This window comes from Acanthopagrus latus, chromosome 9 (genome assembly GCF_904848185.1).
Source record: "Acanthopagrus latus isolate v.2019 chromosome 9, fAcaLat1.1, whole genome shotgun sequence".
Lineage (NCBI taxonomy): Eukaryota > Metazoa > Chordata > Actinopteri > Spariformes > Sparidae > Acanthopagrus > Acanthopagrus latus.
The window spans coordinates 22,437,103-22,508,166 of NC_051047.1; the positions used below are offsets into that span (position 1 = coordinate 22,437,103).

General features: G+C 41.6%; 5 protein-coding genes and 2 long non-coding RNA genes across 7 annotated transcripts in view; 2 read left to right on the forward strand and 5 right to left on the reverse strand.

Annotated features, from left to right (window-relative positions):
- Positions 1-8,353: 8,353 nt before the first annotated feature.
- Positions 8,354-34,460, reverse strand: LOC119026510. The gene is made up of 4 exons (XR_005077172.1): positions 34,238-34,460; positions 29,627-29,715; positions 8,892-8,951; positions 8,354-8,768 (listed from the first exon to the last, which is right to left on the reverse strand). It is a non-coding gene; the product is annotated as an uncharacterized LOC119026510 (long non-coding RNA).
- On the forward strand, positions 19,892-23,721 carry cdk5r2b (cyclin-dependent kinase 5, regulatory subunit 2b (p39)). The gene has a single exon (XM_037110960.1). It carries the CDS (start codon positions 20,815-20,817, stop codon positions 21,706-21,708), a length of 894 nt encoding a protein of 297 aa, XP_036966855.1. The 5' UTR covers positions 19,892-20,814; the 3' UTR covers positions 21,709-23,721.
- A 1,147-nt stretch (positions 34,461-35,607) lies between the features above and the next one.
- fev (FEV transcription factor, ETS family member) lies at positions 35,608-42,870 on the reverse strand. The gene is made up of 4 exons (XM_037110703.1): positions 42,744-42,870; positions 38,857-42,389; positions 38,189-38,260; positions 35,608-36,700 (listed from the first exon to the last, which is right to left on the reverse strand). Exons 2-4 carry the CDS (start codon positions 38,903-38,905, stop codon positions 36,159-36,161), a joined length of 663 nt encoding a protein of 220 aa, XP_036966598.1. The 5' UTR covers positions 38,906-42,389; positions 42,744-42,870; the 3' UTR covers positions 35,608-36,158.
- A 2,158-nt stretch (positions 42,871-45,028) lies between these two features.
- Positions 45,029-48,028, reverse strand: cryba2b (crystallin, beta A2b). Its single transcript, XM_037109865.1, has 5 exons — positions 47,893-48,028; positions 47,020-47,207; positions 46,102-46,243; positions 45,860-46,002; positions 45,029-45,600 (listed from the first exon to the last, which is right to left on the reverse strand). The coding sequence occupies exons 2-5, from the start codon at positions 47,175-47,177 to the stop codon at positions 45,453-45,455; spliced, it is 591 nt and encodes a 196-aa protein (XP_036965760.1). The 5' UTR covers positions 47,178-47,207; positions 47,893-48,028; the 3' UTR covers positions 45,029-45,452.
- A 5,473-nt stretch (positions 48,029-53,501) lies between these two features.
- On the forward strand, positions 53,502-55,311 carry LOC119025941. The gene is made up of 3 exons (XR_005076968.1): positions 53,502-53,599; positions 54,125-54,163; positions 54,816-55,311. It is a non-coding gene; the product is annotated as an uncharacterized LOC119025941 (long non-coding RNA).
- Positions 55,312-59,104: 3,793 nt separating this feature from the next.
- On the reverse strand, positions 59,105-66,180 carry umps (uridine monophosphate synthetase). Its single transcript, XM_037110632.1, has 10 exons — positions 65,813-66,180; positions 64,413-64,566; positions 63,779-63,903; positions 63,471-63,658; positions 63,244-63,341; positions 62,724-62,884; positions 62,523-62,640; positions 62,230-62,405; positions 62,025-62,139; positions 59,105-61,038 (listed from the first exon to the last, which is right to left on the reverse strand). The coding sequence occupies exons 1-10, from the start codon at positions 65,960-65,962 to the stop codon at positions 60,860-60,862; spliced, it is 1,464 nt and encodes a 487-aa protein (XP_036966527.1). The 5' UTR covers positions 65,963-66,180; the 3' UTR covers positions 59,105-60,859.
- An 836-nt stretch (positions 66,181-67,016) lies between these two features.
- Positions 67,017-71,064, reverse strand: part of fn1a (fibronectin 1a) — a 29,320-nt gene continuing 25,272 nt past the window's right edge. The window contains exons 42-49 of the mRNA XM_037109288.1: positions 70,909-71,064; positions 70,517-70,687; positions 70,282-70,420; positions 69,990-70,157; positions 69,019-69,144; positions 68,743-68,849; positions 68,502-68,621; positions 67,017-68,342 (exon numbers count right to left, since the gene is read on the reverse strand). The exon at positions 70,909-71,064 is cut by the window's right edge and continues 64 nt beyond it. Coding sequence (XP_036965183.1) covers positions 68,274-68,342; positions 68,502-68,621; positions 68,743-68,849; positions 69,019-69,144; positions 69,990-70,157; positions 70,282-70,420; positions 70,517-70,687; positions 70,909-71,064 — 1,056 coding nt within the window. The 3' untranslated portion in view covers positions 67,017-68,273. The remainder of the gene's footprint in view (positions 68,343-68,501; positions 68,622-68,742; positions 68,850-69,018; positions 69,145-69,989; positions 70,158-70,281; positions 70,421-70,516; positions 70,688-70,908) is intronic.

The following is a 71,064-nucleotide window of genomic DNA, read 5'->3' on the forward strand; positions in this document are numbered from 1 at the left end:
TTTGGACTGGATTTGACTGACAACCGAGAACACGACTTGTCAATCACAATGAAGCCTCATCCTGAAGCCTACTTCTATTTGAGACAGGAATAAGACCATTATTTTCAAAATTAACATCATGCTGTATTGAGTATTGTGTTGATCCAAACTTGCAATTGAGACCCTAAAATCATGTGGAAACTGTTCAGTGAGGTAATAAATCAAGTGAGAAGTAGGGTGATTTTCTCATAAGCTTACATACAATGAGAATTCTTTTTGAAACCGGTGGAGTCTACACCTGACATAATACAAGTTAAGAGTTATTTAAAAAGATGCCTCCTGGGCTCTTTGAGGCACCGATCAATGACAATAAAGTTCTAACATTTGTTAAATAAGGAACATTTAATGAAACGGTCACACTGAAGCATTTAGTGTTGCACTTTCATTGGTGGTTATGTGAGCATGTGTTGTCCCCTAGAAAAAAAATTCAATCATCTAATTATTCCATTTAGTAAGCGGTTTGTGATGGTGGTTTTCGGTCAAGACACAAAACCCAACGTTTAGTCTTTTTGTTTTGTCTATTTACAGAGTGCAAAGCATCAAACAATGGAAGAGTGCGAATACCTTGTTGTTTTCTTAAGCTTACTGACCACAGTATGCATTAAGCTGTCAAAGGAAATGCTTTACTTACAACATTACAAGGATTTAGTGGTACTGAAATAGTCAGAAGGGACCTCACATGCAGATAAAAACAAGAACATGTGATTATCCGTCCTGTGTTATGATCAGTAATCTACGAGCCCTGAGTCCTACCAGAGGTCTTAGCCTGACTTTTTCACTGTACATCACAGAGATAATCTCCAGATGAAGATGTCTTATCAGTAATTATGTTTAATCCCCTCCTCAGTATGTGTGGATAATAACCCTGAAAGTTTCTACTGCCCATTAAAATTGACAGTCGAGATGTCATCACAAAGTACCGCGTGTGTGTGTCTATACACGCGTATATAACACAAGCACAAGTAAAAGTACTGGAGGGTATATATCGTACGTATTGCAGATCATGTCTACACATAGCGTAGTGTGTGCGTGAGTGTGTGTGTGTCCTTCCATACGTGTGTTTGTGTATATGTGAATTAGCGTGTTTGCACATTCCTGGCCCTCCGAAACCATGAATAATAAGCTTCACTTTGACGTGCCCTAAAGATGAACTTGAGAATCAGCATCGTTTGACTTCTTTGCTTTTGACATGGCTGCCAGTCAGCATCAGTGGCTGGATGAAACCAGAGCTGCCGCCCTCAGAGGATCTTCTCTCACCCGTTCTCTCCCTCCCTCTCCCTGCTCTGTCTTGTTCTTTCTGTTCCTCGCTCGGCAGCTCTCCACTTCCTGCCCCGGCCAGGTAAATCTGTTTCATATGACTTTGCGAAAGGGGCCCTCTGCAAAGGTTCAAAACTTCACGCTCGAGGAAAAACTAATCTATGCCGACTGCAAATTGTTCGTTCCTACCGGACACAGAGATGAATCAAGAACGACACAGTTCCCCAAGAGAATGTTACAAAAGCAAGTGACGTAAAACAATAGTTATTTATACACGTTATACACAGTCGCATTTGATCTTGCTGGGCTAACTCTGCATCAACGCATGCGTGCTATCTTTCTCCTAAACACATGCTGAACATCTTCGCTATTATCAAAACGCTGATCTTTTCTCGCAGGTGAGGTCGCTCCTTCTCTGACACGTTACCCCTTAGCTAGTAATGTTAGCTGGATCTGGCTGAAAAGAAAACTGGTCTCAACATTAGCTATTATTTGGGTCAAAAGCACTTGATAGCTACCTCTTTTTCTTCCTTTCTCTTTTCTGGACTCCAACCTTAGCTAGTAGTTAGTTCCCAACTCAAACCCAACTCACTCTGTTTTTAAGACAGAAGGTTTTCATCGTGAAACTTGTCTAAAGCAACAATATCTAAAATGTTCATTTTTGCAGTGGTTTCAAAGTATCTTAGTTCAAAATCAAATTTGTTAAGCTTGTTTTTGGATGAAAATCACTGTTGCCCGTCCCTTAATGGTTGTTTCCCTAAAGCTTTCCCTAAAGAGGCTAGTATTAAAGTATTAATAGTATTAAAATGCGTATTAAAATGCGTATTAATTAATAGTCTGCTTTAGAGGTGCTGGTAGGTGTATTTTGTCACCTGTGGTGACAAGCTAAGCTAACTACTTGCTATCTGTAGCTTCCTGTGGTATCAACCTTCTCATCTAACTCTCAGCAAGAAAGCGAATCGTTAAGTGTATTTCCACAAATGTCGCTTTATTCCAACCAAGGTAGAAACTGCCCAGCTATCTATTTTAGGAGGCATAAACTCAATATTATGGGATTATGCTCAGACTTTATGAAAATGCAGGTATTCATATGTTTACCACGAGTGCATACATGTGTGGGTGTGTCACCAACATTATGCAGTATTCCTGGTCATAGAATATCTTAATTACCCCCCAAAAAACATCCAACCTGCATACATTGAGCAGCTCAAACAAACCTCATAATCCAAACCCATGAAAGATTCTGCTTTCAGAGCTTTGATATTCCGCAGCCACAAATTGGCAAATGGGAGATGATAGCTGGCGGTTGCCAAGTTACAAAAGGTGAAGGGTTGAGGAAAGCCTCTCCCTGTGATGATGTTTTCAGAGAAGGCCAGTGAAAGTACCGCTCACTCCTGGATACTTGGAACATGCTTTTCTTAGCAAGGAATCAAACATGGTGATTTGGCTCCATCACATTTGACTTTTGTCTCCCAGCCTCCGCTTTCTAATTTGTCTCTGCCTTCTTCGTCTCTGGTTTGTCTCCGTCTCCCTGTGGCTCTACCTCGGTGTCTCCCGTCTCCACTCTCTCCTCGGTCTGCGCTTCTTTCTGTCCTCTTAACCTCCTCGCATGTCACGGCTTCAGTTCCTGCTGTGTGTGCTTTAACAGATCAAAAAAAAGAAAAAGTGTACTCCTGTTGTGAGAGCCAACAAAATATTACTCGTCCAAGAACATGCATGCACAGACACACACAGCGCACGGCGAGGTCAGTCATACTTGCTAGTTCAAACTTGATTGGGGAGCTAAAGGAGATTTGAGCAGGTCTGATGTTCTCACAGATATTTTCACAAAGGACAACCCTGAAACTCCCAACCAAACCAATAACAACCGAGGTCCTTGAACCAAGAATGATATTTGGCAGCTTTTCTGCAACCAGAAAGAGACATTAAATCCCTTCTTGGTGTCAGATATCAACCACATTTCAGTATTCAAGCAGTTGAAGTTATCGCGAAGCTCATCTCCCTCTCGCACATCAACCTCTTTCTGCTTCTGTCTGCTCTTATCCACACACGCACTCACAGGAGCGATCCAAGGTCATTATGGAGCGCCGCCGAGCCAAAGACGATCAGAGAACGCAGGGCAACTTAGCCCAGAAACCTCAAAGAGCATGATAAGTAGCCTTTTACATGGTCTGATATTATCATATTCATGCCTCATTCATAACAGACAAACTGATCAAAAAACCTCGAGTTGCTCCAACAGGTCATCTTTGGGTTCACCGTAGGTCAACCCAACCCATGAAAGCTGAGGGTCATGGGAAGCTGCTGCTCTTGGCCCGGGTGGATAGGAACTTCACTGACAGGTTCTCTCGGAGGATGTTTGTAAAATGGCCGACCACGTATACCACAGTAAAGAGCAGCACTCGGGCGACTGTGCCGTACATCCTGGGCCAAGGACATGGCGAGCACATCATGACCAATGATCATGAACCAGAGAGGAGGCGCTGGAAGTACGAAGGCCTTTACTCTGGGCTTGGAGAGGGATGTGTGGACGTGTGTGTGTGTGTGTGTGTGTGTGTGTGTGTGTGTGTATAATGTGTGTGTAAGAGCAGAGAGCGAGAGAGAGTATGTGCCTGTGTTTTAGTGGGTTGAATTGGTTTGATTACATTTGGAGATAGCAATCAGCTCCACTCCGCTCGCTGCTTTATTGTGTTTGATGTCCGACGAGCATCCAGTCGGAGCAAGTCAACACGCGTAGCCTGCTAATGTACACACAGACACGCACACACACACATGGTGGAGAGGAATCTCAGACGGGGCACCATTTTTACTGGCACGTCCCGAGCGAGGTCTAATGTTTTTCGCTCTGTTGTGCCAACCCTTTTTGCGGCACAGGTGAAAAAGAAAAGAAAATAGCCTGACACCATCTGCTCGCACCCTCTGACACCATGTTGTCTTCTTTTTTTAAATTTTTTTTTTTTTTTCCTTCTCTGCTTCGTAGTCTCCTTGTTTATTTGTCTACATCTGCTTCAGGCTTAATATCTCCCATTTTTTGGTGGCAAGTGGTTTTCTTTGTAAGTAAACACATTTGGAAATGCTCTGTCACTGTTTAGGGTGGGAAAGAAGTGTGTGTGTGTCTGTGAGTGATTGTGGCGGGGAGGTACAGCTCACACACACATACACACACACACACACACACACACACACACACACACACACACATGCAAATGTTTGACTCGATGCCGTGGAAACGGGCGATGTTTGGTCCTGATAGTTTCTCTCTCTCTTTAATTGTGGGGAAATGGGTTTCAGATGTTACTGCGCGACTGATCACTTTGGGCCCCGCTCGGCCTCGTCATGTCCTCCCAAACCACATCAAGGAGCCCGGGGCTGATGTGGGACGATAGCAGCCCCAGCGAGGGAGGCCCAGTGTGGGGCTGAAACGCTCCTCTGGGTGCCCTTGCAATAACAGGATCCACATTAGCAGTAGCCGTGTGATCTGTCTGCTAAGCTAGGCGGTGTTTGCTGCCTACTGTGTGATATGTGATGCGACTACAAAAAAAAACAACTCATCAAATATAATTGGCGAAAATTATTTTCGGCTGCAGTTTGTTTAAAGTGGCTTTAATCTGATGTAATTTGTGACATCTTTGATATCTGATACGAGCATGTTTTAAAGCTGCAACTGATGAGAGATCCGAGGGCTTCTGTGTTCGCTCCACCGCTGCTCAGGAGGGATCAGAGGTCAGGGTCACCTGCAGAGCATTTGCTGCCAGGCAAAAGGAAATACTTGACCGCACAGGAGCTTTCAGACATGAGATTCTAGTTTAAATGTCTCCATTCAAGTGCTCACCTTTTCCTTCCCATCATTATATTTGTGGTGACAGCCAATTAAACGAAAGACCCTGAAGCTAGTCTTAAAACTTTACGAGTACAATCAAACTAATGAAAACTGTCCTGCACATATTTTCAGCACCTGTTGAGGACATGGTAGATCACTGTGGGTGTAACAAACCCACATTCCAGTAATAGAGCCCTTCGGTTGCTTTGGTTTGTTTTCCTTGGATGACTCCTTACCCCTGGGTGAGGACGCTGGTAATTCACATGGGAGAATGTAGGGGTTGATGTCATGTGTTCCAACATTAAGAGCGAGGGGGGAAAGAGACAAACACTAAGACAGAGAGAGAGAGAGAGAGAGAGAGGGGGGAATGTGGGAGGCAATGCTGCCCTCTGCTGTTGGGTAAAAGCAGAGAGAAAGCAGAAACAGCCTTTTTACCAAAGAATGACCATCACAACACAAAGCTGAGTGGCAACCAAGTGAATCCTGTTTACTTAAGTATGTACAGAGAAATCTGAGGTACTTTCTTTTTGACCTAATGGACATGTGAAATTGTCCTTGTCACACGTGATTGGATACTTTCAAATGTGAAAAAAAGTGTTAAAATGTGACAAGAAACAAATGTTGCACATGAGTGAATTGGACAGTTTCACATGTAACTGGGTTTTTTTTAAATATATGAATTTTGAAAAATTATTTCACATGTAACTGGCATTTTTTCATATGAATGAAAATTTCCACGTTCTAAATTTTCACGTGAATTAAATACGTACGTATGGGAACTTGATGTTTTCACTGGCTTTTTATCCACATATGGGGGAAGATTTCCACATCACATGTTTTGACTTTCTTTTTCATGTGGAGTAGAATTTACACACATGTAAACAAAACATGTCCCACTTTTTACTCGATTTCATGTGTGGTTGGTTATTTTCACCTTTAAACTAAAGTGTCAACATGTGAAAATAAAATAAGATCGCATGTGATACATTTCAAATTTCACTAAAAACTGCAAAGACTAGAGGCACAGTGTCAAACAGATATATGCTGAAATAATCATCACTGGAAACGGCCACACTTGACATCTAATGTTGTCTTAGTTCATTCTTACTTTCCCATCTTTGTCATCTACCCAGACTTTCCTTAATTTCTCAAATTGATCATCAGAGTATGTGCAAAATTCTGGGGTTTCTTTTTTTTTTTCATTTTTGGTATCTTTTAGTAAAAATCATGCTCTTATTCAAAGCATTTTTGTGTTGTTTTAGATGTTGTAACACTGCATTTTGCATTAATTGAAGTGCTCAGGCAGAGATTTATGCTATATCTATTTCCTGGGTAATTTCCAGGGAGATTTGCTATTATACAAATCTGTCTACAGTGTTAATTTTTGTCACTGGTCACACTGGCAACAGAAGATAAGGAGCACAGTTGTCCTTTCCACTACCATTTTCCTTCAGCTCATCTGGGACATCTCAAGCACTGCCTGGACACTTTGGGAACTGTCATCCCTCAATAATGATCTCTGATTCTGCGTCTGTCTGGAGGTTCTCCACCTTCTATGGATCATGGAGCTCAGAGACCTCCAGAGACAAATCTGACCCATATTTTACCTCGTGTTATCTCGTTCTCTCCCAAGAGTTGTTCCCACAGATTGTCATGAGTTCATCTGCAATTCTTCGCTCTCTAATCAAAACAAATGTAATCTCTAGAAATAACACAGGATTTAAATTCAATAAACATAATTTATATTCACTCGTGCATCCTTTTTCTACTGACATCCAACCATTTAGTTATTCTCCATCCTGACAGCCCACACACAGGAACAAGTGTTTCAGAGGAGGCTGCCGAGGATGATACTTCTAAAGTGACCGCACTCCCTCGGCTCTGAGCTTTTTCCCGGTACAATTCACACACTGTGTGTGAATGTGTGTCTCTCCATGTGTTTTTGTGTTGATTTGAGAAAAAAAAAGAGGGGTGGAGGAGGATGTGGGAGGGAGGGGAAGTTAGATAGCCACCAGTTGATAGAAATGTATCAGCCAGCTGGCCAGCAGCCGCAGAACTGTGGAGCTCTCCCTGATCTCTGGCTCAGAGAAAATACAACAGCCAGAGGCAACAGGGGGGCTGAAAAGGGTCTGTTTGCATTGAAGCTCACGGGGCAGTTGTGTTTTGTTGCAGTTAGAATGGATATTATTGTAAGATAACTTTCTCTGTATTTAATTTGACAGCTTGGAAACCAAAGGGCTGCTGGTTTCAGTTGGACTCGCACCTGCAACTTTGCAGGCATGTTTCTTTGTGTGGTGAGCCTTTAATGATGAGCTGAATGATTGTTTGACAAACAATTAAAAGCAAGTCAATGAGTGCTATTTGTAAAAAAAAAAAAAAAAAAGTAGCAGCTATTTTAGACTCAGTTTTAGTCTTTAAACTAAAAATTATACTAGTTTAAATCACATTTCAGTCATTTTTATCCTTCATGCATTAGTGGAGACAGCTCTTAGTGCTCCAGTCCAGTTTCAGTCAGTGAAATGTCATTACACTAATGTCAATTTTTAGCAGAAATGTTTTTTGTCATTTAATAAGGTTAATACAGGTATTGGAAAATGTAATCAAGGTGACAAAATACATTCTTAAAATGCATTTTTTGTTTTGTTTTGTTTTTTTTAGGTACAATGGCCTGCTGCTAACATTTGAGTCCTGTCCAGTCATGTTTGTATGAAGAAAGCAACCTTTTATCAATTTCTTTCATTTCTCATTGTAGGAAAAAAGGTCGATTTCAAACATTTTTCATAGTTTTTGTTGCCATAGCACATCAACTGAACGTTGCAAGACACAAAGGCATGCCAGTCCCTCCTCTAGGTCTTCTTAAACTATTGCTTTAAAGAAATGCAGCACGTTCAGCATCAACCTTTATCCTTTTGTTTCCAACGCCAATATTTACTTTTGTGTTTATTCTATTTCTATCGCTTCTTTTCTATTCATCGATGCATTAGCTTCCATTTGTTGACCGCCAGCCTTAAATTCTGTAACCCCTGTAGGAGCAGTACCTTCCACATGACTGATAAGAAGTTAGAATACAACATATTTATCCTCTCACGTTGGACTGAGGGCTTACTGGAAGCTACAGTGTCTCACTATCACCTCCTCAGGTACAAAGTTGCATTACCAGACATGGCAGGCTGGTGCTAGGTGGCTAGCATGCTAACTTCTGTAGAAATACCTGCAACACAATACACAGGTGTCCGACACAATCTCAAAACTGATCATTTTAGTTCATTTTTTGTGTGTTTGAAATGAAAAATCTTACATATAGCGTTGAGTAAGCAGGATCTACAGTTTCCGTGTGTTATATTTTAAACATGAATTCAGAGAAACTGGGGCAGATCACGCTGCCTCTGCCCCGTGGCCACGATAAGGCCACAGACAAAAACACAAAACATCTGTTACCCATATTTTGTGAACCTTCCAAGAGGAGCAATCCGAGGTTACTCTAAGAAGGTCATCATCACTTCAATCTCTGTCTCTGTCCAAGCCAGCGCTCTCTTTCTGTCCTCCTCCTGCTCTCGTTCAGTAGCTCCTATTGAGCATCAAAGCCTCGACACTCTGGTCCCATGGAGCAGGAATCTCCCTACTGTGTAAACAGCACTCCGGTCCTCCCCGACTGTGAAACAGATTGGATTTGAACCTGCGTGTGAACCTTAAACATCCATACTGGACCGTTCGACAAAGGGGAAATCAGGGTGTGGGCTGAAAATGGCTGTATCTTATTTTGGATCTAATTTACCTTAAAGCTTGGAAGGTGACTCACGGCCAGCCATCAAGATAGGATGTGCCGTGTCCATCTCTGCAGGAAAAACACATTTATTTAAAGATTTCTGACAACGACTCTGGTTCTCCCTGCCAGAAAAAGAATTCAAAAAAAGAGCTCTGTACGTTCCTGATTATAGATTAATCCCTTTGATTAAGAAAAAAAAAATCTTTATGTGAAGATGATACAAAGATGTCACCACGTGTGTTTGGATGTTGTCATGTAATTCTTGTGTCATGGTCTTCCAGACACAGAGGAGAAGGATGAGAGGGGGCGAGGAGGTTTATTTTGGAAGAACAAAGAGGGGTTGGTAGGACTAAACAGCATGCCATCAAAGGCAGCGGTCGATGACAAGCAGAGACACACACACACACACACACACACACACGCACACACACACACATCAATTCACACACAAGACTGATTTACAGCCAGACAAGGGCGCAGCCTGGTGGGTATGAAGGGTAGTGTCACATCGTCTATATCACAACATCTGAACTTGATGAACTCGAGTGCACAGTGGTTATTTTTTCAAATCAAATCTCACCTTTTATTTAAGCAGCTGCAGACTACAGTGTGTTCAATTAATTTCCCAACAATTCAACTTGAGAGTTTCGCGTTTTCAGGAGAGTAAGAATCGTGCCTGAAGTTTTGTGGGTTTGCACAATGCTTGGCCGCAATATTGGTTTGTCAAGATGGATCCATCAGAGTTCGATATGTTGGAACATGACCCTCATGATGCAGTTCTCACAGGTGCATCTTGTTAAAAGGAGTCAGGACACGACATTGTTTGTTGGATCACAAAACACTGACCATAACTGACCATACTGTACAGTGATGAGAAGGTAATGTCTAGATCTTAAAGGTGCAGTGTCTACAATAAAATCTAATACTGCACTTTATCAACAAAACGTGAAGGAATGACAGTTTTGATGCCTGCAGAGCATGTTTCAGCGTGCCAACCAGCAGGCCCTAGTTCAAATCTCCTGCACTGTTCATTTTTTAAGTTGACTTTTATTTAAAAGTCCCCAAACTTCAGAACAACTAAGTAGATGGACTGAGTTTTGATTGAAATTAAGGTTCTTTTCATAAAAAAAATATTAATCAGACGCACTGAAATCCAATGAAAAGAGTTGCATCTCATTCAACCTGGAAGCTATTGACCGAATATCAATTAAATAATGACGTCATGGAACTGCTTTGTACCTTTAAGTTATTGCAAACAAACATTGTGATTCAGTCTTCAGTTTCATTAGCTGGACACTTCACAGTAAATGTTGTTTTCCAGATGAGCAATTTTGTTTAATTTCATGTGTGAATGTGTTCCTTCTTCATGGTTACGTAATGATGAAACAAATTAAAGACAAGTTTTCTTTCATACCCCAGGAGTGTGTGTGTGTGTATGTGTGTGTGTGTGTGTGTGTGTACGAGTGAGAGATGAAGCCCGTGTGTGTCCCCATCCGCCTCTTGGCTGCTCCAGATAAGAGCATCAAAGCATTTGAATGCTTATCGCCCCTTGTTCTAATTATAGCAGTGAGCCACAACAGCACAGGACGGAGCTGCAGGCTGGTTTTAAGTGAGAGGAAGGACCAACATCCACCCGTAACTCTGTGTGTGTGTGTGTGTGTGTGTGTGTGTGTGTGTGTGAGAGAGAGAGAGAGGGAGTGAGTGAGTGAAAGCGAGATCATAGCCTTTGATCACCTGGCTGTGTGTGATTGAATTGGTTCAGTCCTGTTTTGATATGGCTGTTTTTTTGTCTTTTGTTGCATAATTCAATAGGAAGCAGCAGGTGGGGTTGTTCAGCGCCAGATGCCGCTTTTGTGTCGTTACATGTTACATGTGTCTGAACAGGGTGGCTGCGTTAGCTTTGTTAGCTCCCCGCTTCAAAGCCGGTCTCCATAATTGTTTATAATTGACAAATTATTAATAAATCCAGCTGTGTGATAATGTTAAAAAGCACACGAGCCTGAACATCCGGTGTGGTCGGACCTGCTCGACAATGCTTCTGTCTCGTCTCTCATCAGCCTGTCAGGGTGTTCTGGGCTGCATTCGTCCTCGTTGACACAGACAATGAAAGTGTTTTCAAAGTAGAGCGTCTTCACATCATGCTTTCATTCTCTCACAGCGACATCAACCACTCGCTGCTGCAGAATATGACAACCACCTCCTGACAGAAGGAGGGTTTAGGTCTTACTTAAAGGGGCTTTGTTAAAAATTCTGTGTCGTTGCTGAAAGCCTGTCGTCAAAAAGGAGTAATAACACAGAAACAACGACAAACCAATGGCAATAAGAGAAATTAGACATAAACGTAGACATGATGTGCGAAAATATGGACAACAAACACTTATAATAATATTTACTGTGATCAGTGATGATATTTGATGATCTGATGAGAGTCCAGGAGTTAAGATTATGTAGAATGGGTACATTATGTGTGATTAGAGTGTGTGTGAGTATGTTTGTATGAGAGGCAGTGACATCATCCATGTTCAGTGATCTCCAGGTCAGTGTGTGTGTGTGTGTGTGTGTGTGTGTGTAAGTATCATGTTACTCCCAAAATTATAGAAATAATAGATTATTTTGACAGCATGGAGATGATTTGAGGTATCTGGAACATAAAACTCAGCATCACAGGAGGTAAACAACTGTAGCCTCTTGATTATAAGAGTGTGTTCGTGTACACAGCTGTGCAGACGACTTGAACTGCCCCCATTCAGTGGTGTTAACAATCCTGCTTTGTCATGGATGGGAAAATATGTGAATATCTGCAAAAAGTGTGCGTGTGCACCATTATCAGCAGCTCCATGGCCATGCAGCTGCAGACGAAAGGAGGAGAGGCAGCCCTGTGACATTCACAGTGACCCAACTGTTTGCTTGTACGAGCGTGTGTGTGTGTGTGTGTGTGTGTGTTTGTATGATCCCACCTGCCTCTCTCGCTAGATTGTATTTTGTCTCCACCTGCCTATGTCGGCTGTGCTAATCCCTCCCACCAGCTTTGACAGACACGTCTGCGATAAGACAAGACACCCAATCCCTCTACTACCGTTTGATCCGCGCACACACACACACACACACACACACACACACACACACACACACACACACAGGCAGATTTTTCTCTGAATGCTTTCAAATAGTCAATAAAAGGTAGCAGTCAGAAGAATGGGTAATAGGCATCATTAATAAATGGTAAATATAAAGCTAGTTATACATTTAGTTAATATTCATTTGACTGTTAACAAACAATAAAATGCTTCACAACCATTTTAATTGCAGGTTTATAACAGCCTTATGCAGCCTTAATAACTAGTTGTTTAATAAATAGTTTATAAAGCATGTAATTGTTTGTTAATGGTGAAATTACTATTAATTAAGGTCTAATCAACTATAACTGTACTATTCATTTTACATCTCAGTTCAGTTTCTTTATCCCGGTTTGATTTGCTGAACTCCAAGATTGTCAATTGTGACTTAAAGACTCTCAGAACTAACATATTGATTTCAGCCATGTTTCAGGGGATAATGCATGTATAGATCATGAATAAAAAACATTAGGTGTATCTAGATGACTGGTATCTCTGAGTGAGTACAACTGGATGAAGGGGACTGTTGGAGGTATGTGCTCTACAAACTGCAATTCTAGTTTGTCATGTAGTTGCATTGCTTATATGTATTTGCATTTAGGGCAGTTGGCAGATGCTTTTGTCCAAAGTGACTTACAGTAATTCATACATACATACACTGATGTTGGTGGCTGCCATGCAAGTAATCTTAATCTTATTTTTTCTTAGTACTAATGCTGCACTTTTGCTTCTTATGTAACTGGAACAGACTTTTATCTTTGCCACGTCGTTTAATGAAGGTAGACAAAGTAACAGTATGTTAAACCAAATCTCTTCGCGAGCTTTACCTCCTTATCAGTGAACTTTATCTTGGTTATATTGACATTAACATGACAATTTTTCATTAGTTTTTCTCTTAAAACACTGATAACGTCTTTGTCATCCTCAATATGTTAATCAGCAAATAGTGAATAATTTTGTCTTGATTTTTGTCTTTCTACCTTCTAGATGTTTCCCACGTGTCTGCTCTTGTTGTATATCACAAACACAGTGAAACACAGAGGGTTTAAAGCATCTTTTCCTGTCAGTGTAGTGAGTTGTTTCCTCCCTCCTCACTCCCTGTGTCCTGCTTGGCAGACGGCGAGTTAGCTGACGGGAGCATTCTGTCACTAAAGCTAATATTAGGGAGAAGGTCTCAGGAGCCGTCACTCCTCCTCTCTATCAGTCATTCAGCCTGATATGTCATCCCACCGTTTCAGTAGAACTAATTAAATGTTAGGATGAGGTGGCGAAGACGCGCGCTGACAGCAGGCGTCACCAGCGGGCCATTCATGACAGATACTTCCACTCACAGTCCAGGCTGATCTGCAGTCAGCTGGATGTGGCTGCCCTCCAGTGGACAACCTGTTACTTGACCACCATAACAAGAAAAAAACAGATTGGGTTGTGTTTGTTCTGGATCAGTTGTCTGTTGGAGAAGATTAACAGTGCTGCTCTGCTTAAACCAAACGCAAAACCAATTCTGAAACTGTCTAATTTACTGGATCTATCTGACTGCAAGTAGTCAGCGCGTTTGAAATGAAACGTTTGAAATCACGCTTTCAAAAAGCCGCCCCTGAAAACTTCAAAGGACCATCCAAATTGTGTCATCCTGGTTACGGATGTGGCGTTTATTTTGTTCTGGGATTTCTGCATTGTTCCGACTCTGCTTGGGGAGCTTTAAATAACTGAATACAAATGTCACCACCTGTCAAACTGTCAATGTTAATGTAAGAACCCGAAACAAACTGCGTCTAATTACATATTCTGAACCAATAATCACAAGGTTTCAACAACCTGACAACATGACAGACGATGTGAATGAAAACATACGTTTATGAAGATGGTTTTAGAAAGTATTTAAGCCTTTCACACATGAATTACGAAATCACAAAGTATTTTTTGATGTTAGGTATTAATTTAATTCTAATTTTGAAATATATATATAGCATAAATTCATGTCAATAACTTTTTATTACCAATGTTTGTTATTTTGAAGGAGTTACATAGATGTCCAAGGAAGTAGTCTGGAAGTAGTCCTTTAATTGTCAGCCAAGTAGAAACAATATTTTTCAGCTCAAAATGATATAAGGGATACTTTTATTGATATTCTAAAAAAAGGTCTCTCTTTTTTTATCCACGACTTAAAATACATCTGTCCCGAGGGGATATTGCGCCATTTGATTAAAATCAGTCGACATTATTATGTTAGGGTTAAAAGTCAAATGGGAGCCACAGCGTGTTTTAACTTGCTGCGTTTAACTGCTGTGTTGAAGCCCCGATTAAAAATCCCTCTGGACAGTTTGCAGTTCATTCAGATCACCTGTGGGCAGGCTGTGGGGTGTGGCTCCTAATTAATGAATGAAAGCAGCTCGGGGCATTCCTCTCCCAACCAATCAGGCTGTGACAACGCCCCCTTATGTGAAGGGATAGGAGAGCTGGGGAACGGAGTCCAGGGCAGACTCCTTCCCTCTCTGAATCTCTCCTTGACACAAATTTAGGCCCCATTCTTAGCTGAGGGAAACTGTGTGTGTGTGTGTGTGTGTGTGTGTGTGTGTGTGTGTGTGTGTGTGTACTTTCAATAACCCAGTTGAGACACCCTTCAACAGAGCTACCTGCATCAGCACCAGGCTTATTTGTGCACGTAGGTTGCTTAAAATAGCCTTTACACCCACAGGTTTCCTGTTGTTTGTTTAGCTTTTGATTACCTTAACTGAACGTCTTGAAACCCAGACCTCTATATATATATATATAGCCTTTAGTTTATTTCCACTTTATTTCGTTGGGGACTTGAGAGGTTGCAGAAGCATATTTCAGTTTCATTACTTCAGGTAGAGGCAATTTGTTGATAGTTATCCAAGTAGCTGGCATTCCCTGGAATATATTTATAGTTTTTGTGTATACTTTTACTGCCAGTGCCGTCATACAATAACACAATGTTGTATCACTATGTTTTAGTTTGCTGAGGTTTCATGTTTCTTTAAAAAAAACTAAGCTGAGATGTGTTCACGTATATTGAAACTGAGAGAAGAGATCCACTGTGTTAATATCAGACCTGGTTAACATACTTAAAATGGAATAAGGACAATGCAGCAGACAGTTGGAATGACTTAATGTGCTGCAGGTGCACTATAAAACCACCAGGAGGCAAACTTACCACAGGAGAAGGAGCGAGAGGGAACTTCTGAATGGTCTCCCTCCTAAGTACCTTACAGATGATACAGAATATGCAAACATCAGCGGAAATTTTTCATGACGTCTCGCTCTTTTCCCCTCACAGCTCAGTCAGCAGTAGACTTTGATAACCGAGGCAAGAGATGCTGAGCTTGATACAAACGTCATGCAATATGCATAAATCATTTCAGCTATAGACCTATTAGATATACATAATGTGGGTTGGATGTAAGTATGCATAGGGTGTAGCATGTCATGGACGATGAGGGAGGGAGGCGTTGATTTGATGAATTGCACATTTAAAAATAAGCAGCTTATTTAGTTTCAAGCACTGAGTGATCAAATGCGAAGCACGGTTATGACTAAATTCCTAGTTTTCAGCTGTGTTGACAGCACTGGAGGTTCTGGATGTTCTGTCTGGTTAATTTACACATCAGATGTGCCCTTCATCCTGAAACGAATAATCAGAGCGAACGTCCGGAGCAGAAAACAGCTCCTCCTCGGCGTGTGTTTGAATTTTTGCTGCATCTATCTTTTGTCTCCAGTACTATTATAGACAGTGTTTATACAGACAAACTTATTTACCTATCTTGCATTTATATGTAGTATTTTTTTTTTGAGACACGGCTGCCAGAACATCACCGGTGCTCGCTGTGGGTAAATAAAGTGATATCGATCAATCGGTATTTGTGTCTTTGATTCCACCTTGGCCTCCATCCTTCTCGTTGTGTCCTTCCCTGCACATGTTAAGCACAAATGTTTCTGTCCTCCTCCTTCATCCTCTTGAAGTTCCTATATAATAACCTCACTGATGTGGATGTCTGGCACAATTTGATTTATATCACTTTTGAAGTTCTCTTCTGAGCTGTGCCGTGCTGATTTTGAACAACATTGAGCTGCGAGGGATATTCAGGGATTTTGTGTCGCTCGTGTTAAAATTTAGTTTAGCTTTGTTAAATTTTAATTTTAAAATTCTAGTTATTTTGCCTCACACATGCTATGCATGTTATATCTTTATCAACCAGCTACTGATCATGGGTCTTCACTTAGCTTAATTTATCTTTTTGTCCCAACAAGATTCTAACAACGAAGACAGCAACTAGGAAGATAGTAACACATTTAGCAGCTATACTTTCAAATACTTTCTTTAAAAATTGTGTCTCGGTGAACGATTGCCTATTTACAAATCTAGCAGAGAGTGAATCAACAGAATATTCCAACCTCAATAGTTGTTGTTCTTTTAGCTCTGTCTTTGGTCTCCACCAGCTTCACCTTCTCCATACATGAACCACATTAATTTTATACTCTAATGCAGGTTTATTTAATACATTCAGAGGCATAAAGTTATTTAGCACTTGATAACTAAATTTCCACTTTGTTATATTATATGACATATAATGAAATAAATAAACAAACAAATAAATCAAACAAACAAACAAACAACCCCCCCTCCCCCCCGTCACAGGAAGCAACATATTTGTGTCTTTGATTTCTAAATACTGTTTAACAGAGCTAGAAAAGCCTGATGCCCGTCTAATACATTGCGATTATTCCTCCACCCCACATCCTGTTTTGCATTTTGTTTGGTTTGTGATGAAAGAGTTTCTTTTGATCAGCGTCTGATTTATGATGTGCCGGATCAAAAGGTTGCCGTGATCAAAAGAGTTTGAGTGAGATGGGAAGCACTTTGCAGTTTTTGGGGGACGTTATTGTCTTTCATCTTGATTTTGCAAAGTTTGGTTGAAATTACCTTTCTGCTTTGTCAGAGCTGCAATCCCTCAGGTTGAGTTTTAAAAGGTGAGAGAGGCGGCTCGTGATGATCTGTCAGGCCTGTGTTGAGTTTGATCATCGTTGAGGTGGTGCTGATGATAATTAGATCATGCTGAGGGCGTCTGTTGTGATAACGACGATGATCATGAGATGATGACGACAGTGGACGAGGAAAAGTGAAGGAATATGCAAATTGTTTGACTTGATAAATCGGGAAAAAGTTTTCGAGAGTTCACCGGATGATTCAAGACTGTGTCGATTAGCTGCTGGATAATTCAATTCCACATGTTCAGGTATCGTTCCAAACTCGGCACATTTACTCTGTGATTAACTGCGCTGAATCCCTCTGGCATCACAGCGCCTCACGATCCACGATCCAAACTGACAAGAGATCAAGAACAAAACGGGAAGATGCCAGGAAATTCCCTCACAGTCCATAAATACTCCTGGGACTGGCAAAAAATTGAGAGACGCCGTTAAAAAAGAAGATGAAGAAGAAGAAGAAGAAGATGAAAGCTACATATCTATCTTATGTAATGACAGCGTATCCCGTACAATCGACCGTTAAGAATATTGCAATATGGGAAAATTAAGAAGAACGACATAAAGAACAGGTTCAATACAACTTCCTGCATCATCTTATGCAATTCAGCTGATTGACGAAACCTTTTTCCAAAGACTCCATAGACTTTTAATGCTATTTGTATCTGTTTCCATTCCAGACAGGCGTCATCATGTAAGTTAGTGGTTATAGTTGCCAGTTCCACTCTGGGTAATTGGATCACTCAGGGAGGTTCGTGAGAATTGCATGCACCGTTACAGAAGAGGTAGGATTAGAGCTGTGACCTACTCACACCCAGTCACCAGAATAAGTTGTCTGCGTACCTTTCTGTATACCACAGTACCATGCTGATACGTCACGCGTCTTTAGTTTCAGTTTACAACGATGCTGTGCGTACTGCTTGTTAGGTTTAGGCAGCAAAATCCACTTGGATGTTTTGGCTTATTTGGTTCGGGAATACAGGAAGTGTCTCGACATGTCCCTCAGATGATATTATAGAAATATCCAGTGGTTTCACGCTTGCAGATGTTGAAACACGGTCTGGAACTTCAGTCGTTGGCCTTTAAAATTAATTAAGATATCATGTGAATATGACGCAACCTGCACTGCAGAAATGTCAATACAGTATGAATGACATATACAAATTTAAACATCTTTGGTTTTCAGAACATAAACTGTTGTTTTTTTTATTCTTGCAAATGGGCTGAAAACTGATCAAACTGACTTGACAGGCCTGATTTTGAAGCTATTTTAAGCTATGTCATTTCCATTCATCATAAATTATAAAGGTCCAGAGAAGTCAGATATTACAGCGTGAGGAATCGACCACACGTGAACACGTTTCCAGCGAAAACAAATGCAGGTGATGTTTCTTCTTTTGGAAATGAAAGCGCGTACAATGCATAGTTCAGATTTTTTAAACGCTGGGTTCACTCTACGCTGGCAGAAACACGTGCAGATTTCTGCCCAACATTTCTTTCAGGGAACATAGTTGGACAGACTTCTTGAGACGAAGGTATTATGTAATATCAAACACGTTAAAATACATTTTTTTTTAACCACACCATTTTTCAATTTTTTTCACAGAAACACATGTTATATACACTAAATAAACTGTATAGTTTATGTAACATATTACATAAACTATACAGTTTATTGCATTGCATTGTTTACTGCATTATATGTCTTGACTACACTAAATGCTATTGTCTTGTCAGTCACATGTAAGTTGATTGTAGCTGTATGAAGCACTGACACCCAAGCAATTTCACCTTTGGGACAGTGAAGTCTTGTCTTGTCTTGTCTTATCTTGTCTTGTCTTGTCTCGTGCTGTCTCAACTTGCCCTGTCTCGTCATGTCTTGTCTTGCCTTGACTTACAGGGTGATTTTATGGTTTGGTTGAGGATGTTTTTCACTTTAAAACTAGTTTATTTTGTGCAACAAAACCAGTGGTGTACCTCGTAACTGGATCATGAGCTGCTTTGTTTGTCAGGTAAACTTGAACACTCTAAAGAAACCTGAATATTAAATGAAATTGGAAACAGTGTATTACATAAACTATGGATTACATAAAAAGTTAACTGTATTCCAGTTAAAATAAAGAAAAAAAATGTGTAATTATATTACAGATACATTCAGTAAAAAAAGGAATTATTAACTGGATTACAGTTTTAAAATATAAGTAAACAAGTAAGAGATAAACAAAACAAACAAAATTGAGTTACATTACTCAAATATTGTGATACTGTGTATTGGATTACTTTTCTGACTACTTTTTCTCAACAGGTTCATTAATACATTTAAAAGACACATTTGGGATACTAACATGAAGATAATGACGGTGTTAATATCAGTTAAGATCCAGTGATGGAAAGTAACTATGTACATTTACTCAGGTACTTTTCCACCAAAGAGACATTCCCACTCTAAAATTCTTATATGGTTTCATTTAAACAACTGTGAGAGTAACATTCAATTACAGAACGTAATTAATTATATTAACTCAAGTAGACAAAACTGCAGACCATTTTGAGGTACTTGTACTTTCCTTGAGTATTTCCATTTAATGCTACTTTATACCTCAACTTCACCTTAATTCAGGTTGAAAATATTGTACTTTTATTAATCCACTCCATTTATTTTACTACTTTAATTATTTAGACGATTGAGTTCAATAATACAAAACAATCAAGAAAGAAAATCTGATGTTAGATGAAAATAAAACTTTATTGATCCCCGAGGGAAAATCAATAGCTGCCCAGCAGATGATCGATACAAATCAGTTAAACCACCAAGAGCGACACCTTAATGCATCTATAATTAGATATCTGAAATATGATATTTATTCATCTTAAATATGCCCTTCTGTAGAATGTTAAACGAACAACTTCTACTTGTTGATTATTTCTACTTAAAGGGGCATCATGTAGTTTTGGAGAAGAAATTCCAACTCAGACTTTCAATATTCACAACTTTAGGAGGCAATGTTCTATCACTGAATAAACCAGCTGTCCACAGAGGAAAATAAGGTCCACAGAACACTGTTTGAAGCTAGAAAGGTGGCAGGGTCCGCCACACATAAACAAGTGTGTTGTCCTTTAAGTTCGGTGTCAGGTCGTGTAAACAAAGACAGTTTGTTTATTCAGGCACAAAAAAAAATCTGATTAAAAGTTATTCACCAAAACCAGATAGACACTGGTAAACAAAGATACACCACATTATTCACGACTCCAGGTCAGTGAATGCACCTTTTTATTTCTGAATCCTGGCAGGGATTGTGGTCTGCTTTATATATATACACACAGCACTAATCCTCCAAACTGGACTAAGAGTGGTTAAGAGGGACAGGGGCCAGAATAGCGCGTCTTACCTGTAAATAGGTTATCAATGACAACCCGCGAGTGAAAACAACACTCCTATTGACTGGGGGAATCAGCGATCGGCTCTCTGATTGGCCGGCTCGCCTGTCACTCAGAGGGGGGTTGGCTGCGCTCGCTGGTTCGCTTGCGACGATACGCAGGGCGACTAATCTTCGTCTCTGTCTGCAGCCGCAGCATCGTGTCGCAGCGAGGAGCCGACGGGAGCATCTGTTGGAATACAAGTTCGGTCCTGAGAAGAAACAAAGAAAGAAAGAAAAAAAAAAACCCGAGCCTTCGTCCTGTATCCCGGCCGCAGATGGAGTTCCAATCGCTGTCGTGACTGTTCCCCCGCCGCCTCTCACCCCGCAGGAGACTGCGTTGAAGTTGCAGCAGCAGCAGCATCCAGCAGCACCGCGGCTCTCTCCTCCGCAGCCATGGGAACCGTCCTGTCCATATCACCGGCCACCAAGAAGGCGTCGATCATGGACGCCGAGCTGGCGGGGGACGCCGCGAAGAACGACAAGAGCCTGAAGCGCCACTCGATGTTCGTGTCCCTCTCCTGGAAGAAGCTGGTGGCCAGCTCGGCCAAGAAGAGCGCCAAGAAAGTCACCCCGAACCTGCTGGCGCCTCCGTCCACCAACCAGGTGGCCCAGCTCAACAGCGAGAACACCCGGAAAACGCACCAGACCGAGGAGAAGAAGCCCAAAGTGCCGATCCCGGTCCCGGTGCCCACGGTGCCCACGCAGAACAACGAGGCCGCGGTCCAGAACGGGAACGGAAACGGGAGGCTCTCCGCCGTCAAGAAGCAGCCCAGCAGCCTGTCTCTGGTGTCGCCACGGCGGATCGTCATCCAGGCTTCCACCGGGGAGCTGCTGCGCTGCCTGGGGGACTTCATGTGCCGCAGGTGCTTCAAGCTGAAGGAGCTGAACAGCGGGGATGTGATCCTCTGGTTCCGCAACATCGACCGGACTCTGTTGCTCCAGGGCTGGCAGGACCAGGGCTTCATCACGCCGGCGAACGTGGTGTTCGTGTACCTGCTGTGCGAGGACACGGTGGCGGACAGCATCGACAGCCCGGCCGAGCTGCAGGGCACCTTTCAGACTTGCCTCTACCTCGCCTACTCCTACATGGGCAACGAGATCTCCTACCCGCTCAAGCCCTTCATGATCGACGCCAACAAGGACGTGTTCTGGGAGACGTCGCTCCGGATCATCGACCGGCTGAGCGCCAAAATGCTGCAGCTGAACGCGGACCCGCACTTTTTCACGCAGGTCTTCCAGGACCTGAAAAACCAGCGAGACAGCAGCGAGTCCAACCTGGACCGCTGAGAGACAGGACGGGGATGGGAAAGGGAAAGAAGGAGGGAGTGACGCTGGTGTGTTTTTTCCTCCTTTTTTTAAAAAAAATTTTAAAAAGACGAATGTGTTTTTTGGGGCAAAATCACATTAAAGAAAGATGAGAGAAAAAAGGTGGTTTTGAATGTAAAGAGCGGGGCGAGTGAAGGCATCACACGCCCCCCCACATCTGGCTCCTAATGATGTTACACAACCAGGTGTTTAGGCTACAGTGTAGGAGAGCTCGTAAAATGCATGCCAATGGTATATTGTCCTCTTTTGTCTCGTCCCTTGAGTGAAGCAGGGATTGACTACATGGTCCACATCAGCTCCTGAGTGACACTATTAGCCTACAAACTACAGAGTGTCAGTAATCCTCCTTGAATCTATTTATTTTTAGCTTTGTGTTTTTCTTTTGGGAAGGACTGCCAAAAAACACTAAACAAAAAAACAAAAAAAAAACAATCTTCCTCTTGTGGACATTTCCCTGAACATCTTTTAGTGCTACCATCCATGATCATGCCGCTCGGCTCTGGGTGTAGGTGAGAGGATGTCGCAGTGAGGACCAGAAATAGATTTCTGTGTGAAAAGGAGTTGGAGAGAGGAGGAGCTGTCCGAGGTGCTGACCTGTGCGGCCATTTCTTCCCACACCACCGCTCCCCCTTGCTACTATTTTTTTTTTTTTTGAGCCACCTCCTCCCCACAACTAAGAGCCCCCCAGCCCTCAAGCAGTGGCATCAAGAAGGGAGAAACCAGGAGTCAGCCCAGGGGGACGTAAAAAGCCTCGTCAGAGCAAGAAGGTGCACAAGCGTATTCTGTTGTGTTTTTGATCCTCTGCCGGCTTGTGGGCGCTGTAAGCTGCGAGACATGCAACAGATACCAGAGGCGTGTTGGGCAGCAGAAAGCTGTATTTTCATCCCCCCCCTCCCATCAAACGTGTAAAAGCTGTGTGTGACTGTCTCCTCTGTGTTTTTTTTTTAAATCTGTTATTGCCTGCCAACTGTACGTGTGAAGATGGTTCATGCCGACAATGAGGATAAAGCGCAGAAATGTAGAAATGTAAAGAAAAGGGAGGGTCTCTGTCCTTCCTTTTTTTTTGTTTTTGAATGTATAAGATAAACTGCACTAAATGGGCCCTTCAGGCGGCCACACGGCGGGATGTACCGGGGCCCCTCTGCTGTGTACTGATGCCCGGTACACCGCAGAGGCCGACGCCAGTAAGAGAACTGAACGGAATGTATAAAAGTTTTAAAAAGAGATTTTCTTTTTTAATGTAAAATCTCGTACGTGCCAACTATGTATTGCTATACTGGCCTGAATCTATATGGTTTACATGTACATATCCCACATTTTGAACCCGCTCTTTGTGTTATTTGCCTGTTTTTTGTTTCTTTTTTTGAAGGCGTTTTGCTTGCGTGTGGTGTAGTTCAAGCACAACAACAAACAAACAAACAAACAAACAACAAATAAGAGCCTAACTGGTCCAATGCTTTTGTAAATGTTGCCAGGTTCACAAAAAAAGGATTGTAAATACCGGTGGATGTGAAGATCTCATAAAAAAAAATTTAAAAAAAAAAAAACGTCATTGCAGTTTCTATAAGCTACAAGAAGTGATTTGGGCATACGGTGTTCAGTATTATGCTCAGTGATCATCGTGGTGTTTGTGTTGTGAGTCCATCGCTTGGAGAAGTTGAATTTTAATGCTGCTATTTTTTTTTTTGCACAGCCGAGAACAAACCCTTGATGTTTTTTTTGCACAGTGGCAAAACATTAACGGTCGTGTACCAGTGTTTCCTTTTCGGTCGAGTCTAGGATGATCACCCGTGAATTATTTTTTTTGTACAGTCCATTTTATTTTCCTATATGTCCGCTGTTGATATTTAGATGTGTGTGCGTGCCGTCTGTGGCGTGGCGCCGCAGTTGCATCCACTCTACATGTTAATGAAAGGTCAGTGCAGTAAATTGTTTATGATGACCATGATGAAATAAATCCAAACTTGTGTAGGATCTCTCATCTCTCTCTCGCATTGTTTTGTTCGGGTAGCTCTTGTCTTGAAGGATATGTCCGACCCAGGAATGAGAATGTAGATATTATCTGCTCACTCCATGCTGATGGAAAGTTCAGTGACGTTTCGTGGTCCACAAATCATTTCTGGAGCTCTTGAACAACTACAGTGGATTGGGACTTGTTTCAAAACATAGAAAACAGCCGGGAAATTACATAAAATGGCTCAGTGTGACTTGTTGGGCGTAATCCAAGTGTCTGGAAATGCCAAAGAGCCAATACTGATTTAGTAAAAAGTTATTTACATCTTTTTAATATGCAGTCCAGCAGTCAGACGCTAACACTGTTAGCTCAGCAGCTACCGTGAAGATTTCTGCTTTAAAAAAAAGAGTGTAAATATCATGTTTTCAAATCAACTAATGATCACATGGCTGCTGGAGACCTGGATTGTGCTCTACAAGCTGTATGAAGCCATTTTATATTCTTTTATCCGTTGTTTTTTCCCAGTTTGAAACAAGCCCCAAGCCGCTTTAGTCGTCTAGGATAATGATGCCGCACAGATTTGCTGTGAAGCTACAGAAATGTTTCATGGAATACAAAACTTCACCTGCAGCTCCATCGACACGGGGGCGAGCAGATAATGACTGGATGAACTTACCCTTTACTGGTTGTGTGTGCGTTATAACTGCAACTGATCAAGAGTTTTATGATCAAATCGTCCTCTGATTATTTACACGATTAATCGATTGACTGTATGAATCTATAAAATCATAATTTCTCAAAGAAAATTGCTTCTTTTGTCCAACTAACAGTCCAAACCACAAAGACTTCAAAAATATGTTGGTGTAGACGTTCAGTCATCCAGGTCGTGGGATATCCAAGAGGTATACAAAGGCAACCTTGAGTTTCTTGAAGCAGTTCTGAGATCTGAACGTCCTCAAGAAACTCAAACAGTCCAGTTGCCGTCATGTAGCACTTCAATAGTCTCGATGGTCCTATTTACAACATTAATGAGGTAATATTTTGTTTTTTCCATAACTGAATAAACAAGCTGTTCCGAGAAGAACATAAAGGTCCCCTGAACACTGTTTGAAGCTAGAAAGGTGGCAGGGTCCGCCACAAGTAAACAAAGTATAACAGTATGAAACTGTGTCGTCCTCTGAGGTCAGTTTGTTTACTCAGTTTATTGAGTCGTGAAAACAAAGAGTTTTTTTATGCATTAAAAATCAGACAACGGAGATCTTTGTCTTCTGACTGCAATTTCTTCCCCCAAAACTACATCGTGCACCCAGCAAACGTTTGAAAAACAGAAAAACAACATAATAATCAAATGGCAAACTAGATGACAGTCGTCTTCGATCATCCCATCGGTCGGCGCTCACTTCCGTACGCACTGCACCTTTAATGTTTGAGAGCACACGTTTGTACAAACCTCGCCGTTTGCCCAAGAAGTAATTACCTCGGACAGCCTCTTATCTGCTCACACACCGCTCGCTAATCCGTTGATTTGCAGCAGGGAACCCTTTGGGACACGGTTATGCAATGCAAAATAAGTCCATGACGAATATGCTTACAGGCATGATGGCATATACTGTAGGTTGCCATGAGACAGAAACTCAGGAGATTTCACTGGTTGCCATGAAACAAAAAAATATATATATTCATGCACAGGGGAAAGTTTACAGACAGAAAGATTCCCCCTAAATTTGGATTTATACTGTTGTGGGTGTGAGAAAAAACTGAATTACATCCTACAGTGTGTTGCAGCAGATCTACCTGTGCTGTGCAAGTGAGAACAGAGGAGCAATCTGACACATATAGAGGATATTTTTGGTGTCCTGTCTGTGTGTCCTGGTTACTCTAATCGGGGCCAAGGACTGAAATGGGAGCACGGAAACTAAACAGTGACAAAGTAAACTGCCAAAAAAAGAAGAAGAAGAAAAAGTAGAAGAAGAAGAAGAAAACGTGAGAAGGAATCCACATTAATCAGCCCACTGACCTGATCTCACCCTCTACATTATCAACAATGTGCTGAAAGGATGAAGGTTTTTTTAAAATATGCCTCCATAGATGATTTCAGAAGCCTCCCGTAGCTCACATTATGGATACGTTGCTCATATGCTGTACGAGAGAATGGAGCCGAATTGATCAGGGTTCTCCTGCTGTTTTTTTTTTTCTTTTCTTTTTTTTTTTTTATGAATAAGCCACGTGGGCCGGAGGGTTGCTTCATGTGATTGGTTAGAATCTGCTGCAGTCTCAGAACTGTCTGTGACTCTCTCTCTCTCCCTCCCTCCCTCTGTGTGTTTGTCTTATAGGGACATACAGTATCTATTTACAGAGCTCCAAAAAAAAGAAGAAGAAGAAGAAGGAAATAAAAAAGAAGGCAGACAGAAAATGACAAAAACAACTTGACAGAAAGGGAACGTGGGGTGTGAAGTAGTTTTGAGACATGGGTAGAGGCGGGGAGGGTGGAAGGAAAGACAGAAAGTGGGACAGGGAAACAGAGAATTTAAGAAAAAAAAACATAAAGGGGAGTGAATGAGAGCAGGGAGAGGAGCGGGTCTCATTCATTTACTGCAGTCTGGTGATAGTAACCAGTAGGAACAAAACCTAATGTCCTTCATCAGACAGGAGAAACTCAATCGCAGATCTAATTCTGACTACAAACTGTCAAATGTTAATGAATAAGGGAACTGTTTGTTTTTTGATAATCCCATCTTACATACCATTACATCTTCAAAACATGACACTAATCATCACTGATATTGATCAATTTTTGAGTCGAATATTGATGTGGAATCCAGCTTTAATCACTGCTGCTTGTTTTTTAATCACACATCTCGCGTCAGTTTCAACTTTCAGAGACGTGTCACGTGATCTGAGAGGTCAAACCGTTAAAGGAATCGGTGGGAAACAACACATCATGAAGGTCAGAATAGCTTTCTAATTATAGTTCAGTTTTCTTCTTTTTTTTCTCAAGTCTCTACAGGTTGACTTCATGACACAATCCTGCAGCAGCAGCAGCAGCAGCAGCAGTTATGTAACGGCCTCCCAGTGCAGCGTTTTTTGAGCCTTCCCTTTATTATTAAGATTCAGCCAGGGTCTCCTGCATATCTGTCTCCCCAGCCGGCTTTCAGCATTCTTCTTCTCTGCTGTGTCTCTATAGTAACGGGTAGGTAAGTGAATGAGAGCAGGACAAAGTGAGAGCTGTGTGGGGCTGAGCGTGGGCTGAAACCACTGCACAACACGAGCGCGCATACACAACCATGCTGCTGTGAGCCAGACGAAGAAGAAGAAGACGCTCAAACAAGTGTCTTCGTGAGCATGTGTCGGTGCAGGCACGTCTCCTGACTCCTCTGAGGCACATCTTGCCTTTCTGTGCTGCTGGATTTGTCTCATCAGCAACAGTGCGGTTCATTCTCTGCATGATCAACATCATCATCACATTGTTTGCCATCGTATTTATTTGTCCGACAGCGTCAGCGCTTCGAAAGGAATATTCCATCATGTTAAGGTTTTCTTAAATCTCTGAACACGAAATCAAAACAACACCAAATACCTGTCAATCACCAGCAGTGCATGTAAACACACTCAAGGTGTGTGGGCAGCACCTGAAATTGCATTCTCTATTTTATTTTCCATTACGTAACACAGTACAGTCATTCACTTAAATGGATTTCATGTGTTTGAGGACACAGGTTGTCAGTACTGGGAGGAGGGCCTCCTCAGGGGAGGTGGGTGGGGGAGCTCCTGACAGCTTCCAGGGAGGCTCAGCGAATAGAAGTGAGATTAAATTAGTTATTACATTACTTCATCACAAGCAGATCAAGTGGAATAGTCTAAATGTGTGTGATTTTGGGATCTTTTTAGGACAGAGCTTTGACTGTAGTGTGAAGTTGTGTCAAACTGTTTTAGTCTAACTGGATCACGTAACTCAATCATGGTCTCGAGGCATCCAAGCACAATTAAGCAAGTAAACTGAGGAGCTGCCTCGTTCCAAGCTTTGTCTCAGCTCCGTTAGGAGGCTAATTAGCCCATTCCTCAGTTTTGTCTGTTGCTAAGCGCAAACATACTCTTACTTCATTAAAAAAGTTTGAACCCAGGATGTTTAAGATGTTTAGAGAGAAAATATATGATGATCTGTTCCCCACAGAAACACTTCTCAGGTGGTTTCTTTCAAGCAACTGTTAGACAGCCCAAAGAGGTGAAATAAGTACTCAGTGATGGAATGTAACTTAGTGCATTTACTCTAATACTTAAGTGCAACTTTGAGGTACTTTGCTTGAGTATCGTTGATTTACTGCTACTTGATATTTCCAGACAATTGGAAGTTGTGCATTCGTGCATTGTGGGTAATGTAGTACACTGTGTTCTGAAAAGCACTCCCACTGCCGCTGGAGTCATTATGGAGCATTTACAAATGATGAACAAATGATCCAAATTGATACAGCAGAACCAGAAAAACACTTGTTTTTAAATTCCATACTTTCTTCTTCCTTTTCAACCTTGGCGCCTACATTACCCACAATGCAGCTTAGCCACTGAATGATATTCCTGTTAGTTACCATCTAACAACTTGTCAGCATCACATATCTCAGTCAGCTACAGGGGAACTTTTACTGCAGATCCAGTACTTGTTACTCTGAATTATATTTTGCTGATTACTTTTTTTTGTACTTTTACTTAGAATTCTTATTCATATCTCATGAGTATTTTGACCTTAATGTATTGATGTCCATACTCTAGAAAAGGATCTTCTTCTCATACCTCCTCCCTCACATGGTTATTGGCCTGAGCAATGGAAAACTGTTTGTAACTTAAATGAGATAAAATCTTTACACACTCAGAGTTTATTTTCCTGTCTCTTGGAAAATGATTCTCTCCGACCCTGCGTTCACCTGCTTCACCTGAATAGAGGAGGTCAAATCTAGACCACCTTAGGAAAGGGGATTATGTCTATTTTGCTGTCCTCTTGCTACATAACCACCCCGCTAATCTCTTTAACTAGATTACTCCAGTGTGGAGTTGCAGTAACCAGCTGGTTGGTCACCACTTGTACATAGGAGGTTGAAGCCAGTCACAGTACAGGGGGAAAAAAAATCTTGACTCACTTCACAGTTAAGTTCACAGAAGGTGAGTCATCTACCGTCACTGTATATGTTACATAATGTTGTTAGAATGTTTTATATTCGGGTGGTTATACAATACGTAACAAACCCAGAACTTGCAATAATGCCTTCATTCATCACACACCTCCTCAGTGTTCATTGTTGTTTTCTCCTCTAATTTTACCGGTGAATCACTTCACACCGCATGTATCTGCATGATTATTCATCCATTTAGTCTTACGTAACAGACAAAATCCGACCCCGGCTCTTGAGGTATAGAGGTGCTCCAATCCCCAGACCATTATCTCAATTGACAAATTAACATGTCAGACGCAAACCGGCACCTGTTGCCTGTCTTCCCTGCTTTTATTATTTGAGACACTTAAAACTCAAATCGCAACAAGCGATTGCTCTCATAGAATGTAGTCTGATGGATTTTTAATAACGGTGAGGCCTATTAGTGAAAAAACAGATATAAAAAGGGTCTTGTGACACCGAACAGCTCCTGAAAAGCTTGTGTTGTTTCAGTGCAGTCGCCAGGATACAGTCCTGGAACTTAAAGCTTCCGAAAACCACCGATACATTCACATTTGTATGTGTCATATGTTACGTAACGTATTGACATTTCAACAAAATGTCAATACCAAAACTTTGTCACCAAACTTTCACGACAGGTCAACAAGGTTTGTAACAGGATGACCCAGATGAAGGACACAACCCAAAACGCTTCGGTCTCATGAAATTGTTCTATATACTACAAGTGTTTGACCTCCGTAGACTCTTTCCCTTCTCCACTCACCTTGGAAGCAGGCGAAGATTTGCCAGAAACCCTTCCTCTGAACGTCACGTCTGCAGGTGGAGGGGATTGTGGTGGAGTTACATGCAACACTGTGGAGAAAAAAAAAGGTCTTTTTTTTAATGGAAGTCGGGATATTTCTCGCAGTGTTGCTGGCAACAACAAAACAAGGTGTTTGTAACAAGGCCTCAGGCCGTTTTACACGTTTGTTTCTGGCAACAAAACAGGGTGTTTGTAACAAGACCTCGGGGCGATTTCCATGCCTGTTAGTGGCAACAAGGAACTGACATTTTTGATGGCAAGTCAGGACATCTCAAGCCATGTTTGTAGCAATAAATCAGATATTTTAAGCCAAAATATGATGTTTTCCTAACCAAGTGGTTGGTTGTGCCCAAACCTAACCTAACCCAACCACAAGCACAGTGTTGTTGAAAGAAGAAGAAGAAAGATACATTTAAAATTAAACATAAAGACATGTTAAGGTAAACATTTCTGTGGTTTGCATAAACATCCCTTGCCAACATTTATTCTGTTATTATGGTAGGGAAGCTGAGTGATTCTTGCCTTTCACTTTGTTTTCTCAAGGATTAAAGACACTGTGAATTTGAATGTCTTAGATGATTAAGTCTGTGCTGAACAATGACAAAAGCTACGCAAAATAACACATCTCTTTGCCAGGAACGGTGTAGTCTCAATGTCTTCACAGGGAAACTATGTCTCTGCCACATTTTGCCTTGACATTAACAGTTATTTGAACTTTTTTTTAATATATCATGATCATGGAGACTGATTTTAACATGTTTTTCGTGTTTTTAGCTCACAGTATCTGCTTCTTGTCTACAGACAAGTGGGTGTCTCCATAGTTCTTGACTTTTCCCTACATCTCTCTCTCTCTCTTTTGAGTCTCTCACCTTTCCCCACGCCTCCCTCTCCCTCCCTCTCATTCTCGAGTATATTTTAGCACCACGTAGGTGTGCTGTTCTAATTTAGTGGAGCCTTCATTACCACTCTCTCCAGCTGGAAGAATGACTCACTGGCTGCAACACTTTCTCAAAGCCCCACAGAGCATCGCTGACTGCCTTCACCCCGTGTGCCGATAATGTGGGACAGACAGCGCGGATTCTTCTCCCTGAACTCATGACTCATGTTTGTCAGGATATAATGACATTTCCAGCAAATGTAATAAAACAAAAGTGATTTTTTTTTAGAAGAGTTGTTTGCAGTAAATGTAACCCTTTGAAAACCCATTTATTTTCCGGAGATTCCACGCGGCACGACAGAATCATATTTTGTCTCGGCACGTAATTGAATTTCAGCAGAGTCAAATGAAGTTCCTGCCTCCTGCTCATCCTCAAATGCTCTGAGGCTCGAGGACCATCCGCAGAACAGCAAACACTGTGTTGTTGAAAAATGACAAAATTTCACATTTACGTTTCAAGGTTTGATTTTCTTGCACTGTGCAGTAGCTTGCTGTCAGTCCGGATCTTACCACCATCACAGCTCACGTTTTTGAAAGTGCATGACCACGCAACAATTTAATGTAATGTAAGATTGACATCAAAAAGTAAGGACCTTTAAAAGTTCCCTGTGATGGATGTCTGGAAACATACCAGTGCCAAGAAAATACAAAAATACACCCACAAATTATCTGAATTTATGACTTGCTTAGGAAAATAACAAGTGTGCAAAGCAAAGGCTATGTGTAGTGTAAAAAAAAAAATACTGGATCACCAGCAAACAGAAATCTGTGACGCACTTAAAGGGTAACTCCACTAATTTTACACATTAATGTGTGTTTAAAGGTCTTGGGGAGTATCACTACATATGTGAATGGAAAAAAAAGTAGTATGAAGCCTTTGTGGCTCCAGAGGAAGCTGCATGTAATCTCCAGTGATGTCTCTAAGTTGTTAAGTGGCATCTTAGGAAATGTAGGCGCCAAGGTGATATCTCTAAAAGGAGTTCAATGTTAGACCTGTAGACTTGCTTTTACAACCTGGTGCCCACATTACCCACAATGCAGCTTTGCCACTGAGTGACATCACTGGAGGCACCTGATCAGCTTCTTCTGGAGGCTTTATACTACGTCCTTTTCTCCCTGAGACCTGTAGACATACATTAAAGTGCCAAATTGGTGAAGTTGCCATTTAAGGTGAAAGAGTTCCAAACCCTGCTTAAAATTAATATCATTTTATTGAGAAACTCAACAGAGTTAGAGGCCATCTAATTATCTAGCAGGGTCATATAGGTGACAGTATAGGCTTTGCATCTGCATTGGAAAAATACTCAAGATGACAGTTTATCACTTGATCCTTCACAGGAAGGTGGATTTGTTTTGTAGAAGATGGGTTACAGCATGCAAAGCGCCCAGTGTGGTCCTTAAAGTGGTTTCATTGAGTCAGTGACCGGCCTAAGTCCGACAGACAGGTTTGAGGTTGTTTAAGGTTGAGCGTCTGCCCACAGACAGACTGCGTAATGTCGTAAATCCCAATAAGGGACGTGTCCACAGGGCTGAGATCAGATCTGGACTCAGTGAAAAGTCGAAGTTGTGGATTTGAGCCACAAACACCATTTATTTTTCTACTTGTTTAATGTCTAAGTGCTCCTAAATAACACAAGCGCTGATATATGTTCCTCTTTTTTCCCCTCCCTCCTCTTCGTGCCATGTCCTCGCTCCTCAGTCTTCTACATTAACACTGATAATCCTGTGGCTTGCAAGGAAAACACCCACCTAGTCTGTTATGCAATAAGGAGAGAGAGGATGAGCACTGCTCAGCAGCAACAATAAGTGCCGCAGATTAGTAGCATAGCAGTTGGCAGTGAAGACGGGTGACTATTACAGTGATGTGGAAGTGACTCAGTCCCTGTGGAGTCCAGCATGTTATAATGAGAGGCACAATGGAAGAAGTCTGCAGGGGGTGAACAACATATTAGGGATGCACACTCTCGTTCTCTCTGGAGCCTAAATCCTTACGGACGATAGCAGCCTCACACACACACACACACACACACACACACACAGGAAGAGACAGGGAGAGAGAGATTCAGTTGTCAATAGAGACCCAAAGTCTTTCCTATTGATATGCAAGGCACACACACAAACACTGTTGTGTGAATCAGTGACCTACTCTCTCTGTCTTTCACACTCTCTCTCTCTCGCTCTCTCTCTCTCTCACACACACACATTGTTCCTGTTTCTGAATTTAGGCTCTGTCCACCCAAAAACTATTTTTATCTTTTTACATAACGAACATAAAACTCTCCTGTCCATTCATCGTCCCATAATTCTCCCCTCAGACGTACTTAAATCTCCGTCGACTCATAAAATGAGATTTGGGGTTAATCTGCTATTTGCAGATGCTTCTGTGTTCTATATAAGATCAACTCTGTTATCACCTGGTTATGTAAACGCCGCTCTGGAGGTTGGAAGAGCTATGGCGCCCCCACGTGGCCGAGGAGAGACTGTCACAGTGTGCCACCGCGTCATGCTACAGTTTGTCAGCAGCAGCAAACCGGATCATGAAACTGGACCGTGAACGTGACGACTACTGATGACATTCACACCAAACAAAGCAAATGAATAGCTTGAACTTGTACTTTGCACTGGACGCTTGTCATCTGATGAGTCAGTCTCAGAGTCAGAATCAAAGAATTATTATTTAATAGATTATTAAGGCTGTTGAAATGCCATTAAAGGGCCAATACAACTCATAAAAGGCTGTAAGCTCCTTCCTTCCCCTCTGAAAGGTTGTTTCTGCATCAAAATGACTCGATTTCACTCTTGGTGCTTATATTTGACAGATTATAGCTCACTCGCTCCCTTTTACCTGTTGAAATACCTTTAAACCTGATTTACAGCTGACCTTAAAAGACAATAACAGCTATCAGAAATGGGGTACAGTAGGAGTCCATTTCTGACCCCTGAGGTACAATCTACACCTTTGTACACACACTTATAGGGTTAAATGTACCTTTTATGGCCCCAAGAGGTACATATATTCAATGATTTTACTTATAGCTGCAGTCTAGAGTTTTGAGAAGAAGACAGAATATTTCAGTGGCACAGCTCCCAGGTCCCTCCCTCGTCCTCTCTCACCAGGTAACAGAGGACGCCAGATGTCACATTCAAAATACTAACAACAACATAAGCCCTGATTGTTCTCTTTCTGACCCATACAACTAAATTACAATGACGAGTGCCTCATGCCGATCACTGTAGACATCCCGAGTAACAAACAGTATTCCTCACATCGCTGTCGTCAGAGTTACCTGGTAATCATTCAGGTAATCATCGTCACCGTGCTGCCGTTCTGCAGCATGAGTAACATTATTTCTCTAAAACAATTCAACCACTTCAGAGCATCCTGAACACAAACTAGTGTTATTATAACTGCCCGGTCACTTGAAAGACACTTTTGCTAACCAGTAGCCATAAACACAAAGCTAAACACCGGAGTTAGCTTACAAGCTAACAAGCTAGATTTAGCAGCAAGCTACGTAGCTCGACTGCAACATCGTACAGCGCTACACTCTATTGTGAGTATTACTGTAACTGCCACCACCTTAGTCTTGTGATTAAATGGTAGAATTAAAAATATATCAAGCAGGGGTCCTTACCTGTCCAGCAGAAAAGTCCATACAAATCCAGCAGCTCCGTCCACCGTTGAAATGATGTTTTCTCTCTAGCTCGGTCCAATTCTTTGTTCTTACACTGCTTTTCCTCGTCAGTCCTCTTACTTCTTCTCTTTGGCGTGGTTACTAGTCGGGCATTTTTCGGCTCTGCCGTTTGTAGTCTCCTTCATTGTTTACAGTTTGGGCCTGGAGGTATCTGACCAGGTAAGAGCAGGAACTGCGCCTGCGTGGGGAGCAGCATATGCAGGAGAGTGATTGACACTTCTCAGACACGCCCCTCGACTCTGATTGGTTGTGTTGATCTGGAGCGGGTTATTCTTGCAAATCAAATTACTGCCACTGGGTGGAACCACAGACAGCTGACCTGTGTCTTGTTCTACTGTCAGATCATAATGACAAGATAATACAGCAAATATTTAGCAATGTAACGAAAAAATAGTTACAGACTACAGCTTTAATGTACTCTTTTGAAAAGGTCAACTGTTATCCCCTTAAATTAAGGGTGCAATCTAAGGTACAAACCATAAGAGTACAATTAGACACCCACTGTCAAAGGTACACCAGCTGAACCAAAGAGGGCCCGGCCCTTAGTGACAAGCTGATGCACTCCTGAAGGTACAAATATGAACTTTTTTAAAAATATGCATTTCGTGAAATAGTGTGAGTATGAGCAGTAATGCAGCAGGTTAAATGTGACCTGTTGTTTTTTTTTTTGTTTGTTTGTTTGTTTTTTTGTTTTTACTAAAGCAATAACAAAGACACACCAACAAATTGATAACAATCTGCTTTTATTCACTTCATTTGTTTTTCATTGGTACAGTTGTTTTAGCTACAGTCGCCTATGAAGCTGCGTGAAGGAATGAATGAATGAATGAATGCGGAGTTATTCACCCCAAAATCACTAGAAAGCAGCGACAGCCTGAGCGTGTGTCTACAATACAGTATTTACAGAGAAAAGTCATGAGTTCACAGTTTCTGTCACTATTCACGTTACACAAATCACAACCCCGCGCGTCAGTCTGGACTGCTTTCATTTTTATTGCAAGTGGCTCACGTTTGATATTCTTCTAAGGGCGTGATTACGCGTAATCTGATTTCTAAGCAAACTGATTAAAGTGACAATTATTCTTCAAGTGGTGACGTTTAATACATGAGAGAAATCACGTCCGACTGGCATCGAGCTGTTCCCACACCACGAGATGGCGCCAACAGTCCAGTAATGACTGGTGTTTTTCTGCCTGTTGGCTGAATTAAAACGCACCTGTGCGTAAAAAAAAAAAAAAAGAACAATCACATAACTCAAGAGAGGAGGATGAGAAACAGCGAGGGAACAGAAAGGGATGAGAACAGATGGGTATAAAGAGTCTGTATTTCTTTATCTTTTTTAGAATGATGTTTTATACGTTGTTCATTTCGAAAATTGGGCTCTCACTCGGAAAAAAATAAAAAAAAATTCACAGATTTTGGCTGAAAAGAGGGAATTCCATATTTTGAGTCATTATGGGTTTAAATCTTGACTCATAATTATCAGAATACCGCGCGTAAAGATTCAAACATTAGTGCGCAAATGTTGAAATTATTGTGCGTAAAGGTTGAAATCATGATGCGTAAAATTTGAAACGCGTCTCCTGATGGATTTTACTTGTTTGCTTCCTTTACTTGAACGTTAAATCTCTTTTGTTTAATGTTTCTAGAAGTCTTTCTTACGCACAGCCGTCGTCTATATGACTACATCTTCATAGTTGAAACGATGTTTGTGTGTGTCTGAAAACATGTTTTAAAACCGAATTAATCCAGTAATTTCCCCTCCAAGTTATCAAAACCGACCGTTCGGTGCTCTTTATAATTTCTCCTCGCTCTGCGAGTGTCTACATCCCTCCAGAGTGTCTAAAATGTGCATTAAGAGTCAGTTGTAATGGCTGTTGATGTTACTCAGACTGTTGATGTTGTTGACACAGCTGATGTGGGACGGAGACACGGTGCCAAACGGCCCTGGAGGCTGCAGGTTGTGGCTGTGGTACAGGGCCGCCGGAGGGGACCCGGGCCAGTAGGAGAAGCCCGACGGCCCCACGCCGGGACCCACGAGGTTCAGTTTGGAAATCCCGGAGAAGGGAAGCGGTGAGAAGTTCCCCTGAAACTTATAGATGGCCTGCTCCGTGGTGGACGGCTGGCACACCTGCGCCAGGCCGTGGAAGTCGAACTTGTAGGCGTAGCGCTTGCCGTGGACTTTGGTCATGATGTTCTTGTCGTAGTAGTAGCGCAGCGCCCTGCTCAGCTTGTCGTAGTTCATGTTGGGTTTGCTTTTGCGCTCCCCCCAGCGCCGAGCCACCTCGTCCGGGTCGATGAGCTTGAACTCGCCGTTGGTTCCCTCCCAGGCGATGCACGACATGTTGGTGCTGTCGGAGAGGAGCTCCAGCAGGAACTGCCACAGCTGGATCTGCCCGCTGCCTGTGCGGAGGGGAGACAATAACAAGTGGTTTTTATTTCAAAATAATGCGAGCTGAGCAGCGATACGTTGGCCTTGTTGAAATACTGAAGGAATCTTCTGTGGAACCATCTGACGATCATGTCTCCTGCAGCTGTTTCGGGCTGATTAAATAAATTAAACGGCTAAAATATTGTCAGTCAACACGTTACAGATACAGCACAGTGTTTTCTCACAAAACTGCGGACTAAAGGTGGGAAAACACATTTAGACACATTTTATTTACTAATCAAAATGAGGGATGCTGGTGCATTAAAGCGGGTGCACGGATAAAATAAACAAAAGTCAAATGAAATGTTTGACATTATTTTTTGGACCAAAAATATTCGCATACAAAAAACAAAATAAAATAAGATTCAGATATGTCACAGAAAGAACAGGTTTCTATACGCCTTTTTATGAAACTGAACGAAAATGTTGATTTATTTTCCTCCAGAAATCATCCAAAGGTATTTATTTAGTATTTTTCTATCTTGGTTTTCCTAAATATATTAATTCATAATATCCTTTCACAATAAAATGTGAGTCTAAAGGTCATTTAAGTCTAAATTTTGAATAAATGTTTGTCGGATATTTTTCATCAGCTAACCTCATAATTTATATTTTTGACTTTTACAAAAATCTTAAACTGATTTAATTTGCTGAGTGACTGTTAGGGGTGTTAATGTCTGTTAAGTCTTTTAGCACTTCACAGTTTGATTAAATCAAAGACAAGGAGCCGTGGACAGACTCTGATGTATATCTGTATCTATTGTTTATATGAATATTTAACAATTTCCTTAATTTAAGAGACGGTTTTGAACCAAATGGATGGAAGAAATCATGATATAAATTATTTTGTTTTAAAATAACGTTCATTAATTCAAAAAAATATACATTTGTGTCGAGAAACATCAAAGAATAGAACAAAAAATACTAATTTTCTATCTTTTGCATGCAAAAAGGCAGAAATGTGTATGTGCATTTAAAAAAACGCATAAAACATCACGATAAAAGACGGAGCCACAGTAAGACGAGCAGCACGTTTTTTTTTCTTTTCTTTTAGGATTGAACAGAAACAGAAAGATTAGAATTGATTTAATGCAAACTGAGAGTATTAATAACGTTTTTTGTATCAATTACCTCACAGAAAGACCTCAAACTGATGTACGAATTATATGAAATGAGCCTTTTGCAATTTAATCCCGTTAGAATAATATTGAATGGGTCTATATATTTATTTTGAATTGACGTTTTTTTTTCCCCCAAGTCAGATTCGTTACAGCCAAAAAAAAAAAAAAAAAAAGACATTATTTGTTCTGTATTATTTGTTATTTCGTGACCAGTGTTTCCAAATATTGTGCTGGCGTCTTCTAAGACTTCTCTCTTATCACAGTAAGATGAATGATATTTAATAACAGAGCCTGATAACAATATTTATGATGTACTCTGGAGTCATTTTCAGTTCTTACCTTTCTGCACTCCTGTGTTTATTGGACCCCAGGTTGTTCCTTTGCCTTCCTTCAACAGATTCTCTGTTGGATCTGAAATGAAAACAGAGACACAGTCAGAACCACCAGCCGCCTCTCCATCGTGTTAACGCGCAGGCCTTTTCTCTGAAAAATGACCCATTTAGGCTTCCGTTCTCATCTTATTCAGCTGGTTAAAGAATTACGCATATGGGCCCAAAATATTTCACAGGAAAAATGAGTTGGAAAATAAAAATAAATCAGACAGATTTAACGTTTCAGAGGAAACACTTAAATATGTTGGACCGGCGTGTGAGGCTGAGGGTGAAATAAAACGACAAAAAATAAAAAGTGCTAAATCTAAGAAAAAGCCGAAAAAATGATTAAAATTCCTAATTGTGTCGTCGTCCAGTCGCAGTCTAATGGAAGGAGCGTGTCGTCTTTTTCGCGGTCTCCTCTGTCGGAGAAGCCAGGAAACGCGTCCAGGAAAAAGGATTTCCGATTTCCGACAAAAGAGCAGACGGGCTTTCAGATTGAAAAGGCTGAACAATGCTGCGCCCTGGAAGCGGAGCATCACGGGCACCGGCGACACCGGAGAACCCAAAAAGAACCAGAGCGGCTTTATTTTCTCTTAATTCTTCCACGGGAGCGTAAAAAAGAACCGGACGAACCTGAGAGATACATGTTGAACATGAGGTTTCCTCCGCAGTCCTGTCTCATTGTGCTCAGTTGTTCAGAAAAGGGTTGGATTTCATTTCGTTGGTGGCGGAGGGGAAAAGATTTTTATTAAACTTTATCTCATAACTGTGATCTGGAATAAATGCGGGTGGACAGATTGAAGTTTCCAGGCAACTGTCAGTGGCCCCCATCTCCGAGACAATATTCAGACAGCAATTTCCCCTGGTGCATTGCTTTAATTAAAAGAGCAATTTACCTCTGTCAGCCCGCCTGGTGCCCACAATAAAAAGAGGCCGATAGAAATTCGGCCCTTATCAATCCGCCATCACAGTTTAATAAAGTTTCCGCGTTAAGATCTGAGTTTCTATGGTGAATTGAAGTGTTTGACATGGAAACCAGTTCAGATCCTCCTCACTTTTCCGCCTCTTTACCTCTGGGCAAACAACAAAGACCTATTTCATGTTGGGGTGGCGGTGGTGGGGGAATATTTACCTTGAAGCGCGCGCTCCAGTGCGCACGAGAAAACAAGAACATTTCATCCACCTCCACCTCCTCCTGCTCCAACCTTCTGTTAGTGGGTTTAGCGTTATATAGCCTCAATCTGACGGTAATGAGGCTGTAACTTTAAAACCATGGCTTCTGACGCTCACTGACGTTATCATGTCCTCTCATGTATCTTTTTTTTTTTTTTTTTTTTTAAAGTTCTCTTGTTTTTTCCAGAGGCAGTGGACCATGTGGAGCTCTGTGTGGGGGGTTTATGGACCTGACCGGTTCAGGTTTGGCACTGTAGCAACAAAGATGAACACATCTGTCTTCAGTCCAGACACCACATGGGTTGTAATCATAAGACAGAAGTCACATCCTGGGTGGTGGATTCAATGATTGTGGCAGGCCTGACATTGGCTATCCATCATCTTTTTCCCCATTCAGACATTCAGAAGATCAACAGAACAACATGAAAACGTGCACAATGTCCTTGAAGACACACAACGTGAGGAAAACAGTGAGTTAAAATGGATTTATGTCACATATAAGGTCAACATACAATCTCAACCAGTGATTTAATGCAAACAATCCAGGATTTGGATCATTCAGGGCCGTAACCATGGAGACAACATCCACATGAGGGGGGTACCACGGAGAGAATATCTAGATTTAAATTTCCTGCCATTAGAAATATTTAAAGGTGCATTATGTAGTTTGAGAGAAGATGTTTTAATCAGATGAGAAAGATATTCAGTGATGTTTAATAGCTACGTTGGTCCAAAGGGCAGAAATGTAGTAATTTCACAATAACGTCTCTTAAATTGTGAGATGTCTACAAATTTGTCTGCGTCCACGTCACGTGACCGTCAGCTTTCTGGCTGCTAAAACCAAAAACATGGCTGCCATTCCTTTTATTTCCAGTGAAAAATGCAACATTTTAAGAAAGGTGTTGTAGTAACATGTGCTTTGATGACATTTTTATAAAGAAATATGCACTTTATTTTCATAACCCTCGCTCAGTGAGTGTATGTGGTCTTTAGTTTGTTAGCTTTTTACGAAGATGTGCAACTGGATTGTCAATAATAGATATTTTTATGCTGAAACAAACAAAAAAACTGAATAAACAAACTGGCCTTAAAGCAAGGCCACAGTTGCCATATTTATATTTAGGTGGGACACATCCCCCTTCAACATATAACCTAACTTGTATAAAAAATATAAAAGAAATTGCAATATGACAGGAAACCACATACCACTGTTGGAAATGATTATTAGCAAATGACAAAAAAGACATGCATCATAAATATAACTAAATGTAAAAGAAATATGTTATATTACCAGTTGTTAATTCTGAAAGAAGAAAGTAGAGCGATGTAATACTGTTATACATTATGGTAACATATGGGCAGGTTTGGTCCCCTCTCAGTGTTGACTCTATTGTTACAGCTTTGCCTTAAAGGACAACACAATGTTTTTACTTTGTTTAATATGTGGCGGACCCTGCCACCTTCCTAGCTTCAAACGGTGTTCTGGGTGCCTTATTTTCAGCTCGTAAATTCAGTTGCGACAACAACAAAAAAACAAATAGCTGTGAGTTTGTATCATTACCTCACATATTAAAATCCTGAGTTTGAATTTGTTCTCCAGAGCTACGTAGTGCCCCTTTAAATTTCACTTCCACGATGGATGAATGATGATGATGCTTATTCTTATCTATTTATCATCTTTTACAATAATGTCTGGAATAAAATAAAACTGCTACAACAGTCAAAACACACCTACGCGCTTCACAACATGTCTGCCTATCGAAACAATCAACAAGGTTTAGCAGAGAGTATTTATGTAGGCAACAGGTAAACAGTGTCATAAACAAGTAACTCTCTGACAAACACGACACAGGCTAATAAAACCATTAACCTTTGTTGAACGAGTCTGTTAGCACTGTTGTTGGTTGAATTGTTACTGTGCTGTGATAGCTAGCGTCAGCACTGTGGCTTCATTCTTCTCTGATGCTAGCTAAGATTCTAAGAGGAATTTATAAATTAGCCATTATTATAATTGTATTTTCATAGCACTTCATAAAATCTACGATGAATCTATTGACAGCGATGCAGCCTACGAAACGTTCATATGACATCTAGGTTTTCCTCTTTAAAATACATTGGAAATTAAGAAGATAGAGACATTTCTTCCTCGGTTCGATACCTGACATTTTGGGTTTTTTTTACCTGTGTGGCATCTTTCTCCTCCACATCTCCACTGAAAGTGATCTAATCAAGGCGAAAAGGCAAAAAGATGATTGCTGAAAGGAAAAACATGCGTATGCTCTGACAGCGTATCTCTGCTGGGATCTTGTGTGGTTTAACAAAAAGGTTTAGCTGTCATCGTTTCAAGTGTCACCAGAGAAAATCTGTCAAAATATGTTTTAATTGTACCTTAAAAACTCACAAACAATAAAAAAAAAAATGTATTACCTTGTCATTAGATTACAAACACATTTAACAGAAAGTCATTTGGAAATGCAAGTCATCCTTTGCAAACCCAGCCCCTCTGTGTTGACTCAGCTAAAGGCAGCTCTGATAATCTTTCCTCATCTATTTCAGTGTTTGCTCCATAATGTGTCACCTGACTGAGCTCAGACACGCACAATGCAAACAACACTGTCAGGTAAAAAAAAAAAAAGGAACATACTTGAATGAGTACATGTGTAGAAACAGACTGCATCAGAATAAAGGCTCTGTAAAGGAACCGTAACATATGATTTCAAGGTTTTTCTTGCGTGAATGATCTGTGCAGGATTCACGTACGGTCCTCTTCCTCCTGGACTTAAAAAAAAAAAAAAGCAGGATTGTTCATTCGTTCCTCAGGGGCCGGGACTGTAGGAGTGTCTCTGGCGTCCCAGACTTGCTTTAGCTGCCTGTGTCCAAGTAAAAGTCGCAGGCAACTTAAAACAAGCCTCGAAAGCTAGACTGTGTCCACTGATGCAGTGGCAGATGGAATAGGTGTGTAACCTCTGGTCAGGATGAGCCAAAGAAAGCCACTGACAGAAGGAAGAAACAAATACATGAGTACAAAGAAGCATCAGAGAATGAGAATTTGAGAATATTTGCTGTTATCACTTCAAAATAAGTTGCTATTATTACAATTTATATAAAAAAAGAAGGTAAAGTAAAGCATCTAAACATTAAAAGCATGTAAATGTTGCACAAATCCCATCGTAACAAACATAAATCCTAGTTCAAGAGCGTGTTATTCCGTAAAAAGCATCACTTCCTGACAAATTTAACCGACTGTAATCCATTAAAGTTAAAGAAATGAATCCAGACACCCTCGTCTTGATTACAGCTGTCATCAACAGTCAATGTAAAGTTCCTGTGTGAAGCCTTTAACTCACCTCGGTGCTCTGACCTGTGTGGACCACAGTTGGCAGCTCACTACTCTACTGAGGCGTCACTCCCCTATAAGCCCTGCTGCAGCCGCTTTAATCAGTCTGCAGAGGAATGTATATTTGTGAAAGGTGTGTGTGCGTGGTTACACATTTATCAAAAGATCCTGGTCTTTTGGGTGTGGGACGGAGAGCCGGTGCAGGCTCGTGGGTGTGTAACACGGAATACGACGTCCTGGACCGACAGGAGGAGTGTGTGCGGAGGCAAACACGCTCCAGGATGCCGGCGTGTGACTGTAAGACAAACACGGCGGAGTTGCATTAGAATAAACAAACAGAATGCAATGAAGGCGAGCTGCCGGACGTTGTGTGTAAGGTTGTAGTGGAGACGTGAATCAGCTTCTTTAGTGTGTTTTTTGGTAAATGATTTGTCCAAAATGGCTTAAAACTTGATGGTAATTTCTGGTGTGTGTACGCTGTTTAAAATGGAAGGGGCCTCTTCCTGATGTTTGGTTTCAGTAACTGAGGCTTAAGAGTCCTCGCCCGGCTGGTTTGCTTCTCTCTGCTACATCATAAAGACACGTGAGAAACCAAAACCACCCGACATGAAGAGTCTCAGTGAGGCGCTGGGCCACCATGTACGACCAGATCCTCTCCAGTGAGCGAGGCCATGGCACCTGGTTGATACTCATAAAAGTGCTACTCAATCGCCAGAATAAATAAATAAATGTTGTCTTTTGTCTCACACATACTATACATATGCTCAGACTTCGGTTTATGCACGGAGCCCACTTGGTTAGGTTTAGGGAAAAAATCCAGGATTGTCTTAAAATACTTGTTTTAGTCGCAACATATATGGCAGGAAATGTCCTGAGGTATCCTCAAACATATCCAGTGGTTTTGACTCAAACTCCAGTCGTCCGTTTGCCTTGCTGGCTTGTAATAACATATATAAAACATACATAAAATAAAAAAAAAACATGAGAGAGCTGGAAATTAAAGCAACATTATATAAAAATTGGCATTTTGTGTAATTTGTTGCCCCCCACAGTTTCTGAGCGCGACACCACTGTCATAAATACATATCCCAGGTCTGTTACAGTTGTAGGTGCTGACTACAAAGAAAACTCATTAAGTCATAGCAGTGAAATGTATTAAAAACGTATATCATGGGGCGCCGCTTAGCTCAGTTGGTAGAGTGGGCGTCCTTTATACAGAGACCCTGGGTTCACTGTATGTCACTCCCCCTCTCTCTCTCTCATCCTGTTTCCTGTCATATTTCTACCTGTACTATCAATTTTTAAAAAAGCAAAAAAAACAAACTTTAAAGATGTTTATCTTATCGTTTGGTCAGCATGTATGACACCGTTCACGCTGTCACAACACACTGAACCATCAGTATGATCCTGCAGCTGTTGTTTCAAGGTGAAGGTTCTAATGTATTAACATGTGAAAATCAATGACCTCAGTCAGATAAACTGAAGGATTAATGGTTCATTTATGGGTTTAAATAATCTCATACCTTTGACACTAAATAAATAGTTCTGAGAAACGCTGAGCTGTCTGACAAATCAATTGTTACAAAGGTGAAAACAGACTTCTGGTGAGTTGAATCTTTGGATTGTTTTATCACAGGTTGGTGATTACAGTCCAACACATTGTGTGGTGTACGAGGACTGGGGTCGTAAACAAATATGACAGGCAGCTTTCAAACTTGACCTTAAGTGTGTTTATTTAAGGTAAGGTAAGGCGAGGCTCAACGGTCATCTGATGCTAACACTTTCGGTCTCTGAGAGGACCTCTGCTGGCCTCTTCTGAAACATTTCAAAGAATAACGAACTAGTTTATATGAGGACACGTGTGCTGACGCCACAGAACAGCTGCCTGTCAGCCCACCGAGGATTTCACATCGAAGCTATTGTCCATCTGCTCCCTGGCTTTTGTTTTGGCCGTTCCATCAAACAGGCAAAGCAAGATATAGCAAGAGAACTTAAATTTAAATATATTCTATTCTATTTCAAAAGATGATTTGCATTTGATTTAAATAATATGTGTTTTTTTTGTAGACAGACTCCAAAATTCTGTTGTCTGTTGCTTTTCCTCACAGCTCCTCGCTTTACTGGCCTTTTTTGGGGCGAACTGTGACTGTAGCAGTGGAGGAATAAATACTAGAAACAAAATGCGTTCTCGTGCTCTTGTTTATTGGAAATGAGAATACAGTCTGACAAGAACAATATTACACATCCTATAGCCTAACAGAGAGATTTGAGTCAAATCTTTCCATGGATGTTCGCTAAAAGGCTAAATATGTCCTCTAGATGAACACAAAGCAGGAGCTATCTATCTGATAACAGCCTGGTTAAAGCTAAAAGAGCAGAGGGGGCTCTGATCTTGCAGAGCTTGTGCAAAAAATGATTGACAGCCAATCACTGCCTTTTTTGTTTAATTCATCATGGTGGTCATTTTCACTGTAAAAAGAAAAAGGAATGCCGACAAACAGTCTCTAGTTTTGAAGAAAAGCCTTTATTTCCTATATCAAGAACATGCTTTAGCATGGTAGAAGAAGTAGATACTCAGATATCCATACATGCAGAGCCACAGATTGATAGAAAGAGTTTGTCCGTCTACTGTTCTGTGACAGCGGTCTGTCCAGGGGTTCGGGGAGAGTTTTTTTCTTTTTTAATTCTCAGGTTGGGTCAGGCAGGCAAGAACGAAGGCTTAGTGCTGGATCCTACGAATGGACTGCACCTGGTTGGTGTGAGCCTGGGTGCTGAACTCGTTGTAGTTTCTGTACTCGCCTTGGTGTCTGTCTCTCTCCAGGATGTACTGGTAGCCACGGTAACCAGGGAACTGGTAGGCGACCCAGCTGCAAGGGGAGGAGGGGGAGAGGAGAGAGAGGAGGGCGGGTGAGTCAAGGTCAGATCAAGGAATACAACACATCATTTAAAGAGATGCGTAGTTCATACGCAATTACCTTAGAATAATCTGTGAAACATGGACTGTTTACAAGATTTTATATTTCAACTGTTCAACTCTGTGGATGATTTCCACATGACATGAATGATGAAATGATTGGATGTTGAAAAAGGGGAGAAAGACAGGAGGCACCAAGCTGTATGACTTACGCTCCTGAGTTGACTTTGATGGAGGGCACCTCCTTGCTGCACCAGCCCATGGCCTGTAGGGAGGGGTAGTCATCGCACATCTCGAACTTACGGCCCTGGAAGTCCTCGCACTCGTACAGGGTCACCTTGCTGTCACTGTGGTTCTGCGGAGGAAAAGAGGGAAAGGGAGGGTTAAGTCGAAAAGGTGACTTGGTCAGATGAAGAAATATGGATGGATGGATGGAGGGGAAGTGTGGACTCACAGCGCACTTGATGGGTCTGAAGGAAAGCATGTGCTCGGTTCTGTAGCTGCTGTTTCCGCTCCAGGCCTCGTAGCGAGGGTAGTCTCCCTTCTCCAGGATAAACTGCTGTCCCTGGAACTCGGGGTACTCATAACCCACCCAGCTGCAGAGAAGACACAAGGAGGGGGGAGGCAAAGGAGAAAAGACAAGGTGAAGTTAATTGTCCAACAAACCACCAAATGCAAATAAGTCGTAGTGCAACTGTCATTTTCATTAAACAATGGAGTCCAACGCCCACAGAACGGCCTCGAGTGAAACCAGCTTGCAGCTTCTTTTGTCACTGGGAGCACAAAGCAAACATTAAATACTGCTGCTCCTGACTGCCTCCTCCTCCACCACCACCACCACCACCACCACCGCTGCTACTGCTGCTGCTGCTGCTGCTGCTGCACCCAGGCCTCTTTATCTGATCGCTAGTCAGTCACTCTGGCTCACAGCCGGCAGCTGCTCACGAGCCAACTCATATCTCAGCAGGGTTACACTTGGATGCATGCACACACACACACACACACACACACACACAAACACACAAAAGCAATGCATGCCAACTAGAAATACAATAAGACAGCAGGCTGAATTTGTCATTTAGCTTTTTCTACTTTTAGAGGCTCGTGGTTGCTTTCATCCGACTTTTTCAAGCAGAAAAATATTTGAATTTCAAGCAAAGTAATGTGATGTTATTAGATATTGTTACGGATCAAAAGCTGCTGTTGTTTTGTCTTCTTTTAATGAAATATCTGACCAACACACTGTAAAATCTAAACTTACTCTGATATTATTTATGCAGAATACTGAATTAAAGATATCAGCACGAACTTCTTATGCGGTGAAGTGATTTCTATGGTGGACGTAGAAGAAACAGAAATATCCACGACTTACGGTCCATTCTCAACCTTGATGGAGCGGATCTTGTTGAAGCCCCTCTCCATGATGTTCTGGCACTCCAGCATGAACTCACAGCGCTTGCCCTGGAAGTTCTCCTCCTCCCAGACTGTGATCTTGAACTGGCCCATCTGCTCCATTTGTTGAGTGTTCATGGCTACTGTTTCTCCCTCGGGGGTTACTCTCTGATCGAGGACAAAAAAATGACAATCAAACTCCCTGCAAGACCCTCAGGTGTAATACATAAATGTTTGTGGGCACCCTCATCATGATTACTTCACATCTTGTGAAAAAGTACCAGTTAACAAGGTAAAGCTATGTCTATTATTGCACCTTTACTCCAGAAAGATATATCTGGTAAGGTCACTTTCCAAAGGTGTCACAAGTAGGTAAAAAAATTCTATTTCTGTGTCTGTTTCCATTGAGGAGATTCAACCAACAGCCACAAAGTGGCCTCGTGCCAATGCACAGTGTACAGTTACTGTTAGAACCTGCGAGCCATAGCTCCAAAAACCAACATGCTGTCTCAGAAGTCTACCACTCACACAAATGAGCATTTCTACCAAGCTGCTAAACCAAAATCATACCCCGATTCCTATTCAGATTAGCGTGTCACTGGTTGGAGAAAAAAGATGCTTGTATGGTGTTCGAAGGCCAAACACAAGCACACCAGTAAGGCATCATCTTGCCAAACAGATTCACCCTGAAAGCATCATCAGATAGCGGCTTTTTCTTTTGTTGTTCCTTTTTTTTTTTAATTCTTAGCAAATCAAAGAGCATCCTGGTGGCTGTCGAGCTCCACCCCAGTACACATAGCTGTCCCCCCTGATCGTCTTGGCTGAGTCTGAGGCAGTGTGTTGATATACTTACAGACAGTACTGAGGTGGGACAGATCCAGTATAATCAATGTCGGGGGAGAGACCCTCGCCTGTGTTTTTATAGGGCCGGGCCCCCTGGACGCGCGCCGCTCCATTTGCCCAGCAGCCTTGCACACTCAGCAGCTGAGCGGGCCGGCTGAAAGGGGAGCATTAGCCTCGTGCTTTGTGGAGGCTCCACAGCACCATTGTCCTCAGAGCCCCAAACTGACTTAGTCATCAATATGGCAGCCGTGGTCAGAGGCAACCTGACCCAGGACTATACAATGGTAACGCACTGACACAACAGTTTGATTGGGGTGGCCGGATAATAGACACATTCTGGGAGCTGATCCCCTCTCACCCTCCCTCTATGTCTCTCTCTCTCTCTCTCTCTCTCTCTGCTGTAGGTAAACCAGATCTGAAGCTAGAGGTGAGGAAAAGACAACCAAGGCGTCCCAACAAAGTGAAGGACTCTCCTTATCTCCCTCTTTTCCAGTGATTCATCTGGAAGGAGTCAGTTGGATGAACTGCTCCAGTAGTGGTGTCACTTTGTGACCAGACCTGATAGGAAGCCACATTCTTTGGCTCTGAAACGTGTAACTTCGGCTTTAAAATGAACTGGATCATACTTAAATATATGCAGTATGCCACACATACAGTGTCATAAGGCTCATATACATGTAGCTGGGATTGTTTTTACAGTACATGAGCTGTTACTGGGTGCAGAAAAAGGTAAAGGACTGGACTGGCCCAGACAGCAGTACTCTGATCATAGATTGCAAAAAGTGGTAATGGTAAGTAGAACAATACATACATATATTGATATACGCTAAATTAGACTAAATCATGAGGTAACAAATTACAAATAACATTACTGACATTGCAAATATAGATGAATGTATGAATGTATGAATGTATGATACATATATATTTATATGCTTTTATATAGGCTGATAACAGGCTTTCAATGAGAATAAATCATAAGATGACAAATAACATTTGGCAGCTGACAACATTTCTTATATTCCATAAATTGTAAAAATAAAGATTGTAAGTAGAACAATATGTTATTCTAAGAAATAGAAAATAATCAGCTTTTAATGAGAATTAATCATGAGGAGACAAAAATAGCATTTTGGGTGAACGGCACCTGAGAAGATTACTTATAAAGGAAAACAACACAATACAGAAGCTGCATTAATATTTTAGTTTTATCTTTATTTTATATTTCAAATAAAGATCTTTCAGCTCAGTTACATTTTTTCATGCTCAGTACAGGGTTAGTTAGTCACTTTATTAACAGAACTGTAAATTAAACTGGGATTGATGCCGAGTTCTGATCCTGTGTTGGGTCGACAGTTTCGACATTTGATCATAGATTAGCCTTTGTTGTTACATTTCAGCCGAGAGCTACTAACAAAATGTACATTTAACATCTGGAATGAAAAACATCTCTCAGAGTCATATTGTTCTTTTGTGCACTTATTCATTTTAAGTTATAATAATACAGATTCTGATAGACTTTCACATTGTAATATCACATAATAGGATTCAGGAAACAAAGAGAAAGAAACATTTTATTTATGCTTCCATCATTTTGTGTGCACTGACAAACTGTATCCACATAGCCGACTGAATACTGGTGAGTCATCAGATTAATCATCAGGTTTGTCCCTCTCAGTGTAAACAAACAGTTGTTATATTCTTACTCTGGCATTTTTTTTCTTTCAGGTTTCATGTTTTTTTTAATCCACCATGGTTGCAACAGTATCCAGGGTGTTGTCAGGGGACTCTGGAGATGAGTTTTCCTTCATCATCGGTGACATCTAGTGGCAAAAGTATTCATTACAACCAGACTTTTACAGCAGAACTGGACTACACTGTTTAAATGTTTCATTTAAAGGTGCCATTTGTAATAAAAGTTGATTTTTAGAGTGTCAGTTCCAACAATGACGCTCTGGGTTTCCAAACTCTGATGCTCTGAGATGGCGGCCGACCCGTCCTACGATCCAAGAGCGCCGTTATTGACAAGATAGAAATGACACTCAAAAAAATAGTGCCTTTAATTGTCAGAGTTGGAATTGAGATGGAGTTTAAATGGAAATATCTGACAAATAGAAACATTCACTACAGTCAGAACCTGTACTGTTTGTGTATGTGTGTGTGTGTGTGTGTGTGCATGTGTGTGTGTGTGTGTGTGTGCGCGCCTGTGTGTGTGTGTGTTTCACCTGTGGGCACATGAGAGTTGTTTACTTGTGTGAACAGCTTTTTCATTGTGTTCTGTTAACCCATTCATTGTGCTTCTCTCTACATGTGTGTGTCTGCCAGTGTGTCTCTGTGTATGTGTGTGTGTTTGCCCCCCCCCCCCCACGAGCAGGTGATGGGCAGGTGAAAGGACAGGCTTATATAGACACAGATGTCGTGTGTGTGAGTGCACAATTGTGTGAGCATAGAGGTGCTACTACCTAAACTACCATGTGTGTCTAGATACATTTTAAAACATGTATGTGTATGTTTGTGTGTGTGTGTGTGTGTGTGTGTGTGTGTGTGTGTGTGTGTGTGTGTGTGTGTGTGTGTGTGTGTGTGTGTGTGTGTGTGTGTGTGTGAAGAAGGTCTTTCATCTTTCTTCACCAGGTCTGATAAGAAAGATCAGCTGTAGATCCTTACACACACACAAACTCACACAAACACAGACACACACACAAACACACACACACACACACACACACAGCTCATTTCCCAGTTAAATACAGCCGGGGTTATTTGCATGTGTCAGGGACAGTGTAGTCCAGCAGAGAGGGAGCTCGTACAGTTCTACTTTGAATCCTTATCTCGCTGTATAAGAAAGCCATTCATTTCTTGTCACTGGTCACATGACACGTTTACTGGTCACTTGTCATGCATCGCTGAGGGGGCGAATCCAGGATCCACCTGAGAGAGGTCCCCTCACCTTTTGCTGGTCCAGAGTTTGTCTTTACATTCAACTGAGGTGGTCTAATGCATAACATAATGCAGAGGCGGCTCTCTGATGGTTTTGGCAGTCATGTATCCCTTATCTGATCGTGATGAATGGTCGTGTAATGGCCACAGAGTGATAGATCGTTTTTTGCATCAGCAGTGGCACCCTACAGTACGGTGCAAACACTGTTCCATCATGACTCTTTCTTAAATAGAAAAAGAGAATCATGAATCAACAAAAATGATAATTATAAGCAGATTCGACTACTTTGGAAGAATTTCCATCTGTTTCTACCACCCATACTCAACCTGAGACTCAAATTACAACATCATTTTTGTTAGTTACATCTTAATTCAGCCTTTTCATGTTTTGATTCATCTATCTAGCCCATAAAATGCATGAAAATGTGGTTGGTAGCTATTTCTCTTTCCTTTTCTTTTTCTTTGGCTTTATTGTAGCTAACAGGAAACGTCTGTGAAAAGCTTTTCACCGTCTTTTCATTCGAAATAAGATGTCAGTGACTCACGATTGTATCAAATGTGACTACAACAACCAATGTTAGAGGCATCCTGGGGCAGCTGACGGTGCTCCCAGGTCATGGTGAACAATTTAGCTCTTGAAGCTAATGTTAGCTTTTAGAAACCTAAAATCTCATCTTCAGTTCTTCAGTTTCAGAATAAAAACCCTTTTTTGGACGCGTCTCTCTGCTCACACAGACTCGTAAATGATCTCCATTTTGTTTAGGTCTGCTTCCCCAATGAGATGACGTGAGTGGGATCAGTGGGAGCCCAGCTTCAGTCTGCAGAGCCGTGAGGCCAGAGAGCAGAACGCTGCTTCACAGAGAGGCGTTCACTGTTTAACCAAAATGCATCAATATAGAACTTGCAATTTTGAACCAAATTCAACGCTGCACCTTCTTGGCTCTTCAGCAACAAACTTGCTAAGTGTGAAATACATCAGACGAACCGTTCTGCTAGAGATTCATGAATAACAGACAGACGGAGATCCCTTGTTTTATACTTAGATATGGCAGAATATTTCAATACAGCTTTTCTGTTTCACTTGTCACTAAAATCATGATGAAATGTTCTTTTACATGCTGGCACCCATATTTTTAAAAAGCGCAACAACATTTTTAAAGCCACGAATGAGAACGATGGCTGATTGTTGAATCTCATCCATGATGAATACAGACAGTGTGACCCGAGCAGCCAACCTAAAGCTCTAAACATTACAGATCTGGTGCGTTCAGGCGCCACCGGGTACAACAATAATGTCAAGGATGTAGAGAAAAAGAAAAAAAATGCAAATATAGGATGACATATAGTGTATACGTTGTGATAATCAGGCTATGCTCTGTTTTACTTGTATGGATTGGTTGCAGTGCAGGAAGTGTGTTAACACTGCAGGAAGAGAGAGATTTTGTTTCTGGGTCAGTGTGAGCAGGAACTATTTGAATAGCCAGTAAATGCACCTGCACACACACACACACGTGACTGTTTGTGTACCTGCACGCTGACACACATCAACACACGGTGACACACAGATTGCACTGAATAAATGCCCTCCTTCAGGTGGAAGGTTACCGTGGAGACTAATCCAGGTAGGGATGATGCGAGCGGGACATCTGCTCGCACCGCGTCCACTTGTCCCCGCTGATCTCTGCGCCTGACAAACAAGCAGCTGGACTTACCTGCAAGGATAGAAAAAAAAAAAAAAAAAGCATAGCAAAAGCATAGATTGTGATATTTGCTGTGCTTGTGTCTTTGAATCGTCCACCTGAACAAAATAAAACAGTATTGGATTGTGATGACAGGGGACACAAACACACCGAGGCTGGCAGACATGAGCACACACATCTTTTCGCTTGAGTAGAACCTTTGCATGTGTTGCTTTGCATGAATTCTGAAATTTAAAAAAAAAAACACAACAAAAAACAACTTGTTTATTGAAGTTGAGACTGTGTATTCATCTGACTGGGCTCATTCTTCTGAGATCTTAAATGTTGACTCCTATCCAGTTGCCTCACAAAGTCAGTCAGCGGCCAACCGAGGGGCAGGAACCAGCCTCGGGGCATTTGCATGACTCTTCGTTATCGGTAACTGTCAGAGGACACAGCACACATCCTACAGGCAGCACACACACATACGGAAACACATGTACACACACACACACACACACACACACACAGCCTCTGGGAAGCACTCGTTTCACCATCTACAGATAGCAGCAAAACAGTTCGGCAGGCACCGCAAATGTAATCATGTTCCCTCTGTACAGATGCAAACGGTTGTCTTAATGGCACTGATGCAGTCGGTCTGCTGCAGAGTTCACGGGGTCACGGCGGGGGCAGCAGGGCTCGTGAAAGAGGAGAAGGCCGGTCTCATTTAGGCTCCTGAACCTAAACCTACCCTCTATAATCCAGGGGTTTCTAATAGGCCGGGCTGTGAGTCTTGACCAGCATGTGAATTGTTCGTCTCACTCCTCTTTCTACAAGCTGAGAAACTGCAGGTTCTTGTATGATTCTTATCTTTCTTTTCACCTGTCTGTGTAAGAGTTTCCTTGCAAAGGTCTCGCGTTTCACCGATACTATTCAGAGTCCAATTCAAGGTCCTTGTAATCACATTTACAATTGTCACCTGCCTACACTGAGGTGTGACTGCTGGCAGTATCATCAAGTAGGACTCTGACATGCGCTGATCAGGGTTTGTTATCTGTTCCTCCCTCCAGGCTGAAGACAAAAGGAGCCTGTGCTTTTGAGGTAGTAGGTCCGACACTTTGGAAACTCTGTCCCACTGGACTTACGTTATGTGGATTGACATCTTCAAAAAGCAGCTACAGAACCTTTTGTTTAAACTTGGCTTGTTTAGGCTTTTTTCTTGTTTTTCTTTCTTTCCTTTGTGAGGCACTTTGCGACATCTGTTCTTTTAAGGTCCTACATAAAAACACTTATTACTGTTATCGGTAAATTATATTTAAAGGGCCCAAAATCACAAAGATGTACAGGAAAGCTATCCAAACCAAGCCCGGGTGGAGGAACAACAGAGGAGGGATCACTTTTCCATGACAGACTGACATGTTACCTACTGTGTGTAGCAGTAATAATAGGAGAATATGTTAAAACAGAAAGACAATAATAAAAATGATAGTATGTGACATTAAGAGTTTCAGCACTCTGGTGCGTTACATGGGTTAAAGAATGTGATGTTTTGTTTTTTGCTGCGCCTCTTTTCAGCAGTATAATATATGTTTATAGTAATTGTGTGCATGCTTTCTCTGTTCACAGTGAGATGACTGATACAGAAACCAGCTTGTGTTTGACATGGTGAGTTAGCTTCCAAGTAATTTAATGTAAAAAAATATGTAACATTTCTGCAACTAATCACTGGCACATACTGTGTTTCCTTGTGCCCTCACACTGTCCTCCCTGCAGAGAAATCTGTTATTAACTCAAGGTAGCGGTGTGTTTCATTTAGTCGCCTGTTGCTGTTAATGAAAAAATGACCTAATTCCTACATTACTGACTGATTATCAGCAGCCATGGTTTTTCTTTTAACGATGAAGAAAACCACAGAAAACACGTCTTTCAATGAAATTACATACATTGCATATAAACTAACCCAAAATAGGTACAGAATGTCTAAAACTATGCATTTTTATCTTGGACGATTCTGGATTCAAGCTCTTTTTGTGTTCTGTCCGGGTCAACATGGGCCTACAGGGGTCTTAATAACTGTGTTTCCATTGGGTAAATTTGTCATGTACAAAAAAAAGGGGGGGGGGCTTAATATAAGAACTGCTACTCAAGCTTTTTTTCAGGTTGACACACATTATTTGAGCTCCGCTGGTTGTCTCATGTGGATATATATATACATATATACACATATTGTTGACACTAAAACCAAATGTTCTCACACTAACATTCAGACTTTAAGCCTTCACCTTTAATCCTATACAAATGACCTGTGTGTTCTTAGGGCTGTTGGAGCTGGTGGGCAGGGTGTAGCAGCAGCAGCAGCAGCAGTTGGGACAGTCGGTTTAAATCGGAGCAGGGTAACCAGGATACTGAGGAGTGTGAGCTCTCCCTTCATCTGGCTTTTAAACAAATATTGACAAGAGCTTCAAGCAGAGGCAAACAGGCTCTCAGGGAAAGAGAGACATGTCGGACGGGCTTTGACGTAATGTGTCTCTCGTGGGTGATAAAACCTACGGGAGATGTTTTTGGAGCTAAAGAGCGACGGGGATTTATAAAAGCAATGTTGAGGGAATCACGTGCAGGAGGGAGCGACGTTTTTAAAGACACGTACGTGAAACTGTAGCTCGAGCACCAGTGATTTAACGGCTAACATTTGATTTCATGTTTCAGATCCAAAATGCCACAACGACAGCAATTAAATATGACTTTTACTTGTGTGATTATTGGCGAGTGAAATGTTTTTGGTTTTCTTATGTCTCGTTTTTGGCACAAGTAGATCAAACTTTTCTGCTTTACAGCAGTTGTGTTGGAGTCTATAATAAAAAAATCAAATGCATTTAATTAATTTAGTAGACAATTACTCAATGGTTAAATTCATCAGGCATTATAATCTGTGAAACAAAATGTGGAGCATTGGTGTGTTTTGGCACTGTGTGTTGAAGGATGCAGCTTCTGAACTGCTTTTGAATGAATTCATCTGTTTGAACTGGGGACACAAAGGGCAGCTGACTCCTTCAGTGAGGTCAGATCAGTGTAGTTGTGACACTGACTTCATCCATTTATTGTCTGCGAGAGAGAAGAAAAAAAACCCCACAGGTGCACATTTGAAATACACACTAAAATACTGAGAGTCAGAACTCTGAAACACATGGAAGGACACACAAGGCGAAGGGTGAACCAGTGTGACGGCTGAACGCTGCATCGTAGCATCCGAATGACAGATGGCCCCTATCAGATATCTGGTGTGTGTGTGTGTGTGTGTGTGTGTGTGTGGTTAATGTTTAGTCAATGATTAACATAACCTCCCATTAAGCTCATCTCTGCTGCTCTGCAGAGCTCGCCTGCAGCCTCACCAGGTGACGCAGGAGATGGAGGGTAATGAATCGGCCCCCAGTGGAAAATACACGCCGTCATCGTGAATGTGCCAACAGAAAAGAAGACAACGATTATCAGACATGGCGGGGGAGGGGGGAGATACGGAGATTATCATCGCTATCGTCTATAAATGTCAACCTTTGTCAGCACACATGACATTATATCAACCTGGGGGGGGGTCAATCAAACAACCACCGGACATCATTTGCACACACACCTGATGTCAGTTACAGGTTTATCAGTCAGGACAATGAACCAGAGCTGAGGACCGATGTGAGACCTTTCAGTGAAAACATGAAAACACACGGTGGATTTAAACTTTTTCTGCCTGGATCACCTGATTCGAGTCGACTGAACTCAGCAGCTGTCAGCCTGTTTTCTGCTCGACACCTATTCAGTTAAATCAAACAAAAGAAACCTTTAATGGAGTCCAATAAGTTTTGACTTTTCTATGAGGTTTTGTTTGTTTGTTTGTTTTTTTTTTCTTTTTGCTTCACCTTTGGATAAATGACTCCAGGAGTCAGTTGTCACCGGGCTGACATGGCTCCCTTCAGAGCCAGCAGCTGTATGCAAATAAGGTAATCTTTTCAGTTAAAGGCTCTGTACACCTGGTGCTTCAGTTACTGAAACGTTGTCCTGTAGTTGGAGCAATGGTGCTCACTTCATTGCTGATGTCTTGTCTTCTAAATTTCAACAACTATATATTGTTTAAATCAGGGGCTGGCTTTGTGCCCCCCCCCCCAAAAAAAAACGTCTGTGAGGGAATCTTTTCAAACAACCCACCCAGAACAAATAAACCTCCCATCATTAGTCTGAACTGAAGGCTTGACAGTGTTTTACAACAGAGTGATGATTCTCCAGTGACGAAAAACAAAACAAAACAAACCAACAAACAAACAAAACTTTGTGTCTTTTCCAGTTGCCAACCCGTACCTGCGTAACGCGAGCCGAACGAACAAAACTTCATCTTCAGGTATTGTGCGTGAGGCTCAACGTGAAGCAAATACAGACATGGAGGAAAAAATCACACAAAAAACAAAAACAAAACAAAAACAAAACAAAACACAAAATTCGATCAGAGTGCGGAGATCCTGGCGGGGAGAAGATGATGAGCGCTAAACAGCTGTCTCTCTCTGCTGCCTCGTCACCTCTGCAGGGATTTGGAAACAAGAAAAAAGTTAAAACACCAAGAAATGCGCACACTAGTGGGAAAAAACACTCTGGGAATATAAGTGAATGAAATGAATGAAAAGCCTCGGAGCCTACCTTTAGAAGGAAAGAAGCAACAAAGACCAAAAATTAAAAAAAGAAAATGGAAAAAGAAATGCGCACAGGCTTGGTCAGGCTTTGGCTCACCTTTTACGCGCACTGGATGAGTGCTAGTCGTGACAGGTATACACCTTTTATACCTCTACGCGCTCTCTTCCCATCTCCCCTCCCCTCCCCATCTCTCTCTCCACCCCTCGACTCTCTCCAACCATCATGGATGAAACGACAGAGAGAGGATCCTCAGGGCGCACACACACACACACACACACACACACCTGTTACACGGTGCGTTGCTCTGATCAAATATTGACATTAAGGGGGAGGGGTGCGCGCGCGTGTGTGAGTGTGTGTGTGTATGTGTGTGTTAGGCGCACACACACACACACACACACACACACAAATGAATTATTCTTACCATCCCTTTCCCTCCTCCTCCTGTGTGCCAGGCAACGTGTCTGACCTTTGTGCCTGCGCCGGTCTGTAAAAAAAGGCGCATTGTAACGTAACTACCTGCCGACTCCGACCTCTCTCAGTCTCTTTCAGCGCCTGTTCGAGCATCATTTCCATATCATATACCTTGCAAATGACTCTTCTTCTGCCGGGTGGCTCACCTTGTCAGACAACTTCAGGTGGGAAAAAAAAGCCAGGCGCAGGGAAGGAAGGGAAATTGTTTGCGTTTCAAATTAGACCTGACACAAAAGGGAAAATCCACTTGGAGTCCATAAGTCTATAAATATTTCCCACAACAGGAAATCAGATGATCAATTGAATTGATGAGTTTCAGGTGTTTGCTTGACTTTGTTTTGCCTATCAAATCAAACGCTTTTGCCAAACCTAGAATTAAAAAAATACCCTGATGATTATTAAAAAATGGTTTCAAAGGATCCAACAGACAACAGAAGACAACAATAGCAGGCCAGTCAGAGATATTGTCGTTGCTCTGTGGGTTGGACCTCTGCGGTTGCAAACATGTTGGTTGTCTTTTGTAATTAAAGGGACACTCCTCCAGTTTACTGCTCATGGATTAGTTCTGCTCAGCCTGTGAAAACATCACAAATAACCCCGAGGACACCGTCAGTTGGTGGGCTGTGTTCAGTTTGGGTCTGAGACTAAAAAAGAAAAACCTGAGCGCTGTCACAGGTTGGACACGTCCAGTCATTTTGTTTTTTAACTTTTTGGACGGTGATATGTTGTGGCTTCTTTCTTGAGACAAATGTACTTATTGTAAGTCGCTTTTGGATAAAAGCTGCTACTGGCTAAAAGTCAGGATACCTCACTTCATTAAAACTCCTCAAACTTAAGAAAATACATTAAATTTGGGATATGAAAACAGTCGACCAGACAAAAAATATATATTATTGGTAAAACTAATTTAAAGTGTATTCAAAAAATACAATGCAATACTAACTACATCATATGGATTTTTCTATATTTAGTAATATTTAGTAATAACATTTGCTTACTGTTAAATTATTGTTTAAATGTTCTTTTTTTATATGTACTTTGTCCTATTATATATATTTGCTTTTGTGTTCTGTATGTGTCCTACAAGCTACATGATGTCTAAATGTCCTTCTGGATCAAAGTACCTATCTATCTATCTATCTATCTTCATCTTTCGTATTTCTCAGCTGTATTGAGGACAATTGGAAAGAAATCTTAAGATTACAACAAACTTCATGAGGGTTCTGTAAAACTCCGGTTTCATAAAGACAGCATCGATGAATTTATTAGATATTTTGTACAAGCGATCGCTTCAAACCTGGATTGTTTTGCTCCACTTCTAGTGAACAAACAGCTTCCACCTTACATTTATCAGATAAAGTGGAACCTAGCAACTAAAATGTGTCTATAATTCAAGATGGAAGGGTGAAAGATATTATTCAGTAGCCATCAACTGCATTTCATGGTATTTTGATAGTTGGCTTGATTAAATTCTCCTTTAATACAGAAAAGAAACACATCATACAAGCACTGCTCGATGTCACAGCAGTGTAGATAATCCTGTGTAATCCAGATTTTACAGTACATTCTAAGGTCATCTGATAAAATACGATTTAATGTCACAGTTAAAAACATACAGCATCTGTAGACGTGATTGTAAATTAATAATCAGCATCAAGCATCTCCAGTTTAAGAGCAATTTACAAAACGACACAGAAACAGACATCAAGGACTTCTCACGTCTTCAGTAACACAACAGAACAGAATAAATACAGCGATATTAAACATAACGCTGGGAAATAAAGATTTTTAACAAGTAACGTTTATTGCAATATTCAGTCCCACTTTACAAAAGATGCTGCATTTCTTATTTTTTAGTCACAGAAGGAAAAAGTACATGGAGGGAAACAAACCACACAAGGTCTCTGAGAGAGGAGAGAGACGTCACACTCATCCATCAAATCAAGGAGGAAATCATCAATAACACCACGAGGCCTCGTCACTGCACAACTGTCACGGCTCCAGGACGTCACTGTTGACCAAATTCAGCTGCTGTCAGCTTTTAAAAAAGGACATTTCAACAAGGGCTTTTCTCTCCGTCTAAACAAAACTATTCATCTACTGTCTTTTTGGAGAGAATACTAGTAGACGGGTTCTGTCAGATCACCGATCATGTGTGGAACCATATCCCTTTTAAAAATGATCGCTTCAGCATTTTATATTTCATGTTAAACAACATGGACGGCAGACGGACTTAAAGAGAAATACCCTGGCTGTAATCAGAAGTTCCCCTCATCTCCACACTTAAATAATGTGAGGGGGACGAACTGATCATCAAACTACGATTTTGTCACTCTGTCTTTCAAAGTTCTGTTAATTCTGTCACTGTTCTGGAGTGGACCTATAACATGCTACCTTTACAAAGCCTGTGCCTTTGTGTGAAATTAACACGGCACATACAAATTTAAATCTACTTAATACTGATACGATGAAAATTAATGAATGTTCTTTTTGGTCATTGGTGTGTGTGTGTGATCTTGTGAGGAGCGTTTACCACGATCCAGATTGGGAATCTCAAGATACTAAAAGACGCTCAGCTGGGAAAATGCCCTGAATTACACCCCAAATATTATACAAATATTAAAAAAGTTATAAGCCACACCCACATTTATTTCTACTACAAATGCTGGTCTAGTAAAGCACCTAGGAGGAAAAGTGGGTTTGTGACAAAGAGCCTCAACATGACTAGAAGCAGGGAATGACACCTTGTATGTCTAGCAGCCACCTCATTTAGAAAAAAACAAAAAAACAACCTATCTATTCTAGGTAATCAACAACTCATCTCACACTCTGCTGGATTTGACTGGGAGAGGAAGAAAAACACACTCGACCCTGAAGTAATACTGAAAATTGTCCCGAGTCTTGTTTTGAACCTGATCAGAAGTGAATGAATAGGAAGGAATCAGAAGAGGACGCGTAGAGCTGCTTATTGATAGGACAGAATCGACACATTTCTGATTCCAAGCACCTGCAAAGTAGAAATGTCAATAAACTGTGTGGCGGTGTAGGAACAGGTGTGCGTTTGGACGTGGCAGTGCAAACATCTACATATGTTTCTATGTATACATCTCGCTGCACACTGTGTTCCTTAGAAATGTGAAATGAAAAGACTTCCAGTTCATCGGCGGAGGTCCTTATCAGAGTAACTGAGATCTTAATTTTGATGTGATGATGTAACTACTGGTCACCGCTGCCCAGTTTCTTGGTGTACGCCTCCCAGCCTGCCTTTCTGTACGACTCGGCGGCTTCCAGCCTATCAGGGGCCTCCAGGATACCCCGGCCGACGATGATGACGTCGGAGCCTTTGTTGCAGAGGACTTCCTCTGGAGTGGAGTACTGCTGGCCCAACACGTCACCTGTCGGAGAGGCGGACACAGGAAGGGGAGGGAGAAATGTGTGAGGAGGTGCAAGGCCCAGTAATCATTTCTTGTACGATAGCACCTCCCTGTGGTGAAGACGAGTCACAGCAGACGTTTGTGGTCTCAGTATTTAAGGCATCAAAATAAAGTGTTTCAATAAAAACAACTGTGCTACATCAATTTGTAAGTCAACACATCTTGTATTTAGACACATGTTGTTGTTGCGATTCAGTCATTTTCACATAGTATTTGTTTTCAGGGCTTGTCATGCACATTGTTGACTCATATCTCAAGGTTGTCAAATACGGACATGTTTGACTTCTTCAGATACCAACGACCTCGAGGGCTCCACAATCAACTGTCTTTATCCACCATGTTTCATTTTGTTGCTTTGACTAATGGCACTGTCCTAATACTGGGTTACTATGTACAACCCTGACTCTAAAGCTGGATGCTTTGTGTGTTGCAGCCGTTAAATTCAGTGTGCATATTTACAAAAAAACTAAGTTTATCACCTTGGAAATTAAATATCCCGTCTTTGGACTGAATCACTCATTGTATCTTGTTTGTAGTTACATTAAACACACACAGCGTCCCAACGAGCCGGTTTACGAAAACTGTTCACACAATAAGAATGTTTACACATCAAACAACCTTGAAGCTGAAGGTAAGCACTTAAACCTCAAAAGGACTGTTTCACTTTAAATCTAATGAGGTGGAATACACAGCAAAACCAAAGTGTGTGAGGATCAACTTGATTTTTTCCCAGATAGACAGTATGTGCCTTGTTTAGTTGAGACTGTAACGGCACACCAGACATTATAGGTGCATTATAACATCATTTTTAACTAAACTTAACTCCTAAATCTCATGAACATCCAGGATTTATAATACTGAACATGTAAAATGTTTATACTGACATGTACTTCTAGGAAAACAAACCAACCAAATGTAAATAAATGTCAACACACAGTCTACTTTACCTCCAGCCTGCATCTGCACCCCGGGGCTCATGTGGATGAACTCTGGCTTCTTGCTGATTTTAGAGCCACAGATGAACCCGAACACGAAGTCCGACTGCTCTTCTGCCATCTGCAGCTGTAGAAAGGTACAAAACAAAACACCTGTAAACCGACGAGTCTCTCAAGTAGATATCTGAGTACATTTAGAAAATGCAGAGCTACTTACCGCAGCCTTCGTGTATTCACCAGTAGCCAGAGAGCCCTGGGAGCTCATCTGTGCTATGAGCAGACAGCCTCGGCCCAGAGGCTTTCCTACAGCGCTCAGACCCTTCACCACCCCGGGGCCCGGCACCGCGTGGGCGTTCACTATGTGGGACCAGGAGGAGATCTGGTACAAACCACCTGGGGGATGAATACAAGAGCATACGGTTAAACTAGTGACACGATGACAAAACCCAGTGTTCAGAAGCCGTTTCCAACGGATGCATGTCACAAACAAAATGTGTTAAATCTCCTCACCCTCATACTGATGTTTCACTGTGTTGCCAATGTCGGCAAACTTGCGATCTTCAAAGATGAGGAAGTTGTGCTTCTCCGCCAGTGCCTGCAGCCTCTGGCTGAAGGCCGCTGTGTAGTCCTGTTAGCAGACATAAAAATAACATTAGATTATTCCTCCTGACGATTTTATTGGTGTAAAATATGGATTTGTTTAACACAAACCTTCAGGATGTCGACGTGCGTCTTCAGCACGCAGATGCTCGGGCCCAGAGAGTCGGCCAGCTGGAGGAGCTCCTCGCTGCTCGTCACGTCAGCAGACACACACAGGTTCGACTGCTTCTCCTCCATGATCGTCAGCAGCTTCGACGCCAGAGGGTGAACGTCTGCGGGGAAGAGGAGGGAGAGACTGGATGAATGACACCGTCTTATAAAGAGCTTTAAAATATCTGTAACACCTTATATGAAGGTGTGTTCTTATAGGAGTCTCACCAAGACAACATAACCTGTCATTAACACGTCATAGAGGACCTGATTGTCAAGCTTCTTTTGACAGTGGTACAAAGTTTTAAAGCTCAGTCTGCTCTGGCTTCTGTTTGGCCTGACTGGTTTTCCTCAGTATCCTGCTTTTGTCTGTCAAAGCACTTTGGAAACTTTTAAACGTATCACACACAGAGTTATTATTAATTACATTTCAATTACATTACGAGCGATGGCCATCTTGCCTGAGCTGTTATCTACGTACTTGGTAGTTTGGCTCTCTCTGCGTAGCTCAGGTCCACGCTCTTCTCCACACACGGCTTCTTGGCAGCGGACACACCGTTGCCGTTCTCCTCCTTTGGGCTGAAACGCACAAGTTGGAAACGTTACTCTGCAAATGTTACCTGTAGCGTAAACACACACACACACACACACACACACACACACACACACACACACACAGACGCTTTAACTGCAGTGTGCCTCTGGTACCTGAAGGTGTTGTTGTCCAGGATGAACTGGCGGACGCTCTGGGCGGTTTTGGCATCGATGCGCTCGGCTGCCAGCAGCACGTTGAGCAGCTTGAACATGGAGATGATGGGATGCAGTTTGATTCCCTGAGAGGCCAGCATCTCTACGCCACCTTGCTCTCGGTCCATTAGAACGATGGCATCCGTCACCTAAAACAGAGGAAAAGTCCAGTTGTTGAAATGTCTCCTCATGATAACATTCCTACTGTACTTGATGGGCTTCGACACCCTTTAAACCTCCATGTTGGCTTATCATCCCCAATACTGCACCTTCAGTCCTCCCTTGTAGAGCACTTCAGCAGTCTCCAGGATGCTGCTGCCACTGGTCACCGTGTCCTCAATGATCAGACACGTGTCCCCCTCGCGGAAGGAGCCCTCCACCAGACGCTTGGTTCCTAGCAGGATTACATGAGCAGCCTTATCAGTCCCTTCTCTGGGGAAAGTGTCAGTGTTTGTGTCATTTTTAAAGCTGATTCAAGGTCTGCACAAAATTATCTCGCAGTTCTAGCAATGTTTTCTGTCACCGAGAATGCTTTAATCATGCAAGGGCAGTCAGATCGTCTGAAAGGAGAGTGACGAGTTTGAACATTTGAAATTATTTTCTAGAATTGCCTCATCAGCTTTGTAGGACACTGGGACTGTCCACTCCTGTTAAACAGCTTTGCAACCGGTCAACGTCCACCGTTCAACTTATCTAAACACAGGTGAGACTGAAAAGGGTAAATTAGCTCTGAATCACACAGGTCAGATAAACAGCTCCTGTATTGTTTGCTCCTTACTGCAGAGGGGTGTAACAGTCAGTGTTTGTCTTTAAAGGTTGATACACAAGCGACGCCTGCTAACAAAGCCAAAGATCAATAAACACTTGATAAACAAAGCCCGCCCGGACTTCCAAACACCCCACCATAGTCCTTGGCCTCCTTCCGCCTGATGAGCATGGGCAGCTCGTGTCTGGAACAGATGATGGTGGCCAAAGGCAGGGCCGTGTACGGGACCCCGCACACCGAGTCGAACTGCAGCCCCTCTTCTTGCACCCGCTCGTAGATGAGACTCGACACCTGCGGAGAGAAACAAGGGGAACATGTAGTTATTTACTGAGGCGTGGAAGTTTTAACATTTTACATTAAAAGTGCAAAAACTCTATGAAATGGCTTATCTTAAGGTGATAACTGACACCCGTTTTTTGTTGGAAAAATTGAATAAATGTTTAACTTAACTTTAGAAAATTACGGCAAGCTAAAACTTAAATAAGTGACCTGAAGATGAGGAGTATTTACACTTCATACTTGCACTAGTAAAGATAAATTTACATGCTGTTTACACAGATGATTGAACTATAGGATCTGAAGCTTTAGTTGATGAATGGATCAAATTCATTCCCGATCATTTTGATATCCGATTAGCTCAAGCAATATCAAAATTAGCTTGTTGCAGCTTCTTAAAACTTATGGATTTTTTGGGACATTTCAAAGAAAACTATTGATCCATTAATCAGGAGGACAACCAGTAGTTTAATCGATAATGACAACAAGCATTCTTGTATTGGAGTGCATCATATTGATTAGCCCAAATATACAAACTAGGGCAGAGAGAAACATTTATATCATAACATTATTGGCATATTAGACTATGTATTGTTCTTTGGATTTCTTTGTGTAGCGTGTGTGGACTTTTCCTGGTTTTAAAAAAGGGCCTTACTGCAAAGGCCTCTTGCAGAAAAAAAAAAATGCTGTAAGGTTTATTCATCAGAGGCTGCTCCATTTTTTGTTTGTGTTTCATTTTTACTGCAAATGACAGTTTTCTAGATTTCTAATAATGAATATTGGTACTGACCCTGACAGTGACTGATTTCATGAATTTATCAAACTGTCCTCTCCCCACTGACTCATTATATCCACAGTGCCATTACTGATAAAGGTATTTAGTAAAACTTGGTGGCCATTCATAGACATTACTAAGTGTCCTTGTATAAACGTGCATCATATTAGTATGTGTTTCTAACAGCCCAAATATACAACCAGTTCAATCTTGCATTGTGTCAGTTTGTGCTAAATTATTCCAGTAGCCATTTCTGTAAAAACTCGTCAGTGTTCAGGTCAATTAAAAATATCCACTTCACTTCTGAGACTGCTGATCAAGACAGCACTGCTTTCCTTCATCACGTGGTTACATTACTGACATTTTAGCTCGATTATAAAAACAGTATGGCTTTATGTAACGAAGCTTTTAGGAGTCTCACGAGTTATTTTAAAGCTCCATCTGCACGCTGTGGAGCAGGAGAGGGGGGACAGCACGTGTTCATACCTGGTTCATGAGAGCTGGGTAGGACACGAGCACCCTCAGGTCGATGTAGATGGGTGTCATCATGCCGCTCTTCAGCTTGTACTCCCCGAACTTCACCGCGTTCACATCGTGGAGCTTCAGGATCAAACTGTCAATGGAGTCGTGGTCCATCTTGTCGTGTGTGCGGGAGATTTGAGGCTGACTTCCAGGAGTTGCCAACTCACTTGCGTTTCACTCTTTTGCTGCTTCCTCGGCGGGACTGTTAAAACATCACTTCCGCTGCAATTTCTTCAAAATAAAAGAGTCACCGGTGCTCTGATTTCGGGAGTATTCCGATATACTACGTATAGGTTTTGTTTTGTTTCCCACGAAACCTCCGTTTATGTGTGAGATTTAACCTCAAGCGCGAGTCTGTAATGAGCTCGAGTGTATCAACAACCCATTTGATTTGAGACTAGCTTACTATGTGTTAACGGTTATCCTAAAACATTTTCCGGAATTTTATTCTGAAGTAAGCCTAAACCGGAACTCTTTCCGGAAGAACCAATGGCAGAGCGTATTTTGCATTCCACGACTCCGCGAGGGACAATAATTTCCGGTATAGTTTATTTTGCCTTTCAGAATAAAAGCGCAGCCCTTTTCTCAAATCTCCAAAAAATGTTGTTGCCGTTTTATTTTTCTTATTGACATTCCATACTATACACATATTTATCATGTATTATTTTATTATGTATTATTATTCATTAATAACAACGCACTGCCCAAACTATTTCTAATTACACTGTTTATTTTTGTACATATGTATATAGGTTCTATTTCATTTTCTCTTCTCTCTCATCTTCTTACCCTTTTTATTATATCTTAAATTTTTCACTATTATTATTGTTTATTGTTATACTGAACTGTCTTTTGGCTGCTGGGATGCACAAATTTTCTCTATTTGCGGGACTATTTCTGATTCTGATTCTGAATGTATATCTGGTTATTATAGGTCACTGACATCTAAAATTAAACTGCTTTCAATCTCTGATAATGTTGTTTTTCACATGCTTTTAGTGTGTTGGTTTAGTTTTATAATTACAATATGTAATGTGTCATTGAGTATCATGAAAATGAAATGTACCATCATTGTTATTATTATGGCAAATGTACATTAACACAACTCTGTGTATCATACTCACCTAAGTGAATACATCAAAAAACACTTCAACAAATACCCAGCAAATGTATTTTTTCAGTTTATTAAAAAGTTTCAGTCCACAGTAGTTCAGATTTTGGCACCAACAATATAAAAAACAAGTTAATCAAAAATAAAGTGTACACCCCAAAAAAGCATCAAACAAAATGCCTGAATAAAAAGGGATAAATAAAAGAAATGAATAAAAAAATACAAACATTAACATGTATTTTGCCTGGAAACAATGGTGAATTTTCCAATACATCGTTGAAATAACAGTTTAACTTTTGGTCAGCCAGCTTTTTGCTTTATAGATGTCATAGGTTCCATTACCTACGTACAATTAAAAAACAACCACATTACAGATCATAGAATCACATCTACATGGCGACTTCAACAGCCTATACTGTAATACTTGCAAGGCAACATCTTTTACTACCAACTCAAACGTAACAGTGCTTATCTTTTTAAAGAAAGTTTGTTGACATGAATGTCTTTGTCATTTAAAGAGAAATCTTTTGAAGGAACATGACCACAGAGAAACAGACAGGAAAACAGTTTTTACGATCCTTAACAAAAACTGTCACCTCAGTTGACTCATGTCTTTCTAGCCCTTGGCCAACAAGGGAAATACTGCATGGCTTTGGAATTCCTCTGTGATAAACTGATTTAGAAAATGTCTGAAGACCCAGAGAAAGAATCATTAACTAAATGTTTTTCTAAATATATATTAGTCACAGTGATTTAAAATCGAGGGGAAATGCAACATATGTGGCTACGGTTGCTATCAGGGGACATTATTATATAAAATCAGACACATTTGAAGTGGTGTGTTTTGTCTTGGTCAAAAAGAAGATGGAATGTTTTAATAAAAACAAAAGTAAAGTCCCAATGCAACAGTAAAAATAGACGACAATACTGCATCTGGTGTGTGTGTGTGTGTCGACAGTATGTTCGGTGCAGGCAGGTTTGAGGTGATAAAAGCAGCAGGATTTGTGCTCCAACAGACTGATGTCAAAAGTTCATCAGAAGAAGAAAAATTCCTTGTTTCTACTGAACAAGAAAGGATCGCAACCAACGTGAAAAGCTGGACAGATCTTTGGAAAAGGCACAGAGGTTGGTGTAGGAAAAAAGTCTTGTTAAGGCACTTAAATTTGGTGGAGGGGGGGAACCTTTGAGGCACAGATCTGATGGAAATGTCTTCTATTAAAGGAAAGCAGGCGGAGGTTTCCTTCCTTGAAGTGGAAGCGACGCTGTGAGGGGGTCTCACTTCTTCATTCCCCTTAACTCGCACTCCCCTCTCATCTACTCTGAGGGACTCTGAGCGTCTGCGAGCAGCTCCGGCCTCAAACATTCAATCGGACATTGGATGTTCTGGAGAGCAGAGAAGGGGTGGGGCAAGATGAGAAGAGCAGATGATGTGATTTATCAGTCTGACTGTATTTAGAATGACATCTTGTAAATGTACACAGTGCTCTTTTGTATTATTTTAATGCAGAATATTAGTAGGAAGACCTATAGTGGAACACTGACCAGTTTACGTAGAGCGTTTTCTCTGTACCGGTCGAAGGCATCTGTATGAACAGGCTGAAGCAGGTCGGCATCCACATCAGTATTTCCTACCGGCCTCCTGCAGTTCTCACAGCGCCAGCCCTAAAGGTGGGTGAGGGAAAGAGATTAATGCACATAATTAAACACAGTCTGGTTACAAACACAAGAAAAGGAAAGGCACTGACAATCTGTACATGCGCTTTTTGAACCCAGTGTTACTCACCTGTTGTCCTCCATGGCAGGTACAAGTACAGATGGCGCCCAGGTATTCCTTCTGCCACTGGTTTCCTATCTGGTACATTTTCCCATCGTCATAACACGTAGACTCATCTGGAGGGTGAAAGTTACATAATAAAGATTAAAGTTTGTTTTAGTTTGCATTTATTGCTGATATTATTACATTTAAGTGTGAATTTATTTTATGATGCATGCCATAAAAATCTGAACTAAACATTATTATGACGTCTGGGTCTAGTTGTGGGCGCCAGTCTGTACTTACGGGGTTCACATTTGAATTCGCCCTTGCCGTTGCCCATGCAGGTGCAGCTCATCATGTGACCGTTCTCAGCGTGGCGATCCCACTTCTCACCGATTCTGTAGTTATTACCGTTGTCGTGACACCACTCTGTGGGACACCGGAGGAGTAGGAAGAGAGGAAAAAAGGGAGTGAGAGGAGAGATGGAAGTGAGAAGTGGATATATGAGAAAAATTCTAACTTTTCCTCTTCAGGCTGCAGAGAGAGAGAGTCACAGCTTTAAATGACAGCCACATCCAAAATCTCTCTAACACAAGCATGAAACAGTCTCTGAAGTGGTGCAAAAACAGGCCATCATCTTCATTGTGCAGAATACATCTGTGCTTCAAACATCATGTGATCACATCCTGTAGATTAGATAAGGCCTCAGTGTGGTTTACTGGTCTCCAGTTCCTCCAGTGGGGACACACAGACACACAGGCAGTGAGATTGATTTTGAATCTCACGTAAAATGGATGGGGATCTCAGTTTCTGGTATTGTTGTGTTAGCTGTATGGCCAATACAAAAAAACTGAGACTGATGCTGATTAGTTAGCTTAGCATAGCTTCACAGCTGCTTGCCCATTTACTGTGATGCTCTCACAGTTTAAAGAGGCAGAGCAGAGAGAGACTGACATGGGCAGACGTCAGACAAATTAAATACTCATATGTATGAACACAAAGCTGTTTATGATCTAGTTATCTTCGCCAAGGCTGCCCATGCCGTCATTTTATTTGCACATAGAACACAAACTGTACAGTTCTATGGCCTTTGACCTGCAGCTAAGGAATTCATAATGTCTACAATGCTAGATGTTCTCATTTGTTCTTCATGACACTTCATTTTGATGATTTCTTATAAATTCCTCTTAAATCAACCACATAGAATTACTTGATTTCTAATTCCATGGTGTGTTTGCAAAGCATGCTGGGATGGGGGTTAATAAGCCACTCACTGGATGAATCACATCTAAAATGGCCGCTGCCCAGCCCCAGGCAGCTACACCACAGCTTGAAGCCTGTCTCAGACATGCGCTCCCACTCTGAGCCCACCTCGTGGTAGGTTTGGGTGAACGTGTCGTAACACACATCCCGGTTGGTGGTGATGGGGATGTCACCTGGAACTGAAGGACGGAAGAAAAAAAAAAAAACAATGTTTACAACAAAACCAACTCAGCTGTTTTGCTTCGTCTTAACTTGTTAAGACGGATGATACACAGGACACTTTATCAGTGCAGAGTACTTTACCAGCATTGCCAACGGTCACGACCTCATCCAAAACCTTCTCTTTAGCCCCGCCCCTCATGGCCTCCACTAAGACGTTATAGGACGCTCCGGATGTTAGTCCAATCAGCGTGGCACTGTTGGAGGTGCCAGGAAGACGCATCTATATGGAAGAAGAGAAAGTTGATCAATCGCCCTTACATCTCCAGTACTAAATGTGTGTGTGTGTGTGTGTGTATGTGCGTGCGTGTGTGTGTACCTGGAAGCCCCCCTCCTCCAGGTGGGTAATAGGGTTGCAGGACACCTCATACTCTGAGGTCTGAGGAATGGGCTGCCAGGAGATGGTTGTGATCGTCTGTGCTTCTTGAGGCAACTCAGTTTCATTGTCAGGGAACCCAAACGCAAGACCTGGCAGAGGACCGTCGCTCACCTACAGGATCAAACATACAGCAGAGAGATAACGTGAGGTCATAAAATCAATCTCACAGCAAATAGCAAGTTCATAAAATGTCATTTTGCTTTGAGACACCTGACCCAACCCCACAGAGCTGAGAGAGTATGTCATGGTCCAGTCTTATAAATCATCTGGAGTTGTTTTCTCATTAGAAATTATCTTGAAGACAGCAGTATTGTAGTTAAAGTCTCACACACCTTGACCAAAGGTATTCTGTTTCCATCAGGACCTGCAGCAGGAATGTAGACCAGTGGTTCTCTGAGAGTTGGTCTCTGTCCTTCTTTGGGTCCACCGTAGGGGACATGAAGACCGTTATTAGGGCCCAGGTTCTGGTACTCTGTGTAGATGTGCTG

Coding starts and splice junctions, on each gene's coding strand:
- cdk5r2b (XM_037110960.1), top strand. CDS start 20,815: ATGGGAACCGTCCTGTCCATATCACCGGCCACCAAGAAGGCGTCGATC.
- fev (XM_037110703.1), bottom strand. CDS start 38,905: ATGAGACAGGACTGCGGAGGAAACCTCATGTTCAACATGTATCTCTCA. Junction 38,261..38,856: donor GTTCAACATGTATCTCTCAG/GTTCGTCCGGTT, acceptor TTTTCATTTCAG/ATCCAACAGAGAATCTGTTG. Junction 36,701..38,188: donor AAACACAGGAGTGCAGAAAG/GTAAGAACTGAA, acceptor CCCTCCGCACAG/GCAGCGGGCAGATCCAGCTG.
- cryba2b (XM_037109865.1), bottom strand. CDS start 47,177: ATGAACACTCAACAAATGGAGCAGATGGGCCAGTTCAAGATCACAGTC. Junction 46,003..46,101: donor TCAGACCCATCAAGTGCGCT/GTGAGTCCACAC, acceptor TTTCCTCCGCAG/AACCACAGTGACAGCAAGGT. Junction 45,601..45,859: donor ATCAAAGTCAACTCAGGAGC/GTAAGTCATACA, acceptor CTCCCCTTGCAG/CTGGGTCGCCTACCAGTTCC.
- umps (XM_037110632.1), bottom strand. CDS start 65,962: ATGGACCACGACTCCATTGACAGTTTGATCCTGAAGCTCCACGATGTG. Junction 63,904..64,412: donor GAAGGAGGCCAAGGACTATG/GTGGGGTGTTTG, acceptor TAATCCTGCTAG/GAACCAAGCGTCTGGTGGAG. Junction 62,406..62,522: donor AGTGAAACATCAGTATGAGG/GTGAGGAGATTT, acceptor TTCATCCCCCAG/GTGGTTTGTACCAGATCTCC.